The 72,089-nt window shown below is 33.7% G+C and overlaps 3 protein-coding genes across 6 annotated transcripts; 2 read left to right on the plus strand and 1 right to left on the minus strand.

Moving 5' to 3' along the window:
* Nucleotides 1-16,933: 16,933 nt before the first annotated feature.
* On the plus strand, nt 16,934-21,052 carry LOC139861765 (phosphoglycerate kinase, cytosolic-like). Of its 3 annotated transcripts, none has more exons than XM_071850269.1 (14): nt 16,934-17,170; nt 17,283-17,341; nt 17,648-17,906; nt 17,988-18,121; nt 18,161-18,331; nt 18,413-18,698; nt 18,845-18,912; nt 19,203-19,499; nt 19,591-19,666; nt 20,007-20,083; nt 20,204-20,253; nt 20,357-20,441; nt 20,528-20,626; nt 20,730-21,052. In XM_071850269.1, exons 1-14 carry the CDS (start codon nt 17,014-17,016, stop codon nt 20,931-20,933), a joined length of 2,022 nt encoding a protein of 673 aa, XP_071706370.1. In that variant the 5' UTR covers nt 16,934-17,013; the 3' UTR covers nt 20,934-21,052. The 3 variants fall into 3 exon arrangements, with proteins under 3 accessions (XP_071706370.1, XP_071706371.1, XP_071706372.1); XM_071850271.1 differs by having other exon boundaries at nt 17,149-17,170; nt 17,634-17,906; XM_071850270.1 differs by having other exon boundaries at nt 17,988-18,331; nt 19,212-19,463.
* A 597-nt stretch (nt 21,053-21,649) lies between these two features.
* Nucleotides 21,650-25,995, plus strand: LOC139861946 (TSL-kinase interacting protein 1). Its single transcript, XM_071850469.1, has 13 exons — nt 21,650-21,779; nt 22,259-22,421; nt 22,516-22,598; nt 22,689-22,846; nt 22,950-23,034; nt 23,123-23,402; nt 23,507-23,632; nt 23,718-23,869; nt 23,960-24,198; nt 24,286-24,364; nt 24,864-25,220; nt 25,341-25,472; nt 25,570-25,995. The coding sequence occupies exons 2-13, from the start codon at nt 22,316-22,318 to the stop codon at nt 25,771-25,773; spliced, it is 2,001 nt and encodes a 666-aa protein (XP_071706570.1). The 5' UTR covers nt 21,650-21,779; nt 22,259-22,315; the 3' UTR covers nt 25,774-25,995.
* A 338-nt stretch (nt 25,996-26,333) lies between these two features.
* LOC139862722 (protein ARV 2-like) lies at nt 26,334-28,595 on the minus strand. Of its 2 annotated transcripts, none has more exons than XM_071851347.1 (10): nt 28,531-28,595; nt 27,857-27,970; nt 27,724-27,771; nt 27,535-27,624; nt 27,362-27,407; nt 27,174-27,256; nt 26,995-27,089; nt 26,817-26,880; nt 26,658-26,733; nt 26,334-26,586 (listed from the first exon to the last, which is right to left on the minus strand). In XM_071851347.1, the coding sequence occupies exons 2-10, from the start codon at nt 27,950-27,952 to the stop codon at nt 26,459-26,461; spliced, it is 726 nt and encodes a 241-aa protein (XP_071707448.1). In that variant the 5' UTR covers nt 27,953-27,970; nt 28,531-28,595; the 3' UTR covers nt 26,334-26,458. The 2 variants fall into 2 exon arrangements, with proteins under 2 accessions (XP_071707448.1, XP_071707447.1); XM_071851346.1 differs by having other exon boundaries at nt 28,412-28,541.
* Nucleotides 28,596-72,089: the final 43,494 nt, after the last annotated feature.

Raw genomic sequence — 72,089 nt, forward strand, 5'->3', positions numbered from 1 at the left:
TCCATTTTGTGTTTTTATACTGTAAAAATAGACGAGGGTTAGATTCATAAAAGATACTTAACAAATAATACAAGCAATTTTTACATTTATCATAAAAGCACAAGCACACTATATTACATATATTACATCACATGATTACAACTCTTTATTCCGACTCACTTGTTTCTTCTTCTTCGAACTTGGTTTGTTTCGCTAATTTCCTAGGGATATATGGTGCTCCCCTAATATGAGCCATCATTTTTACAAATAGTTTAGAAAAACCTGGTGGCTTAGAGGTTCCCGGGTTATTGTTAAAATTTAAGAAGTACAGGTGTTTACGATATATATAAAGTTCATCGGGGTTGTAATCAAGTTTCTCTATTTTGATACCTTTTCCCTTATTGTTTTCTTTTGCTTTTTCAATTTGGGTCGAGGAAATTTCTATAACATCATCGAAATCCTCGTCGGGATCCGATTCATCAGAAAATTGGTAATTTTCCCAATATTTTATTTCCTCGGTGGAAACACCATTGACCATTATTAACTTTGGTCCGTTGGTTGAGAATTTTCTTTTATTTAATCGTTTAACTGTAGGTATTAATATTTCTTCCTCCGAAACCTCTTCTTCTTCCGGTTCCTCCTCTTCCGGTTCCTCCTCTTCCGGTTCCTCCTCGAAATTTTGTGAATCTTCCCAAAATATATTCGACTCTTCATTATTATTAGGTGAGTCGATGGGATTTGTACTAGAAGTAGACATCTATCACACAATATCAAACACGTTAAGACATTAATATATCACATAATATTTACTGTTAATAATATATAGTTTCCAACAAAAAGTGTTAAGCAATCGTTTTTGAAGAAAACACGGTCGAAGTCCAGACTCACTAATGCATCTTAACAACTCGGTAAGACACACTAATGCAAAATTCTAGTTCTCTAAGACCAATGCTCGGATACCAACTGAAATGTCCCGTTCATATCGATTATAAACGTTCCATATTAATTGATTTCGTTGCGTTTTGACCTCTATATGAGACGTTTTTCAAAGACTGCATTGGATTTTTAAACAAACCATAACCTTTATTTTATCAATAAAGGTTTAAAAATATTACGACGATTATCAATTAATGATAATCTAAAATATAGCGTTTTCACACGATTATTGCATAATGGCTTACAATAATATTGCACATCAATTTAAATCTTCGAATGCAGTTTTTAAACATTATTATACAAGCATGCTGACTCCAACTCTTATCCATAAATTAGCAAGCAACAGCGGAAGCTCCTAATAATCACCTGAGAATAAACATGCTTTAAACGTCAACAAAAATGTTGGTGAGTTATAGGTTTAACCCATATATATCAAATCGTAATAATAGACCACAAGATTTCATCTTTCAATAACATACAATCTGTATAAAAATCATTCATATGTTGAACACCTGGTAACCGACATTAACAAAATGCATATAGAATATCTCCAAAACAAAAATCCATCTGTATTAATAACTCGAAGTACTAAAGCATACCATTTTCCAATATGGGGGGAGTTAGGGTCCGTAGATCTACCTTTAGGATTCGCGTCAATTAGGGTGTCTGTTCCCTAATTATTAAGTTACCAAGCTAAAAGGGTGATATTCGATATTCATAATCCAACATAGAATGTAATTTCAAGTACTTGTGTCTATTTTGTAAAACATTTACAAAACTGCATGTATTCTCATCCCAAAAATATTAGATTTAAAAGTGGGACTATAACTCACTTTCACAGATTTTTACTTCGTCGGGAAGTAAGACTTGACCACTGGTCGATTTACGAACCTATAACAAATATGTACATATGTATCAAAGTATGATCAAAATATAATTACAATATTTTTTATTACGTTTTAATGATTTGAGTTTGTTAAGTCAGCAGTCCTCGTTAGTAACCTACAACTAGTTGTCCACAGTTAGATGTACAGAAATAAAGCAATATATATTATCTCGAATCAATCCACGACCTCGTGTATACAAGTCTCAGGCTAGATCACAACTCAAAGTATATATAATATTTTGGAATCAACCTCAATCCTGTATAGCTAACTCCAACATTACTGCATATAGAGTGTCTATGGTTGTTCCGAAATATATATATAGATGGGTCGATATGATATGTCAAAACATTGTATTCGTGTCTATGATATCCCAAGATTACATAATATATGTTATAATACATGTATAATACAAAATAAGTTAGTTAAGTTATGATTTGTATAAATTTGTTACAAATTTCACGTAGCTACAACAAGCAAAATTATCCAATCTTGTTTTACCCATAACTTCTTCGTTTTAAATCCGTTTCTAGTGATTCAAGTTGCTATGGTTTCATATTGAACTTAAGTTTATGAATCTAAACAGAAAAAGTATAAGTTTATTATCAAAAATACAGGTTACAAGTCATTTTTGTAAAGGTAGTCCTTTCAGTCGAAAGAACGACGTCTAGATGACCATTTTGGAAAACATACTTCCACTTTGAGTTTAACCATGATTTTTGGATATAGTTTCATGTTCATAAGAAAAATTATTTTCCCAGAAGAAAAGATTTTAAATCAAAGTTTATCATAGTTTTTAATTATCCAAACCAAAACAGCCCCCGGTTTTACTACGACGGCGTATATCCGATTTTACGGTGTTCTTCGTGTTTCCAAGTTTTAAATCATTAAGTTAGCATATCATATAGATATAGAACATATGTTTATTTGATTTTAAAAGTCAAGTTAGAAGGATTAACTTTTGTTTGCGAACAAGTTTACAATTAACTAAACTATGTTCTAGTGATTACATGTTCAAATCTTCGAATAAGATAGTTTTATATATATGAATCGAATGATGTTATGAACATCATTATTACCTCAAGTTTAGTAGGTAAACCTACTGGAAGTGAAAAAAATTGATCTAGCTTCAAAGGATTCTTGGATGGCTTGAAAGTTCTTGAAGTAGAATCATGACACGAAAACAAGTTCAAGTAAGATTTTCACTCGAAATAAGATAGTTATAGTTATAGAAATTGAATCAAGGTTTGAATATGAGTATTACCTTGTATTAGAAAGATATATTGCTATAAATAAGAAAGATTTCTTGAGCTTAGATGATTACTTGGATTGGATTAGAAAGCTTGGAAGTAATCTTGCAAACTTGATAGTATTCTTGATTTTATGAAACTAGAACTTATAGAATTTATGAAGAACAATTAGAACTTGAAGATAGAACTTGAGAGAGATCAATTAGATGAAGAAAATTGAAGAATGAAACTGTTTGTAGGTGTTTTTGGTCGTTGGTATATGGATTAGATATAAAGGATGTGTAAGTTTATTTTCATGTAAATAATTCATGAATGATTTATAATATTTTTTGTAATTTTGTGAGATATTTCATGCTAGTTTCCAAATGATGGTTCCTACATGTTTAATGACTCACATGGGCTGCTAAGGAGCTCATGATTGAGTGTATATACCAATAGTATATACAACTTAGAAGCTGTGTATTGTACGAGTACGAATACGGGTGCATACGAGTAGAATTGTTGATGAAAATGAATGAGGATGTAATTGTAAGCATTTTTGTTAAGTAGAAGTACTTTGATATATGTCATGAAGTCTTCCAAAAGTGTATTAATACATCTTAATACACTACATGTATATACATTTAACTGAGTCGTTAAGTCATCGTTAGTCGTTATATGTAAGTGTTGTTTCGAAACCTTTAAGTTAACGATCTTGTTAAAGGTAATTGATCCATTGTTATTACACTTAAATGAGATGTTAAATTGTTATGTTAACATGTTAACATGGTGTATTAATATATCTTAATATCATATAAATGTGTGTAAAATACTATTACAACGATAATCGTTACATATATGTATTGTTTCGAAATCCTTAAGTTAGTAGCCTCATCTTACTCGTGTAGTTCATTGTTAATACGCTTAATGATATATGTAATTATCATTTCATGATGTTAAACACATTGTATTAATATCTTAACATGATACATATGTATTTAGTAAGACGTTGATGTAACGATAGTCGTTATATATATCGTTTCACGTTTCTTAATTCACTACTTTCATTTTATGTATATAACTCATTGTTAATGTACTTGGTGAGTTACTTACTCATCATAATATCATTTTAAATATATATATATATATATATATATATATATATATATATATATATATATATATATATATATATATATATATATATATATATATCATGTTGTTTTTACAAGTTTTAACGTTCGTGAATCGCCGGTCAACTTGGGTGGTCAATTGTCTACATGAAACTCATTTCAATAAATCAAGTTTTAACAAGTTTGATTGCTTAACATGTTGGAAACATTTAATCATAAAAATATAGTTTTCATTTAGTATATAATCATGGAAAAGTTCGGGTCACTACATAAGGTATCGAAGTTGATCCCGTAAAGATCGAAGCTATCAGCAAGTGGAAAACTCCCACTACTCCTACTCATATCCGCCAATTTTTAGGCCTCGCCGGTTATTACCGAAGATTCATTGAAGGTTTTTCTCTGATTGCACGTCCTTTGACTGCATTAATTCATAAGGGGAAGAAGTTCGTTTGGGAAGCTGAGCAAGAGTCGGCATTTCAAACCTTGAAGCAGAAGTTAACCACCGCATCTATCCTATCTCTTCCCTAAGGTAGTGATGATTTTGTTATGTACTGTGATGCCTCAAAAAATGGTTTTGGTTGTGTATTGATGCAAAAAACGAAGGTTATTGCTTACGCCTCTCGACAACTGAAGATTCACGAGCGAAATTACACAACGCACGATCTTGAGGTTGGAGCCGTTGTCTTTGCACTCAAACAGTGGAGACACTATCTTTATGGAACCAAGAGTACTATCTTCACCGATCACAAAAGCCTCCAACACATATTCGACCAGAAGCAGCTGAATATGAGACAGCGTCGATGGATTGAGACGTTGAACGGCTATGATTTTGAACTTCGTTACCACCCTGGCAAGGCAAATGTTGTAGCTGATGCCTTGATCCGAAAGGAGAGAACGATACCACTTCGTGTCCGTGCCTTGAACATCAGCATTCAGACGAATCTCAATAACCAGATCCGCATAGCTCAAGATGAGGTGCTCAAGGAGGAGAATATTTCTCAAGAGAACTATTCTCGTTTCTCGATTTGAGGTCAAGGAGACTGGACTCCGATACTTTTCCAGAAGAATTTGGGTTCCTAGTTATGGGGATTTACGGAGCCTTATTCTAGACGAAGCCCACAAGTCAAGGTATTCAATTCATCCAGGAGCTGGTAAGATGTACCACGACCTCAAGGTTCAATATTGGTGGCCGAACCTCAAAAGGGATGTTGCAGCTTATGTTGGAAAGTGTTTGACTTGTTCCAAGATCAAAGACGAACATCAGAAGCTGTCTAGATTACTCCAACAACCCAAAATCCCACAATGGAAGTGGGAAGGAATAACAATGGATTTCATCATGAAGCTACCGAAGACGATAGGAGGTTATGATACCATCTGGGTTATCGTTGACCGTCTTACCAAATCTGCCCACTTCCTCGCCATGAAGGAAACCGATACGATGGAAATACTGGCGCAGCTATACATAAAGGAAGATGTATCTCGCCACGGTGTACCCTTATCGATTATCTCAGATCGCGATACCCGTTTTGCTTCTAGATTTTGGCGTTCTTTACAAGAAGCCTTGGGAACACATCTTGACATGTGTACCGCATATCACCCGCAAACTGACGGACAAAACGAACGAACGATTCAGACTTTGGAGGACATGTTGCGTGCTTGCGTTATTGATTTCGGAAAAGCTTGGGAAAAGCATTTACCGCTAGTCGAATTTTCTTACAACAACAGTTATCATTCGAGTATTAATGCCGCACCTTTCGAAGCATTGTATGGTCGCAAGTGCCATTCTCCTATTTGTTGGGCCGAAGTAGGTGAGAAGCAAATCACCGGACCCAAGTTAGTCCATGAGACAACGGAGAAGATTGTTCAAATTCAAGCGAGGCTCAAGACGGCCCGTGATTGTCCGAAGAGCTATACCGACCTTAAACGTGGAGATCGCGAATTTCAAATCGGCGACCGCGTTATGTTGAAAGTCGCACATTGGAAAGGTGTAATCTGTTTCAGAAAACGTGGAAAGTTGAACCCGCGATACATTGGTCCTTTTGAAGTCTTGGAGCGTGTTGGCCCCGTTGCTTACCGTTTGGATCTTCTGACTCAATTGAGCTCCGTTCATCCTACCTTCCATGTATCAAATCTGAAGAAGTGTCTTGCGGAACCAAAACTTGTCATACCACTTGAGGAGCTTACGATTGATGACAAACTTCATTTTATGGAAGAACCTATCAAAATTATGGACCGTGAGGTCAAGACCTTGAAACGCAACAAGATTCCGATTGTTCGAGTACGATGGAATGCAAAACGAGGACCATAGTTTACTTGGGAACGAGACGATCAAATGATGCAGAAGTATCCTCACCTCTTCCCGACTCTACCGTCTACCTCAGCCTAAAATTTTGGGATGAAATTTTCATTAACAGGTGGGTAATGTAACGACCCGACTTTTTCGACTTGCTTTTGTGCTTTGTGTTTTCATGAAACTGCGTATTTGTGCGTACCGAGCTATATTATACTCTGAGAACTCCCTACATGTTGATTACTTTCATTTATATGTTAAAACGTATCATTAAGTACGTATGATACTTAACTTAACCCTCAGAAGCCTTTATGACCGTTAGTGTCACTTGACGTTTTTAACGAACTGCGTACTGCGTACACGTTTAACTTTTGTCGTAATCGGAATATTATGACTATGAAATACTAATTGTTATTTTATAATAACAATTACTTGGGTTTTTGGATGCTTAATTATGCTTAGTAATTTACTAGAGCACACTAGTTAGTCTTGTTGGACTTTCTACCTTGTTGGACCTTAGCCCACCCTACACTAGTTAGTGGACTATTTAATTAGCCCAATTATAAGTAACTAGTGACCCATTAATAAGTAAGACAAATGACCATTTATTAGAGGGAACATGCTAACATTTTTGTCAAGTATTATCCTTAATGTTGCATGGGATCCTAACACAAGCACCAACTTTAGACAACCATTAATCAAAAAGTAAAAAGGTGTCTCCCTTATCCCCCTTGGAAACCCATGGCCTAACCACCACCACCCTCACCTCACCTCCTATAAATACTAAGCCATTTCCTCACCATTCACACTTGATTTCCATTCACAATTTACACACACTTGTTCATTTATTTTCTCTCTAGTCTAAAGCTTGTAAGTATTTTGAATTTCTTTTCTTCTTCTCCTTCTCATCATCACGAGTTCATCATCATCATTAGAAGATTAAGCTTTTTAGCTTTTGATCTTGATTACATCTTGTAGATTCAAACATGGATTTGAATCCTTCAAGAACATGGAAGATTCAAGCTTTCTAGCTTTGAATCTTCACCTACTTTGTAGATCTAAATCTTTTAGCTTTAATCTTGTTATTTTGTTATAAAGATTCAAACTTGTGTTTGTAATCTTCATGTATCTTAAAGATCCAAGCTTTATGCTTCAAGATCTTCAAGAACACTAAAGATCCAAGCTTTTTAGCTTAGGGTCTCATTATTATGTTAAAGATCTTAGCTTTTTAGCTTATGGTCTCATTACTTTCATTATTTTATTAAAGATCCTAGCTTTATAGCTTATGGTCTCATTAATCTTGTAAAGATTCAAGCTTTCTAGATTTGTAATCTTATAACTTGTGTGAAAATGATCCAAGCTCTCTAGCTTAGGGTTCCATCACTTTATTTGATTTAGATAATGTTCATATTTGTTTGATTGAAGTAAAGTTTGTAGCTTTAGTTGTAAATAGAACTTGTATTTGTGTTAAGACTAAGGATATGATGTAACCTTGGTTCATCATCCATCTAAGACTCTTAAATGAGTTGTGTTCTTACTTGGTCTTAACATATTGTGTGTTGATGGTTGAATCTTGGTCAAGGTGATGCTAACCCATCAATGAGTTGTACACTTGAAGCTACAAGCATCAAGGATGAGAACGGTAATGAGCATCAAGCACCAAGAACCCCACCGGAGCATTTGTTTACTATTTTTAGGGATCTGATCAGATTCCTGAACTTCTGAAAAATTTATTTCCAGTTAGTTCGTTTCGAGTAGATGACTTTTCGTTTAGGCCTCGACTTAATCCGACATACGGTTTAGGATTTATAGCCCTCCGAAAGTCACTACGCCGTTGTAACGTTGTGCTGAAATTTCTGACCTACTCTCACTTAAACCATCGCCACGGTCAAACGCAGACGTGTTAGGTTCTGAAAATTGGTCAGCGGTTAGAGGACTCATATACGGAGCCATAGCCACTGACTACGTGTCTTTTCGTTTTGTATAGAGGTCGTAGCAGCTGACCGAAACTAGCCTATTGTTTCGATCTCTATTCTTGTCAAACTTACTTAGCTTTTATGACGATGATGATGACATTTAAACTTAATTTATTCATTTTTAAACTTATTGGGACAACATACTGACCTAGTGACCTTTGACTTAGGTTGACGACCTTTCGGACCGACTTACTACCTGCATACGTTTCATATCGACTTTTACTGCTTATTTACTGTGAGTTATAGCTCCCTTTTTACTTATACTATTTTTGGGACTGAGAATACATGCGCTTTTTACGTTTTACTTACTTGACACGAGTACTTAAACTTTACATATGTGTGGGTTATATAACGGCATAAACATTCCTCTTAGCACGGTAACGTTTAATCATTGGTTTTGAACCGGTGAACGCGAATATTAGATATGGATCCATAGGGTTTGACATCCCCACTCGGGCTAGTCGCGCTAGCATTTAACGGGTGTTTGATACTTCGAGGACATACGCACTCGCCAAGTGTACTTTTAGGGGGTATTACTATTACGTTAAGTTAGTTACCGGGTGCCCACGGACAAGCATATACTTTTCATACTGATTTAAACTGCTGGTTGAAGCACTGAAATATCGTGGCCTACATTACTTTACTGATTACAAACTATAGCTCACCAACATTCGTGTTGACTTTTAAGCGTGTATTTCTCAGGTGCTTAGACGATGTTGCTTCCGCTGTTAGACTTGCTATCTTGGTGTTTTAGACTTGCTGTTATGGACCTGCTGTGTTAGATTTCCGCTGCATTACTTAGAGATGTCTCAATCATGGAACTTTTATCTTGTATTCGTAACTTATGTTATTTTCAAATAATGACTTTGTAACAACCTTTGTGTCACATTATCTTTTGTAAATGCTATCTTTTTATGAATGCAAACTAGTTTTCAAACAGCATGTAGTACTTGACCGTGTAAAGATCCCGTTGTTGACGAATCGTACACGATGGTTTTGTACGGGGCGTCACAAATAACAATCATGTCTATATGCCGATTAAATGTTTTAGAATTCCTATGAAACTTCCGGTTTATCCTGAAAAATCGATGAATCGAACAAATTTTCTAGGTAGCGTTATTTGAAAGTTATGTAAGCCACTTAGTTCAGCTTCCTTCGTTTGTATGAAATATATATTTGATAATTATACATTTTTTGATATTATGGATGAACCTGAAAATATTAATGAATTCTTGGAATACGCTATTAGAAATGCCCCAATATAACTTTATCATGTCGATAAAGTTAAGAATAGGAACGTACGGACGGTTATTAACAAGGTTGAGAAATTTTAAAAACTTTATAAGCAACATTCTAAAAGGCAATGGAGCCATTAACGTTTGGTAGCATCTTGCATTCGGTTAAGAATGATGTAACTCACGTCAAATGATGTAATTTTGAATAGCATTTCACTGATGATGTAATTCAAATGATGTAATATTAATGTGGTATTTGTATGCACATTTATTTTAGAGAGACAAATCTAACCATCAATCTAAGTACTTAACCCATTTTATAACACATACATACTTATCACAAGATTTGATTTTGTAAGCTTCTTAATTTTTTTTTCCTCGAAAATATTTTAACTATATAATCATGGAATTTCATTGACCAATTAAAGAATTAATCTGAACATTACAGAACAAATCTCTGACATGCATCGCTTATATAAAGCTAACTTAGTAACAATACAACAAAAAAGAAGCTATCTAACAGTGATCCGTGTCTGACCGAATAAGACGAAACAGGGCAAACTGACAAGGGAACAACCACAGGAACAACACAAAACTGCAACAAAGCAAGCCACAAAAAACCCCTAACTAATCCTGAACCTTACATTAACAAAACGACAACAAACAAGAGAGTGAAACAGAGAAACATAATCTAAAAGATAAATGAAGACCCGCGACAGGAGAGACCTACTTCCCTCTCCCTCTCGAACCATTCTTCGAAGCCTTCCCTTCATCCATATGCCAATTTACCGCCTTGCCTGTCCGAGATTTATAATTAAAATCCTTTATCTCCAAAGGTAGTAGCCGACGAAGAACCGATCAACTTGCCTTCAACCGGAGAAAAGCATAGATCAATTCAAGAAAGCCTTTATAAGCTTCTTAATCGACGGTCTCCTCACATTTTTTACTTATGACATGATGTCATGGTATATATGGCTTTCCTCAAAGTATCTCTTAATCTCTTAATAAGCTAAAAACGCTATCTTGTTATAATTCAGTAGGCTTATAACTACCTTTAGTGGTTTGATTCTTGATGTTATAATTCAGTAGGCTTATAACTACCTTTAGTGATTTGATTCTTGATTTAGAATACTAATAATGAAGTGTAAGAACAAAGATGATAATGGAGAGAAAGAAAGAAACACTTTGTAAGTGTGAGAAATGGTGCAAGTTTAATGCTTGCATTCATGGCTATTTATAGCAAAAATATCACAAGTTTAGGTAATACAATAATATTACTTTTGTGTATCAATAATTGACTATCCATTTATATATATATATTTATATATTATAACACTCCCCCTTGGATAGCAATTTTGTTTGTTGAAGATCAACTGTAAGTTACTGCCTCGTTAAAAACCTTGCTAAAGAAAACCCAGTGGGAAAAACTTTAGCTAAGGGAAAAAGAGTGCAGCATGGAGTTGACTCCCCCTCAAGTAGACATCGCTTCGGTTGTTACATCTTTTGAACATGTCTCATGCCAATGTTATGAACGTGTGTTCTGAAAATAGCAGTTGGAAGTGCTTTCGTGAAAAGATCAGCAGAGTTTTTGCTGGATTGAACATATCTCATTTCAATCTCGTTGTCCTTAATGAGATTTTGAGTGTATGAGAAGAATCTAGGAGGTATGTGTTTGGTTCGGTCACTTTTGATATACCCTTCTTTCATCTGTGCTATGCAAGCTGCATTATCTTCATAGATAATTGTTGGACTTTTATCGCGTTCTAGTCCACAAGAATCAGTAATGATTTGTGTCATTGATCTCAACCAAAAACATTCCCGAGTAGCTTCATGTAATGCAATCACTTCGGCATGATTTGATGATGTAGCAACAAGTGTTTGTTTTTGAGAACGTCATGATATTGCAGTACCTCCATTTAGGAATACATATCCAGTTTGAGATTTAGCTTTATGTGGATCAGATAAATAACCTGCATCAGCATAACCAACCAAATCTTGTTTTGATTCGTTAGAATAAAATAATCCTAAATCAGTAGTTCCTCGAAGGTATCGAAATATGTGTTTGATCCCATTCCAGTGTCTTTTGGTAGGAGCAGAGCTGAACCTTGCCAACAAATTAACTGCAAAAGAAATGTCAGGTCTTGTACAATTTGTAAGATACATAAGAGCTCCAATTGCACTAAGATATGGTACTTCTGGTCCAAGAATATCTTCATGATCTTCACATGGACGAAATGGATCAGTTTCAACATTGAGTGATCTAACAACCATAGGAGTACTTAATGGTTTTGCCTGGTCCATATTGAAACGTTTCAAAATCTTTTCAGTATATGTTGTTTGATGTACAAGTAAACCATTAGGCATATGCTCAATTTGTAAACCAAGGCAATACTTGGTTTTTCCGAGATCTTTCATTTCAAATTCTTTCTTTAGAAGTTGAATGGCTTCATAGATCTCTTTATTTGTACCTATGATGTTAAGATCATCAACATAAACAGCTATGATCACATATCCGGATGTTGTTTTCTTAATGAAAACACAAGGGCAAGTAAGGTTATTTGTATACCCTTTGCTTATCAAGTAATCACTTAATCGGTTATACCACATACGTCCCGATTGTTTAACCCATATAAAGATCTTTGTAATTTAATCGAATACATTTCTTTGGGTTTTGCATTTGATGCTTCTGGTACCTTAAATCCTTCAGGTATCTTCATATATATATCACTATCAAGTGATCCATATAGGTAAGCAGTCACAACATCCATGAGATGCATTTCTAAATTTTTAGAAACTGCCAGACTGATTAAGTACCTAAAAGTAATTGCATCCATAACAGGGGAATAAGTTTCTTCATAATCAATTCCCGGTCTTTGAGAAAAACCTTGAGCTACAAGTCTAGCTTTATACCTTGTAACTTCATTTTTCTCATTTCTTTTTCTGACAAAAATCCATCTGTATCCTACAGGTTTCACATCTTTAGGAGTGAGAATGATGGATCCGAAAACTTTTCTTTTATTGAGTGATTCTAATTCAGCTCGTATTGCTTCTTTCCATTGAGCCCAATCATGTCTATTTTGACATTCAACCATAGATGTTGGTTCTGGATCATCATCATTATTCATGATGTCATATGCAACATTAAATGAAAATTTCTCATCAAGATTTTTCATTTCATTTCGGTTCCATAATATTTTTGAATATGCATAATTGATTGCAATTTCTGTATTGACATCATCAATCTCCTCTGCAGTAGGAGTACTGATTTGTGGTTCTTCTTGAACACTTTCTTTTACTTCATTATCAGCTGATTTTCTTTTTCGAGGATTTTTATCCTTTGAACCAATTGGTCTTCCACGTTTCTGACGTGGCAAAGATTCATGAGTGACGTTATTGCCAGCTTTTGGAATTTCAATTCGAGCTGGAGTATTTACTGCTGGTATATATGATTTTGTCACCGTTTTTGTATCTGTAAATGCATCAGGCAATTGATTTGCAAGTTCTTGTATATGCATTATCTTTTGAACTTCTGTCTCGCATTCTTTTGTGCGAGGATCAAGATACTTTAATTGAGGTTCACACCATGAAACATCATTTTCTTTATTTTTCATTTCTCCCCCTAATCTAGGGAACAATGTTTCATTAAAATGACAATCAGCAAAACGTGCTGTAAAAACGTCACCTATCATAGGTTCAATATACCTTAATATTGAAGATGTTTCATATCCAACATATATTCCCAACCTCCTTTGAGGACCCATTTTTGTACGTTGTGGTGTCGCAATTGGAACATACACTGCACAACCAAATGTTCTAAGATGGGAAATATTTGGCTCTTGACCAAAAGCAAGTTGTAGGGGGGAATATTTATGACTTGCACTTGGTCTGATGCGAATCAATGCAGCAGCATGTAAAATTGCATGACCCCATATAGATACAGGGAGTTTTGTTCTCATTATCAATGGTCTAGCGATTAACTGTAAACGTTTAATCAATGACTCGGCTAAACCATTTTGTGTATGCACATGAGCAACAGAATGTTCAACAACAATTCCTATAGACATGCAATAGTCATTAAATGCTTGAGATGTAAATTCACCAGCATTATCAAGTCTCACCCTTTTAATGGTGTAATCAGGAAAATGAGCTCTCAATTTAATAATTTGGGCAAGAAATTTTGCAAATGCCACATTACGGCTTGATAACAGACAAACATGAGACCATCTGCTAGATGCGTCTATTAGAACCATGAAATATCTAAATGGTCCACATGGTGGATGAATTGGTCCACATATATCACCTTGAATTCTTTCAAGAAACATTGGTGATTCTTTCTCAACCTTAAGTGGTGAGGGTCTAGTTATCAATTTTCCAAGAGAGCAAGATGTACATGGAACCATTGTATCATGATGGATTTTTCTATCCTTTAGTGGATGTCCATGAGTACATTCAATAATCCTTTTCATCATTGTTGATCCTGGATGGCCTAATCTGTTATGCCATAAACTGAATACACCAGGATCAATATATTTTTCGTTAACTACCATATGTATTTCTGGTACATTTATATGTGTATAATGTAATCCAGAACTAAGTCTTGGCAGTTTTTCAACCACATAACTCTTGTCAGTGATACTTAAATATTTCTCATTTTCTGTTGTCACTGACTGATAATCATACCCGTTAAGGTATATGTCGGAGAAACTCAATAAATTTCTGCTTGACTTGGGAGAAAATAAGGCATCATTTATTAAAAATTTTGTACCATTTGGTAGTATGAAATTTGCCTTTCCTATCCCTTTTATCAAGTTAGCAGGTCCTGATATTGTATGTATAGTTCCTTCCGTTGGTTTTAGATCAATAAAATATTTCTCGGATTTAAGTATAGTGTGTGTAGTTCCACTGTCTGCTATACAGAGATCTCCACCACTTGATTGATGTTGTATTCCAGCAAAATTCATATTGAACTTCATATATAAGAAATAAATAGTGAGTACATTAATATTACACAATATTTTAAACGCAAATAGATAGTACTGAAACATTTAGCAAACATAATGACAAAGACAGACGATATTAAATCGTTTATTTTTCGAAAGACACACAACTTAAACATTCAAGAAATCTTCATATAAATCAGATGGTTTCTCAGTGACTGTTGGATCGACGTTATCCACAAAGTTTACTTCCTTTTCTTTATCTTTCAGCGAATCCTGATACATCTTAACAAGATGTTTAGATGTTCGGCAAGTATTAGCCCAGTGGCCCATTCTACCACATCTGTAGCAAGATTCTTCAGAATTTTTAGAAGAATTTTCTTCAACATCTTGTTTAGTGGGCTTGTTTTGTGGTTGATATTTATATTTTCGTGGATTATTATTTCTTTGACCACCACGGCAACGACCACGACCACGTCCTCGCCCATTACCATTACCATAAGGATGGTTTCTACCATAGTTATGGCTTTTGGCATGATGATGGTGATGGTTATTATAACCACGACCTTGCCCGCGTCCTTGTCCCTGTTTATAATTATTTGCAGTATTTGCTTCAGGGATTGCAAGTGTACCAGTAGGACGGGATTGCTGATTTTTCATTAATAGCTCATCATTTTGCTCTGCAACTAAGAGATATGAATTAAGTTCAGGATATGTTTTGAACTTTAGCATTCTCAAATTTCTTTGCACTGTGATGTTTGCAGCATTCATTGTGGAGAAAGTTTTCTCCATCATGTCTGCATCACTTATTTCATGTCCACAGAATTTAAGTTGTGAACATGTATTATACAGAGCTGAGCTATATTCATTTACTTTCTTAAAGTCTTGGAACCTTAATGTTCTCCATTGTTCCATAGCAGCTGGAAGTAAAATTTCTCTTTGATTATTGAATCTGCTTTTGAGACCTTCCCATAAAACATGGGGATCTTCTACAGTCACATAATTATTTTGTAAGCATTCATCAATATGTTGATGAATAAAGCAACATGCCGTTGCTTGTTCTTTTTCAGAACAAGTGTTGTTTTCATTTATGGCTTCAAGAATACCCATTGATTTAAGATGCATTTTTACTTTTATAACCCATGGCATGTAGTTGTTTCCAGTTGATTCTAAAGGAGTAAATTTAAGCTTTTCCAGATTCGACATTTTCTATTAAAACAAACAACATGATAAATTATAGTCACTTTATATTCATAAGTATATAAAAATTAAACATAAATTTAATATAACATAAATGATAAGTAGGTGACAGTGTCGACCATATGTAAGCAATCATTAATAAATGTTATATAACATAAATATAAATATTAGTAAACATAAATGATAATTAGGCGACAGTGTCGGCCATATAAATGTTAGATAATAGAAATATAAATGTTAGTAACATAAATGATAATTAGGCGACAGTGTCGGCCATATAAATGTTAGATAATTGAAATATAAATGTTAGTAACATAAATGATAATTAGGCGACAGTGTCGGCCATATAAATGTTAGATAATTGAAATATAAATGTTAGTAACATAAATGATAATTAGACGACAGTGTCGACCATATATTATTCAGGTGGTATAACCGACCATATATCATTTAGGTGGCAGAGCCAACCATAATTAGTATTAAGATTATCGTGCTGATAACGTGTTATAATTCAGTAGGCTTATAACTACCTTTAGTGGTTTGATTCTTGATGTTATAATTCAGTAGGCTTATAACTACCTTTAGTGATTTGATTCTTGATTTAGAATACTAATAATGAAGTGTAAGAACAAAGATGATAATGGAGAGAAAGAAAGAAACACTTTGTAAGTGTGAGAAATGGTGCAAGTTTAATGCTTGCATTCATGGCTATTTATAGCAAAAATATCACAAGTTTAGGTAATACAATAATATTACTTTTGTGTATCAATAATTGACTATCCATTTATATATATATATTTATATATTATAACATATCTAAAGTTAAAACTACCTGAAAAAGAAAAAAAAAAGGTAATAAAAACTGCCCAAAACTGTTGGATTCCTATTACTACGGCCCAATTTAACCACATCCCCTAACTAGCCCATTTAACAAATTAAATAAAATCTCGAGTTCACAAGCTGCCCAAAACTGTTGGATTCTTATTAGTACGGCCCAATGGATGTTATCGTTTGCCTATTAAAAAATTAATTATTATTATCCTTTTATCTAAAAAAAACAGTTTTTTTTTTTTTTTTTTTTTTTCGTTTTTTCCCTACACTAGCGTATTATCCTTTTCCCTTGCGTCCGGATCCATCTTTTTTCGATTCAAGTGACGAAGCCACAGAAATTCACGTTTATATTCACACAAATATCGATTCAATTGAAGTGATATATGAGCCCAATTCTTGAGTCACACCATTTTCGTCTCACAAATCAATTTACAACCTCCTTCACAAGTAGCAGAAAAACACAAGCTTTTAATTCAAATTATCATTATTATGTTACATTTAACATCAACAAATCATCTCTTCAATCTTCCTTACAACAAGGTTAATACACTTTCATTCATTTAATCCATTAATTTATCTTATGCTATTATCGCTGTTTATAAAACAAAAGTTTCGTATTTTTCATTATCGTATTCTGAAAAATGAGTTTCAGTTAATACTTCAGTTGTGAGGTTGGATCATGTTCCCAAAAGAAGTTCACTTTCACACAAGGTAACTTCAATTTCATGCTCTGTTGGTTTTGATTTTTTTTGTTGACTACTTGTTGACTTTTTGAGTCAAATGTAGTGTTAATCATATCTGAAATTTGTACGTATCTGTTGGTAGATTTATGATTGATTCATTCTGTTCATAGTAGGTACTTAAATGAAAGATTAAAGTAATACTGTAATTTTGTAGATGAACGTGAATCCCTTGACATTGAAAGTCAAAGTTTGACTCTTTTCTTTGTCTGGCTCCTGTATCCTATCCATCCATCATTATAACAAGTTCAAAACATATAAAGTTAATATTTTTCAGATTAAAGAAGACAATGGGAAGCTATTCGACGCACTACCTCATGTGAGACGTCTTAGTGAGTTTCGAAATGATGAACTTAAGGGGAAAGTGGTCTTGGTTAGGTTCGATTCTAACGTTTTACTTAGAGAAAAGCAGGACCGGCATGCTAAAATGTTTATTGCTGCTTGTTCGACCATTAAATACGTGCACGAAGCTGGTGCAAAAGTGATTTTAATGAGTAGTTGGTCTTCAAAAACCTATTCAACAGATACAGTTTCCGGTATGCTACCTATGCCTGTGCCACTACAACTTGGCTTTGTAATAGTTATCATACTAAAAAACAATTATGTTTATGTTTCAGCGTGTTTGTCTTCAATTCTGAAACTAAAAGTTGTACCAATGAAGTCTTTTCGTGGATACGAGCAGCTTAAGATGGAAAGTTCACCAACTGCAAGTATTTTTCTTCTTGAAAATCTTTATATATATAAAGAAGATGTAGCAAATTGTTCAAAGTTTTCCGAACAGTTATGCGCGGGGGTTGATATCTTCATAAACGATGCATTTTTCCAGACACACAAAACTCTTGCATCGACTGTGGGTGTGACGTCTTTCTGCAATGTCTCTATTGCTGGTTTCCTGTTTGAGCAGGGATTAGTACAGCTCAAGAAGGCGTTTGGGACAAAAAAGAGCCCGTTTATTGCCATGGTACGATTTTGTAACATTTAAGACATTAGATTTATTCTAACATTTCAACAGAATATTTAAGAGAGACTTGTATTAGTGTAGGTTGGGGGAGGTAACCTTGTAGATAAAGCAGGTGCTGTGCGTTATTTAGTTTCTGTTGTTGATGGTTTGATATTAGTTGGAAATATGGCGTTTCAAATAATGCAAGCTCTTGGGTTGCCGGTACCTAAAAAGTTAGTTGAGACTGGAGCGTTTAAAGAAGCTGTTAAAATAATACAGTTGGCGAAATCTAGGAATATTTCAATTCTGTTTCCTAAAGATTTTTGGTGCCTAAATAATAATCATCTTAAGGAACCGGAGCTAGTTCCTGCTCATTCCATTCTTGAAGGTAAGACTTTAACGATATATTCAGATAAGTGAATATCAATTTCATTTGTGACTGATTCTTAAAAACCTGATATGAATTAATATTTGAAATCTTTTACTCTGAAGAGTGTTTATCAATACTTATTTGCGCTTGTTCGATTCTCTTAGGTTGGTCACCTGTTGCTCTTGGGCCAAATTCATTGGATGAAATAACCGCCTTTCTTTCAAAGTCCAAGGTGATGAATGCAACTTATGAAATCTATTTTCTTAATAATTTATGATTTTTCTAACGACGGTAGGGCTGTCGTTAAGGTGCAAAAAACACTTGTACTTTTAATAACCGCCGTGTAACAGTCAACGTTAACCTCTCTGTACAACACATGAATGCTTCTTAACGACAGCCCTAAGGGCCGTCGTTAGAAAAATCCAAAAATTTAAGACTTCTCGTCGTTCTGATACATGCATAAGTATCTTACTTACGTCTCATTGTACTATATCAACTCTCTTAAATCCCTACAAATGCAAGTTCTTGCAGAAAATTGTTTGGATTGGTCCAGTTAAGTTTGGCTCATCAACTCACGATAGCAATGGGACGTCAAAGTTGGCAAAATTGGTTGGAAAATTAAGCGAAGGAAATTGCGATGTTACAGTTGTTGGTAATATGGCGTGTGAAGCTTTAATGGGGGAATCATCGAGTTCATCATCTTGCAACATCATTGAAAGTGCTTCAGTTGTATGGGAGTTTCTTAAGGGACGAAATCTACCTGGGCTTATGGCTTTGGATAGAGTACAGTTTGCTAATTTCTCTTTTAGCTGTTTAAATGTAGTTTTAGTTACATGTAATTTAATTTGAACTTAATAACCTCACCGTATGCAAAGGCACAATTTGCAGCTTGATTATGCTTACTGTGCAGGGATACCCGTATAGCATTGATTGGCATGCAATTTATGATGATCCAAGACGACCGTTGCTTGTCGATATAGGAAGCGGTATTGATTTTTTTTTTTTTTTTTTTTTTTTTTTTTTTAAAATTCTACAAGTTGCTCAATGCATTGATATTGTATGTTTTAATGTCCCAACCGAAAAATAATAAAAGTCAGGAAACTTTGTTTCAGGCTGGTTGTTAATGTAATAACGTTAATGTAATAACGTTAATGTAATAACACTTGGCTTTTCGCTGAATATATAAACCTTCTTTCTTGAAAATAGAGAGAGTGGTCAAGTATGATGGTCTTTTTGACATTTACATTTATATAAAATGCAACTTTTGTTGTTTCAAATGTGACGCTTAAAAATATCAACCTCTATTAAAAAAGTTACAGATCACAGGTAATGGATTGTTTCTCTTTGGAATGGCGAGTAAAAGAAAAGATATGAATTTTCTCGGACTGGAGATGAATGGGAAGGTCATTAAGCTTTTCGTTGACATTTTTCTTTTAATCTTTATATTTTAATTTTGCATTTTATTTTATATTTCCATTTGTGCTGAGTTTGGTCTGTTTTCTCTATGTCTTACATCTTTGCAGCTTGTAAAGCGTTGCCTGGAAACCGTTCATCAATCCGGCATTAAAAATGGGTATAACTTAGTTTAAATTGTTGAACTATCTTTTTATAGTAGCTGATTCAATACTATATTAAGTTTGATGCTTGCTGTTTTTTTGGAAATAATGGACTACCAGATACTTCATTGAAACAAATGCAACGTCAACATTTCACTCAATTGTTTCGAGTTATCCTGGTAAACTAGTTCTTGCATCAATACAGGTAACTAATTAATAATACTTTGATATGTAAGTTGTATGTTGAATGTGGCTCTTAAAGAACTAAAAATAAGATGTATTTATATGCAGTGTCCGAATCCAGACTTCAATAGATCTGAACATAGGTGGAAAATGGTACAGCGTTTTCTTATTGAAGCCATAGCTGATCTTCTGTCCTCAAATGGAAAGGTGACGTTAATAACATCATTTAATGTTAATAGTAATAATTAGTGACAGTTAAAGATTTAAATAATCTATATGTAAACTGATTTGTGTTTATGTTGAAAACCAGGTATTTCTTCAATCTGATATAGAAGATGTTGCGTTGCGGATGAAACAACAATTTCTGAAATACGGAAACCAGAAGTTCATTGTCGATCACCAACACGAATGGTTGACCGAAAACCCATTTGGAGTCGAGTCAGATTGGGAACGACATGTTTTGCAGCGCGGACTGCCAATGTATAGATTAATGCTTTCGAAATTAATAAAATGATGATGATGATATTTTTTTTTTTTCATAAACACACATGTAATCACACCTCAATGTATTCAAGGTTCTACTTACTGAAATTTTATAATAATATTTATATGGTTGTAACTTATATGAGTGAAGTAGTGAACACAATACTATAATTAAATTCACATTATGTTGATAATGCACCCTCCAACACAAAACAGATGCATACTTTGATTTCGTGGACCAAACCCTTTCTTTAGGATAAAAAGCCACTTTACTTTTCGTGAGCATGAAATTGTGGAGTACAATACAACAAACAATTAAATTTAAATTGAATTTAATTGTTAATCTAGCGATATCGAGATGTCACTCTAACGAAAACGAATAAATTATAGTGTTAAGTAGAGAAGTTGACGATTTATATATGTTTTTGTGAAAATAAATTCCTGTCGAGTAATTTTTCTAAAAAGTCTTTTATAAAATGAAACACTATAATTTTAGGTATAGAAATACAAGATAAAAAAGTTTACATTTTGATTGATGCCATGTGTATTTAAATCCTATCTTATTTTTACTTAATATTAATATGATTAATTAATTAATAAATAAATATAAATATATACATATAAATATAATATAATATAAATATAAATAAATATTAAATTAAATATAAATATAGATCTTACATAAATCTAGAAAAGGAAAAGAGTAAAGAAAATAGAAAATAAACCAAATTTTGAACTCCTCTCAAAAATACAAAATACAGGAAAGTTAACCGTGGTTTTAACTTTTATTACTATTTTGGGTCCGAATCGTAATCTGAATTTGGGTTTGGGTCGGTTCGAACATCATCGTCATCGTTCCGTTCTCTCTTTTTCTCTCGTAAGCATTTTTCGTTCGTGCATAACTCAATTCAATTGTTTTCTTGACATTTTTGCATGTATTTATTCGTATATAATAATATATATGTTTAGAAGCAGAATTTACATTAAATTAGGTTTGATTTTCAATTCAATTGAATTCCTGAAAGCATTTATGTAGTTACGGTGTTTTATAGGGTTAATACGAGTTCAATTTCAATTCCTGATCGCCTAATTTGGTACAAATATAATGATCTCATTTATTCTTTTTTAGGGATATTTTAATGAAAATTTTGATATTTATGATTATTGTAATTGTGTTTAGTTAAGCAATGCTAACCTAAGTTAAAGCAACTTAAGTTGATTCTACATATATGTGTATTTTTATCATGTTATGATATGAATCTGACTGGAAATTAGGGTTAAAGTACATCTGAATGTGAATTTTAATACTATCCTTGCATCTGGATTTAAACTAACTTGGAGATTGAAACAAATCAGTTTTCAAGGTATAAAGATCATGAAATTGCAACACTGCCTTGACATTTATACATAAATATGGAGTCACAAGTTTCGTGCCATGAAGCGTCCGATATTCCTGAAAACGTGTTTATTAAAGACGTGATCACATCTGAAACACATCATGTTGCATCGGATCAACCAGGTAAACATAAGAAGAGTAAATAATTGATTTCTTAGATATATATAATTAGTACTAAGCTTAACATTGATGTTATATTATTTATAATTTGATTCAGCAAAAAAACAAACACGACAATGGGCTGCTTGGACACGTCAGGAAGAGGAAAGCTTCTTTAACGCTTTACGTCAAGTCGGAAAGGCAAGTTGTTTATGTGATATGTGATTGTTAAATATATGACACTGAAAGGGACGAAAACTAAATATATTATGAACATTGTATGTGTTGCAGAATTTTGAAAAGATAACAGCGCGTGTTCAGAGTAAAAACAAGGATCAGGTTAGACACTATTATTATCGGCTTGTGAGGCGTATGAACAAATTGCTAGGTCCAGAGCTTTATCTTGATGCTAAAAATCATAAGGAGACAAATGCTGCCATGCTTCGGTGGTAAGTAATCATAATTTATACACACAGTAAGGTGTTATTCGTATGATTGTGCTGGACATCTTGTAACAACGGAATCGGAATTTTTTTTTTTTTTTTTTTTTAGGTGGTCGTTACTTGAAAAGCATAGTTGTAAAGCCTCTAAGCTTCACTTGAAGCCTCGAAGATTCAAGATTTTCTTGGAGACATTGGTTAGTATATTCTCATTTCTCAACACTATTTTTTTTTCTTTTGGTTCTGCATTTATTGAACTGACAAATTGGATGCTATTATGTGAAGGAACACCAACTATTGAAAGATCGTAAGAAGAATATAAAGAAACGACCTCTTCAGGCGGAAAACTGTTCTGTAACATCATCAAATCCTGTCTTAAATCAGGGTAAAGCCTGCACCCATGATACTCGGGTCAATCTTGTTCTTGTTGATGGTCAACCCACACAAAATGCGAGTTCTGCGAAAGGAGTTTCACTCAGACGCAATGCAAGCACGTGTTTAGATCGGAACAACTGTAAAGGAGACTTGTCATCTGTTAAACAAGCAAGACAGAGGCGGAGACCAGGTGAGTTTTTTCTAATTATATCTTATTTTTGTCTATATTTGTTTATTTCATTCATTGTTTATTGTTTATTTACATTTAAATTCTTTGTTAATTGTAATAAAAAGGTAGCGCTGCTTATAAAAAGTGGGAAAAGGCTGCAATAGCTGGAGTGTCATTAGTTGCTGATGCTGCTGCACATTTGGAGCAGACCGCATTGGATAAATTAGTTGATAGTGTAGAACATATGCACGGTTAGTTTCTAAATTTTACATCTTTACCAAAACCCGCAAAGTTTATTTCTTTTTTGTTTGATTCAAATATCCCGTTTGCTTTCAGGTGACAATGGTTTAAACTCTGTTGCAAGAGAAATCCCCCCTGTGCCATCCTTTCATCACACCACGTGTACTGCCAACAACGTACAACCTTTGACCAAACTTAAACTTCAGCTTTTCCCAGTCAATGAAAGCATACGCAGAGCATTAGAAATGGTACAAACTCATATTTATCAATTTATGCCAGGTTTATTAGTTCTTTTTAAAGTTTATTACTTTGATACTTAGATATTGATCTTTTTTCAGGACAATCACAACCCACATTTGGAGCTCACGTTAAGTTGTAGGAAGAAAATATCATCGGTTTTGGAACATATGAATCGTAAATGGGGAACGTGTAGCATAGCATCTGGAGAACTAATGCTTTTGCCTTACTATGCTGAGAGTGTAAATCTGATGAATTGTCCAAAATGGACTCAGAATTCCGTTTTAAGTGCAGCAGACGTATACGCCTCAATCGGAAGTCCTTCCGTTTTCCGTTTAAGGTTTTGCTTATTCTATATTCTAAACATATTTTAAGTAAGAACTACTTTATTCTACAAGAAATATTCATATGTTGTATATTCTTTAAGGTACGGTTGGTTTGCAAATACATCCCAAGAACCTCAATCAAGTAGTGCTGCCGAAAGATTAAACATGAATGGTTTACAGGTTTGTGATTGCAACCTAACTAGATTATATTGTTCTAATATGTATGTGAATATTTATATTAGTTAGATATCTAGACTTAGGTTGCGTTTGATAAAATAGAATGATTAAGAACTCGGTTCAATATCTGAATGATTCAAATGTTCTGATTGAACTTGGTTCTGAATGACAATAACTTGTTTGATAATCGTTCTGAATGAACTCTATAAATGATCTCAAATTAATGTATTAACCCTTTAAATGAATAAATTAAATAATATAATTGTTTGATATAATTCATAATTTAAGGAGTATACTAAAGGAAATGGAGGTGCTGAATGGTTGAAAGAGTACTTCAACTCTAAATGGTTGAACATCGATTGTTCAATGGTTCAACATCATTTATCATTCAGTTGTCACAAACAAACGCACTGATTGCTGAATGGTTTAGGGCTGAATCATTCATTTAAGAGACAAAGAAAAAAAGTCTTAGTGTTTGATGTTGGGTTGATACTAATTGCAGGATAAGGGATCTCACAAGAATGCAGCTGCATCAGTATTGGATTGGGCAGACAGCCTTACGAACATAAGTGTCGGTGATCTGCTCGCAGATGTATCTCATGGTGGAAGTGCCAATTGTATCCCGTCGGGGTCACAAATCCCGTTCAGTTGTGATTCGTTTGATGCCGCTATTGCTGCTCATATAAGTAAAAATCTTGGTAATAATACTGCGCAGCCAACTGTTGTTTCTTCTATTTGGGATGCTGAAGATACATGCGATGCATTCACGTTTCGGAAGAATTATTTAACGCAGACTTCTATAGAGAACTGCGAACAGGAGTCTTCCGCGTGTCCCATCCCATCAGGCTCTGCAGTTGAGGTTTGAAGTTTTCTTTTTAGTAATATTTTCATTTTCATTTCCATTCATTTTCTTTTTTACATGTTATGATAATGTATTATTATGATATATGATATGATGTGCTTCTTTTATTGTCTATAGAAAACAGTTGAAACAGATGAGCCTGTAGACGATTATCCTGCAGAATTAGAGTCAATGGACGAGGGTCATTCTGACCCGAATGCCGAAGATGGTTCTGCAAAAGATCAACACGATCTTACTGATATATACTGGGTACGTAATATACTGTTTTCTATATTTCAATTGCTTGAAGTGTTCTTTTATTTTCACGTTATGTTCTGATGTACTTATTGTTTTTCTTTCACTGCAGCCTGACTCGTTAGGACCTCTAGAGGTAGAAATGCCACCCTGTAGATATCAAAGTAACGACCTTATATTGAGCGAGTCTTTTAGCGGATTGAGTCGTATATTAGCTAGCAGCCTTGATGCCTTTCAAAATTGTTCGTTTTTCGGATTGGAGCAGAGAGACCAACCAATAGAAGATCGGGAAGTTGATAAGAAAACCCGTAGTTAAGTTGGAGTTTACCTTTTCATCCGTTATGGATAGTTTAACGGGCATGCGTGATATTACTTGATAACCCTTTCATGTTAATATAATTCCCTAACACCCAACACTGACCTTACCACACCCTTTGTACAACTTTTGGAGCATGCTCCTTTGTACCACTTGTAAACTATCACTTGGTTTGGATATATTTTGTTTCGCTTCAGCTCTCTATATTATGGTTTTGATTTCGTCACAATGAACACCTTAATCATGGTGGAGTTTTTCTTCCAGTTTATACTGTTATTATTCATACATATTTGTAATGCTGTACACGAGCTGAGCTACTTGAATTCGGCTCTTTTAAAACCTAGTTCGAGCCAAGCCTAAACAAGCTCGAACGTAAGGTAGGGCTCGTTTAATAATCGAGCTCAAGCTAAAAATTAATGCTCAAAATAAGCCAAACTCGAACACTACCATGCTTGAGCTCGGCTTGTTTATAGCTTTACATATTTGTGACTTTGTCTTATTTGGGACATAGAATCCACAACCTTTGGATTGTAAGATCAAGTTGATGCTTCATGCTGCTAATACATGGTACAAATTTTCTATAAAAAATGTAGTATTTTACAAACAAATAAATTTAGTCGCCATGTACAACATACTACATTGAACACGTTCATGACAGATGCGCAGTTCGCTTGTATAAGCATATTTAAAGCGTAACCAGTCTTGAAATTAGCTTTGAGAGGTCAATGTTGAGTGCTAAAGTGACGACGAACTTGACAAAATGTGCGCAGAAGCAAACGCAAAAGCATTTAGCCATTACTGATTCGCTCATCACTGAGAATGTAAACCTAATTAGCAGCAGCGTACATCTTAATTTAAAATCTTTTTTTAACTACAATTCTTACCGTTTAAAGCCAAAGTGTTGGATGACAAGACGAATATATCGATTATGAAAATCACCAGAGGAGGAAACTCCCATACCTACAGAAGTCATTTCAAACTTAAACATTAGAATTATTTAGATTATGCTTGAATTTATGCAAATTACAAACATGAAAACATACCATCATTGCTATAAGGAACAACTTTAAGTAGCTTGACGCAAGGATTGCAAGCCATATACTATACCTGAAAACGGTTTTACGAAAACAAAACAATGTAATAAAGATCCGACACTAATATGAAGTGGTGAATGTGCATATTGTGAGATAAATTATACGTTAAAAGAAACTATCCGCTTACCTGGATACTTCAGACGACATATTCAATATAGATCTTGCTCCAACAAGTATTATACTAAGAAACAAAATATTCCCAGCAAAAACGTCCAGCAATATCTACAAATCACAACGGCAACTTTGAGTAAAATATTTGATATTATCGGTATCTAATCTTAAGAGGATAAAGACATACGTATGTACCTTTACATAGGCCCAAATTAATGAAGCCAAGCTCAGATCTGAACCCCAACCCTCTTCATTTGTGATTAGTATGGAAATTTTGTCTTAGAAGTAGCTAAGGGTAACAAAAACGAGTTTGTGATTATTGAAATTACGTGCTAAATGAGATAACAGATCAAACATACAAAAAAGGAGTATAAAATGGATACAAGCATCCAAGAGAAGAAACCCAAAAGTAAACTTCCACATCAGTCCCTGCAATGAATATAAACTTATTCCCTGACTGTGCACTTTCTTCTTTATTTGTTTAATAAAAAAAAAGCCTAATTGCAACTTAGCAGTATGTGTGTGGGTAAAGTGATATATAGCAAAGTGTCTGGACCTGAGATTTCATAGCTTCCGGGTCAAACATGTTATAGAAGAGATGTCTATATGCTTTCGCCTTGTGAAGAATCAAATCAATTAGAAGAATCTAAAACATATGAAAGTGAAAGTTGGTATTAGTTGCAGCTAGACCAATTTATAAAAGTTTCATTCAGATGTAAAACATTAGCGAACGAATTATGTTTACCATGATCTCACATTCAATGTACTCGTCTGCAACTGCTCTGCAGTTTTGCTGTCATCATGATTTGCGTAAATTTGTTTTAAAAAATTTGAATATAAAAATTGATTATGGTTGAATTGTTGAAAATACAGCTTACACATTTCATCAGGCGGATATTTCCTGGTGAATATTGCACGTACAGCGTTTTTATATGATATCCGCACTGGACACATCGGAATTTCATCTCTTTCATCAAGTCGTTTGTTATTTGCTGTACCAAATCAAACGAGCCTTAGAACGCTTAATCAATACTTGATATAAGCAATTTCGAATCGACAAGTTTACCATATGTTTCAAAGTTGTTAAGCTTCTTTTAGGAATTAGTGCATGAGAATGATACTAACTTTAGCCCAAACTCTATAGAGACTAGAAACACAATAAGCTAATAAGCACCTTAACATACAAATCTGAATTGAGATAAATGTCTGATTATGTTAGTTATCCATTTTCTCCTATTAACAACTCCATTACTGTAGCAAAATAACTTGCAAGTTCACAGTAACAGAAGGTGACTAAAGAGTAAAAATGGCATAAATTTATCAAATAGTTACAAATAAATTGATGGGAGTAACGAAATTAAAAAGAATTAGAACGCTTATTAAATTCAGAGGATTTCAAAACCAATTCATCGTGTGATTAACCAGGGGTTTACCTCAAATCACAACAGATTTCAAAAGCTAGTGGTGCATTTGATCGAACACCTCATAGGCACGAATAAACATGGATCAATTATATCACTAAATGGTTAAGAACATCGAATTGCATACGTACCTTTTTGTTTGATACTCAATTGGTTGCTTTCAATTGCGTCACTGAAATTTACAGCGCAGTTGATCTGAGCATGAGCTGCCTTTTTGGGTTGGGCTAGACAGTATACATAGCCCGTTGTATGGTTTATGGGCTTTATATTAGAGATGCCAGTTTACTGGTTACAACCGGTTTAAAAAGGGATTATCACCAAAAAGTTCATTTTTTTATATCTTTTTTGCGTGATAGCACCAAAAAAAAAAAAAATGTCAATTTGCACTCGCAAGGAGCAAGGTTCTTTGCTCCCTTGCGCCTTGCGTCTTTCACCTGGGAGCAAGGAGCAATGTGCAAGGGACAAGGCGCAAGGACGCAAGGGACAAGACACTTTGCTCCTTGCGAGGGCAAATTGGCAATTTTTGTTTTGGCTCTCACGCAAAAAAGGTAAAAAGTGGTGCATTTGGTTTGAACGGTTCAAGCTTTTTAGTTTTTTTTTCAGATTCGACTTCGGCATAAAACATACAAATTATTTAATAACTATTAATTTTACAAATCATTTAAAAATCTAACTTTTATTTAAACAACGTAACTATAAAATTTAAAATACAAATGCTCATTACAACTTAAGACAATTGTAAGTTTTATTTAAACAATACGAGTACAATTATACAAGTAAAAATACACACTTCCAACGATGTTACGTGTATAGTTCATTTGTCATTCGCTACTCGAACTATATATAGTTACTAATACATTCCTAAATTTCATATATTCAATCATTAACTATTTTAATGTTGCTTGCACGGACAAATTTAACATGATCAACACAATGTGAATTAAAAAAGCACCATCTAAAATTGATATTATGTGTGATTTCAATAAATCCATAAATTTAGTATTATTCGAGGCATTGTCTAGTAAATGGTAAAAACTTTACAACTCAACGTTTATTTTGTTTGTTTCGATTTCATTTTGTTCCTTAGTTGGTTTGATTAGTTTGTTTTGTTTTGTTTAGTTTAGCTCGTTTGCATATTTAGTATTGGTTACGCTGATACTTAGTTATAGAGAGTTATATAACTTGTTGCTTTCTAGGTACGAGCCTCATCGAGTTTTATCTTTTGTATCTTTCGGTTGATCAAGTTTTTTATGAGTTTTCGTTAAGTCTGGAAAAAAACCATAAAGAACAAAATAACGTAAACAACGTATATACTTTCGCCTACTTTTTATCCGTTTGTTTTGTTTATGTTTTCTATTTATCGATTATGATTATATTCCGTATATCAGTATATGATTATTGATAATGCACAAGCTGGAAATTTCTTTAACAATGTTTCTAATGTCGTGGCACCTGTTCAAACCCCAATTTGCAATTCCGAAGTTGAATCTGCTTTTGTCTAGTGGACGTCAGCTAATCTTGTTTTCAATAGCTCGCCTGAGGTAGTTGGTTCTATTAAACCTTCTGACTTTGGCCTGATTCAGATGTTAAAATTTGGTTCGGTTGGGCCTGAGTGTTAGGATGCCGGTGGGCTTGGTTATAACCTTGGTGAGTCGTTTAAAATCGGGTCCAATTTAAAACAGCGTGTAGTTTCGAAATCAAACTTAGGGGTGGTTTTTGGGACAGGACACGGCCCAGTAGTTGCGATAATTGTTTCTTTAAAGGAAGTTGGGCCTGACGTTGGGCCCGGGGCAGGGCCCAGACGTTGATGTCACTGCGGTTTCTAATGAGGTTTTGGATTTAAATGAAGATAACATCAGCGAAAAGATTGGCCCGATTGAAGAAGGAGGATAAGAAAAAGAAGGAAGAATTGTTGGCAAAACAATAGGAAGAAACGTATGAATATAGGCCTTTACCGGTGTTGTTGGTCGTAGTAGAAGAAAATATTGTGATTGTGAAGTCCCCTCTTTTGAAGGTTTTGGCAAATCGTGGTATGTCTTAAATATGAATGTTTCAAGAGGTCAATTAGAAGACGCTAATTTGAGGTCGAGAAGGAAGGCAATTGTTGCTTCCACGCCGGGTTCTTACAAGCTTAAAGATCACATTAAAGACTTGGGTTACATTGAAGCTATTCAAAACTTGTTTATGGGAGCTAAAGATATCAAGAAGGGCGGTTAAACACTTCATGTCATACCCCGTCCTAAACCATCTGGACGAAGTCACCAACATCTGGTCCCATTGCGATGATCGACTCCAAATAATGTCTTTAAAATGAGCAAATGCACAGCGGAAGATTTCTTTCATACCTGAGAATAAACATGCTTTCAAGTGTCAACCAAAAGGTTGGTGAGTTCATAAGTTTATCATAAACCATAAAATTCATCATTTTGATAGACCACAAGATTTAAATGCTGCATGGTACAAATGGGCCCGAATCCTATACCCACCTGTAATGTACATGCGATATATTTTAAATACAGTACACCTTTCTCGTGTACGAAATCATCTTTCATAAATCTTAGTAACCGTACACATATCTCGTGCACAAAAATAACATACACATAACCTGTGTATAAAATCATTCTCTCGATACATAACATTCACTTTACTTTCATTGTTTGGATTGGTAACCGACCTTAACATATAATGCGCATAAATAATAACCCCAAAACAGAACATCTCGTCTGTATAATAATCATATAAACTTCGAAGTACTAAACACCACGCCCACTAGCCCTTCTGTCTAGTGAACATTCTGGGTGGGGGTGTTAAACCCGGTAGTTACCTTTAGGATTCGCGTGAATTAGGGCCATACCCGATTCTAATTCTTAGGTTACCAAGAAATAATAATCAGGGGAAAATATTCATCAATTGGTGTGTCACGACCCTACTTTTTCCGTTATCTTTTTCAGTTAATTATTTAACGACCGTTAACTGTTAGTGTGCCACGTCATTTCTATGACCTATATTATTATTTTTATAATGATATATATATATATATATATATATATATTAATTATTATGTGTTATGTGAATATTTGTATTCATATTTTAATTTATACGTTTCTACGTCTCGCGAATTTCCATCCGGCGAATCTTTTTGGTTTTCAAACCAACGGTCGAGTTTTTGGGACATTTAAATCCTAAATATTTTAAATATGATATTTTAAGATCATATTATTATATAGTGTATTTATATTTATTTTTCGTCGCGCGTTTGTTATCTTTCCGTTTGTTATCTTTCCGGATTTTTAATCGCGTAAGTGCGTTTTCGCGTTTCGGGACTCGTTCGGGCTTTCGGGCTATCAGGAAATTATAATTTATCAAAATTGGCCCACCATGGGGCTCACCCCATCCATTTTCGGCCGAACCCCTGGGGGGGGAGCCTTTCCTCCTTTCATATTTTTTTTACATTACACTTTATTTTCCCTAAAACCTAATTTCTAATTTTTGTGTTTTCTCCTCCCTTCTCCTTTTTTGGTCGCCAACCATCACCTACATCATCATCATCATCTCATAAAATTATTAATCTTTTCAAAGGGCTTTCAACACAATCGGATTCTACACAACGATCTCTACGCGTTCATACTTCTCGTTTCTCGATTAGGGTATAAACCCTAACCCTAGAATTTGCAATTTTTCATTTATTTACTGTATTTTGATGATTATTTAGTAGTATGATGTTTGTGGATTATTGTAATGGTGTTTGTATGCATAGATGTACTCATAATCACATGTTTTCGGTTTGTTAAATTCTGGACAGCAGCTATTTCGTGTATTCTGGGTTTGTGACTGAGATAAAAGTTAAAATAAACTATCTAGATGAGTTCCTCTCATCAAGACATTAATTTTAGACTCTGGATTCATGTCGTTTCGATTCCCGGAGCCCTAGTTATGATCAAATTACTATTTTAATAAAATTGAAATGTGGATTGACATGAAACAGGTTTGGTCCGACTTTGTGACCATCTTTGATGTCTTTAGGGTGTGTTAGTGTGTTAGGACTGATGGTGGGACGAACTTTCATGTTCGGGTCACCTAAATCCGAGCCACGGTTCACCCGGTACGACTAAAACACGGTTTTGAGTAAATTGAAAGTCCAAGTGGTGTCATGGCTGATTACCACGACTTGTGGACTGTTCTTGGTGAGTTCTTGAGTGCACCATTGTGTTGGGTGGTTTGAATAGGCGGTGATGCATATAAGGCTCGCCAGAAATCGACACCCGGGGCTCAAGATACGACCCGATGAACTTTTGAATTAAAACTTATGATTAATTCTAAAACTTATGATAAAAATAATGAAACTCATTATTAATTAATTACTTATGATAAAAGAAGTAATTATTATTATTTAAGAATTATGATATAAATATTTATTATATCACTTGATTATTATTTATGATTTAATTAACATTTTAATTTAACTTATGATTAATAATACTTTTATTATTAATGGAAAATACTTATGATAAGTATTAAAATTATTTTATGAGAATATTATTATAAGACTTATAATAAAGATTAAATAATTATTTAATTATTATAAGACTTAATTATTATTTAATTATGATTAAATTATTAAATACTTATGATTTAATAATTATATTTAGAAACTTATGATATGATTAATAATTCATTATTAATTAATAATACTTATGATATGATTTAAAATTTATTATTAATTAATAATATTTATATTATGACTAATTGTCATAACCCGTCCTTAACCATAAGAACGTGTTAGATAACGTATGATTTCATTGCGAGGTATTGACCTCTATATGCGACATTTTTTAAAAAGGAAAACTGCATATATTATACATTACAAACCAAACCATTATTTTTGTTACAAGCTTTAGACAATAAAAAGATGATTATCGTTTAACGATAATCTTCGACTTACAAACTTTACAAATGATAATAACAACACGATTTCTAGCATATTTTACAACACACGTCCTCGGATATGCAGTTTTATTTTTGACACAAATATGAGTACGCATGATCCTGCTTAGATTCAACATAATGCAGCGGAAGCTTTAATTATCACCTGAGAATAAACATGTTTAAAAACGTCAACATAAAGTTGGTGAGATATAGGTTTAGTGCGCAGCAATATATATATATAGACCACAAGATTTCGTATATAAACATTTCAATAAAAAATATTCTAAGTGGTTGAGCACTTGGTAACCATACTTAACATTTTCACGTCGCATATTCCCTTTAATATGAAATCTTACTACACCGTACCAAGTGTAGTCACAAAACGAAGTACTGTGCAACCGTTGAATACTGGTCGTCCAGTCCGGTTGGGGTTGTCAGGCCCGATAGATCTATCAACAGGATTCGCGTTTACAATACCGCTGTAAATATTAGTTACCAAGCTACAGGGAAGTATGCCAGTGGTACAACTCAACGTAGAACATATTTTTCAGTTACTTGTGTCCATATCGTAAAACATAAAATACATGTATTCTCATCCCGAAATATTTAGAGTTTAAAAGTGGGACTATATACTCACTCTTGTCTTGATGATATATATATTTTGACTCGGTCTTCCGGTTGATATCACGAACCTATCCATATATAATATATCAATATGTTTTCATTTTAAAACAAACGTTATATATATATATACTTGTTATACTTTTAATATTTTGAATATTTCCTTAGTCCGTAGTTAGCATTCCGATGTTAGTAATTCAATTTTTAATGGTTCATTTTTAGATGTTTAATATACCCGCAATAAACAAAACCCCCAACGAAATAAATAAAACCCCATCGTATATGTATTGGTCGAGATTAATCTTGACCCATGGTACCGGTGTTGTCAAATGACGTGTTGCGTACATAAAGTACCGGTGTTGTCAAATGACGTGTTGCGTACAATCATGGGATCTTATGATTAATCTTCTCGTGTTGTTTACGGGTGATCCTGAACCATATAAAATTGAATTATAAGTACATATATATAAAATATCATGTTATCTTAGAAATATGTGATTTATATCATTTTTTTCCAATTGATCCCGTAGTTGAAATGATCTAGGATAACCAATTTTGTTTCGGTCATAGTTTCTTCGTTACAAATCCGTTTTCGTTGATTCAAATTGCCATCTTCTTGGATCGAGTTCTTCTTTAAGACTATGAACTGTAAATACCTTGGTTTGTATTCAAAATCATACGGCATAAGTGAAACATTAGTGAAACATATGAAGTTAAACATTTTTGTTACAACAAAATCATTTAATGACCATTTTTCTAAAAATACTTATACTTTGAAAAACCAAGTTTTACCTTGTTAAATTAGTATATACATAAGTTATATTACAGGTCTTGAAGTATTTTAAAAGTTAAGTTAGAAGGATCTATTTAGTTTGCAAACAAGTTTGAAAACATTCAAACTATGTTCTTGTTGTTAAACTTTTGTACCACAAAATAAGATAGCTATATATATATGAATCGAATAAGGTTATGAACATAGATTCTACCTCAAGTTCCTTGGATGAAGTTGCTGTAAGAGAGAAGTAAGAAGCTAGAATCAAAAGGGTGATGGAAGTGGATGAAAGATTGGAAGTAAGTTGGTGTTCTTGGAGGGTTTTCTTGAAGTGTTTTTGTATGGTTTTCTTATGGTGTTTTAGTATGGTTTTTGAAGCTAGATCTTTATGGAACTTTGCTGGATTGTTATGGAGTTTAGAGAGTAAGAAAGAGTGTGTGTTTTTAGTTAAGAGATTGAAGTAAAAATGAATCAAAAATGATGATACATATATACTCCTAAAAATGTGATCTTTAAGGATAACATGACAAAATTCTAGTTTGTATTTTTGTAATTAGTCTTGCAATGATTCAAAAGTAATTACCTAGCTCTAAGGGCATGAATAATGGCTGGTTAGGTGGTGATTTTGATGTGTATTTACTATTAGTAAATACGTATAGGAGCTAGGTATGATACGAGTACAAATACTCTAAATATACGTATAGAAATTTTGTGAAAAATGGAATGAGGATTCAAATATAGCTATCTTTTGTGAATACACTTATATGATTTTATGTATTTAAGTTCTTAAAAGTGATTAAATACATTACTTATACAATATATGTATAAACATTATAGTCTTAAGTATTTAAGTCAAATAACGTTACGTATTGTTATCGTTTTGAAAACTTAAGTTAGTAGTTTCAAAATACACATATAACTTGTTGTTATTAATACAAAATGAGATATTAAAACATTCATTAATCATGTTAAATATGTATATATACATATATATACACAAACGTATAATTATCATATATTGTATAGTTCGTGATATCATCGGTCAAACTAGACGGTCAAACGTTGTGTAAAACTCTTTTCGGAAATATCAGTCTCGACAATTTGGATTGCTTATCATGTTGGCAAGGTTTAATTTATGTAAATATTAATCTTATAAGTATAGAATGATCGAAAAAGTGCGGGTCGTTACATTACCTCCCCGTTAAATAAATTTCGTCCCGAAATTTTAAAATTGTACCTATTTTGCGTCATCGAGAAACAAATGCGGATACTTTCGTTTCATCTGATCCTCTCGTTCCCAAGTAAACTCGGGACCTCTTCTAGCATTCCAACGAACCTTAACAATCGGTATATTACTCTGTTTGAGCTGTTTAACTTCACGGTCCATGATTTCGATTGGTTCTTCGACGAATTGTAGTTTCTCGTCGACATGAATTTCTTCAAGAGGAATGGTGAGGTCTTCCTTTGCAAGACACTTCTTAAGGTTTGAGACGTGAAAGGTATTATGTACTCCGGCGAGTTGTTGCGGTAACTCGAGTCGATAAGCTACCGGTCCAATGCGTTCGATGATCTTGAACGGGCCTACGTACCTTGGGTTTAGTTTACCCCTTTTGCCGAAACGTATTACACCTTTCCAAGGTGACACCTTTAGCATAACCATGTCCCCGACCTGAAACTCTAATGGTTTCCTTCGAACATCGGCGTAGCTCTTTTGGCGACTACGGGCTGTTTTCAATCTCTCCTTGATTTGCACTATCTTCTCAGTCGTTTCATGTATGATCTCGGGACCAGTTAAATGTCGATCTCCTACTTCATTCCAACAGATAGGAGATCTACACTTCCTTCCGTACAATGCTTCGAATGGCGCAGCTCCAATGCTCGCATGATAACTATTATTATACGAGAATTCTGCTAACGGTAGATATTTATCCCATCCGTTTCCAAAATCAATCACACATGCCCTGAGCATGTCCTCGAGAGTCTGAATCGTTCTTTCACTCTGTCCATCGGTTTGTGGATGATATGCGGTACTCATATCCAACCGAGTTCCTAGTGCCTCCTGTAGTGATTGCCAAAACTTTGAAGTAAATCTACTATCACGATCGGATATAATGGAAATAGGTATCCCATGCCTTGAAACAACTTCCTTTATATACAATCGTAATAGTTTCTCCATTCTATCTGTTTCCTTTATAGGCAAGAAATGTGCAGACTTGGTGAGACGATCAACAATCACCCAAATGGTGTCGTATCCCCAGGCAGTCTTTGGTAACTTCGTGATGAAATCCATGGTAATACCATCCCATTTCCATTCTGGGATTTCTGGTTGTTGAAGTAACCCTGACGGCTTTTGATGTTCTGCTTTGACTTTGGAACAAGTTAAACATTCCCCAACATATGTTGCAACGTCTGTCTTCAAATTAGGCCACCAATAATGCGTCTTAAGATCTTGGTACATCTTTCCAACTCCAGGATGTATCGAATATCTTGTCTTATGTGCCTCGTTCAATATCAATTTCCTTAATCCACCCAACTTCGGTACCCAAATACGATTTGCAAAATATCGAATTCCATCTTCCCGCATAACGAGTTGCTTCTCATACTTCTTCATTATTTCATTTCCTATATTTTCTTTAGTAAGTGCTTCTCGTTGAACTTCTTTGATTTGTGAGTTGAGATTCATGCGAATTTTTATGTTCATCGCTCGTACTCGAATTGGTTCTCGTTCCTTTCTGCTTAAAGCATCGGCCACCACGTTCGCCTTTCCGGGATGATAACGAATTTCACAATCATAGTCGTTTATTAACTCGACCCACCTACGTTGCCTCATGTTCAGCTGTTTTTGATCGAAAATATGTTGAAGGCTTTTATGATCAGTAAACACAGTGAATTTAACCCCATACAAGTAGTGTCTCCACATCTTCAATGCAAACACGACTGCTCCCAGTTCTAGATCATGCGTCGTATAATTCCGCTCGTGAATCTTCAATTGTCGGGATGCAAATGCAATTACTTTCTTTCGTTGCATAAGAACACAACCAAAACCTTGTCGCGAAGCGTCACAATATATTTCAAAATCATCGTTCCCTTCAGGTAACGATAAAATAGGCGCCGTAGTTAACTTCTTCTTCAATAATTGAAATGCGTTCTCCTGCTCCGAGTTCCATTCGTATTTCTTCCCTTTTTGCGTTAATGCTGTCAACGGCTTAGCTATTCGAGAAAAATCTTGAATAAACCTTCTATAATAACCGGCTAAACCCAAAAATTGGCGTATCTGCATTGGTGTCTTAGGAGTCTCCCATTTTTCAATAGCTTCAGTTTTTGCTGGATCAACCTGAATTCCTTCGCTATTAACAACGTGACCAAGAAATTGCACTTCTTTCAACCAGAAAGCACACTTAGAAAATTTAGCATAAAGTTGTTCTTTTCTCAACAACTCCAGTATCAACCTTAAATGCTCTTCATGCTCTTGCTCACTCTTGGAATAGATAAGAATATCATCAATGAAAACGATAACAAACTTATCTAAATACGGACTACAAACTCGATTCATGAGGTCCATGAATACAGCTGGCGCATTCGTCAATCCAAACGGCATAACCAAAAATTCGTAATGACCATAACGTGTCCGAAAAGCAGTTTTCGGAATGTCCTCTTCTTTGACGCGTAGTTGATGATAGCCCGATCTTAAGTCGATTTTTGAATAAACACATGATCCTTGCAATTGATCAAATAAGTCATCAATTCTCGGTAGTGGATACCGATTCTTGATAGTTAACTTATTTAATTCACGATAGTCTATACACATCCTAAAAGATCCATCTTTCTTCTTAACAAACAAAATTGGAGCTCCCCACGGTGAAGTACTCGGTCGTATGAATCCACGGTCCAGTAATTCTTTTAACTGACTTTGAAGTTCTTTTAACTCGGACGGTGCAAGTCTATATGGAGCACGAGCCACTGGTGCAGCTCCTGGTACTAAATCTATTTGAAATTCTACCGATCTAAATGGAGGTAATCCCGGCAATTCTTCCGGAAAAACTTCAGGAAAATCTCTTACCACAGGCACGTCGTTGATGCACTTTTCTTTCTTTTCGACTTTATTAACATGTGCTAAAATAGCGTAACATCCCTTTTCTAAACACTTCTTGGCTTTCAAACAGCTAATGAGTTTTAGCTTTGAATTACCCTTCTCTCCATAAATCATCACCGGTATTTTATCCTTACCAGGAATACGAATTGCCTTCTTAGCACAAACAACTTCCGCTCCTATTTTGGACATCCAGTCCATGCCGACTATTACATCAAAACCTCCCAATTCTACGGGTATTAAGTCGATTTTAAACGTTTCTCCGGCTAAATTTATTTCACAATCACGACAAATTTTATCGGCTTCAATTAGTTTACCATTAGCTAACTCAATCAAGTACTTAGCATCTAAAGGTAATGATGAACAATTCAATTTAGTGTAAAAATTTATACACACGTAGCTTCTATCGGCGCCAGTATCAAATAAAATAGATGCTGATAAGTTATTAATGGTAAACGTACCCGTAACAAGCTCCGGGTCTTCTCGTGCCTCTCTAGCATTAATAACAAACGCTCTTCCACGTGCAGGTCCGCCATTCTGATTCGGGCACTGGCTCTTATAATGACCTTGTTTTCCACACCCAAAACAAGTAATGTTAGCCAAAGCAGTTCTATTTGCGTTGGTGGCAGGAGTCTTGTTGCCATTTGTAACGAGAGCCTTACAATCTTCCGCAAGATGACCTTGTCGATTACACTTGGTGCATAACACACTACAGTAACCAAAGTGATGTTTGTGGCAACGATTGCATAAAGGATTTTGTCCTTTATAACCAAAGCTTAAACCACTACCCGCACCTTGCGTGTTTTCTTGTTTCTTAAAAGATTGTTGTTGGTTACCTCGATCATAATTTCCATTCCACTTTCTTTTGTTACCTGATACCTTCACATCAGTATTGGATACTTTCTTATCCATGATGACCTGATCCATTAGCTCGTTTGCCATGGTTATAGCTTCATGAATTGTCTTAGGTTTCGATGCTGTAACATTTGCCTTGACCTTTTTGGGCAAACCAGCTTTGTACATTTCAATCTTCCGTTCTTCGGTTGGAACCAATTCAGGACATAGCAAAACTAATTCCATGAATCGCTGGTTGTAGTTGGTGATTTCAGTACCAACCACCTTCAAACTTCGTAACTCATCTTCTAACTTAATAACCTCATTCCTTGGACAATACTCGGTGATTATCATTGCTTTGAATTCTTCCCATGGAGTATCATAAGCTACATCTCCTCCTACCGCCTTCACATAATTCTTCCACCATGTGAGTGCACTATCTTGTAAAGTGCACGATGCAAACTTGGTCATGTCTTTTTCATCACAACCGCTGATTTTGAACACCGTCTCCATCTTTTCTATCCATCGGGTTAAACCGATAGGTCCTTCCGTTCCACTGAATGATGATGGCTTGCAAGCTTGGAACGTCTTGTAGGAGCATCCTACACGAGGATTTGGATTAACTGCAGCAGCTCTTGCAGCCTCAACCCATAACATTCTGTCGTTCACTCGCTGGTTGATGAGTTCCTCGAGTTCTTGTTCCGTCATTCGATTCAATCGCGCCATTTCCTAATGAAAGAAAATAATTATTCACATGGATTATTATAGATGTAGTGTGTATTTATAGTACATTATAGCTTATTAATAATATGAACTAGGTATTATTATAAAAGCCTTTTCTTCTTATTAGCGTTTTATAATTATATCTTGGGTAGTACCTACCCGTTAATGTTCATACTTAATAGCTTAGTACAGAATCAATTACTACAATCTAAATAATACTTAACCATGGAAAATTATTGCATTTCATACTTCAATATTTTACATATGCTTATCTTACATCGAACATTAAGCAAACCACACTATTAATATTATACAAAACATTATTCGGTTCCATGGTTTGACACAGCAGCGCATCGTTTGATCTATTTTCTAGGACGTTTAGACACAAAGATTTGCTTAACGCTTATCCTAACTGTCTGCCTATATTTTGGCTGTGGGACTGAAGAACTGGATGCCGGGACAGAACGAATAGGAATAGCGGGGATAGGGGTGGTAGTGTTGAGTGGAATTGGTGCCACATCATCCTTACTAAACTCGGGATTTGAATTTTCTAATTCATTAGCCTTTCGTTTCTTTCCTAGTTCGAACTCGTCTTTTGTAATTTCCTGTATTTCTTCCTCGGGTTCACTTTCCTCCTCGGGTTCACTTTCCTCCTCGGGTTCACTTTCCTCCTCGGGTTCACTTTCCGATATTTCTATAGTTGGTTCATCCGGAAATTGTGAGTCTTCCCCAAGGATATCATTTTCGTCATCGGACAGGTTAATGACTGGAACGCCATCTGAAGATTCTGATTCGGAATCGTTGATTGTGATAACAATTTTTGAGCTCGACATCTATCACACAACAACTAACCCATTAGTACTTATATAATATTTACATATAAATTTTAACCAACAGTGATAAGCAATGATTTTTTTTTTTAAATCAGACCCGGTCAAAGTCCAGACTTACTAATGTATCCTAACGGCTTCTCGGTTAGACACACTAATGCAGACCTGGTTCGCTAAGACCAACGCTCTGATACCACATGTCATAACCCGTCCTTAACCATAAGAACGTGTTAGATAACGTATGATTTCATTGCGAGGTATTGACCTCTATATGCGACATTTTTTAAAAAGGAAAACTGCATATATTATACATTACAAACCAAACCATTATTTTTGTTACAAGCTTTAGACAATAAAAAGATGATTATCGTTTAACGATAATCTTCGACTTACAAACTTTACAAATGATAATAACAACACGATTTCTAGCATATTTTACAACACACGTCCTCGGATATGCAGTTTTATTTTTGACACAAATATGAGTACGCATGATCCTGCTTAGATTCAACATAATGCAGCGGAAGCTTTAATTATCACCTGAGAATAAACATGTTTAAAAACGTCAACATAAAGTTGGTGAGATATAGGTTTAGTGCGCAGCAATATATATATATAGACCACAAGATTTCGTATATAAACATTTCAATAAAAAATATTCTAAGTGGTTGAGCACTTGGTAACCATACTTAACATTTTCACGTCGCATATTCCCTTTAATATGAAATCTTACTACACCGTACCAAGTGTAGTCACAAAACGAAGTACTGTGCAACCGTTGAATACTGGTCGTCCAGTCCGGTTGGGGTTGTCAGGCCCTATAGATCTATCAACAGGATTCGCGTTTACAATACCGCTGTAAATATTAGTTACCAAGCTACAGGGAAGTATGCCAGTGGTACAACTCAACGTAGAACATATTTTTCAGTTACTTGTGTCCATATCGTAAAACATAAAATACATGTATTCTCATCCCGAAATATTTAGAGTTTAAAAGTGGGACTATATACTCACTCTTGTCTTGATGATATATATATTTTGACTCGGTCTTCCGGTTGATATCACGAACCTATCCATATATAATATATCAATATGTTTTCATTTTAAAACAAACGTTATATATATATATACTTGTTATACTTTTAATATTTTGAATATTTCCTTAGTCCGTAGTTAGCATTCCGATGTTAGTAATTCAATTTTTAATGGTTCATTTTTAGATGTTTAATATACCCGCAATAAACAAAACCCCCAACGAAATAAATAAAACCCCATCGTATATGTATTGGTCGAGATTAATCTTGACCCATGGTACCGGTGTTGTCAAATGACGTGTTGCGTACATAAAGTACCGGTGTTGTCAAATGACGTGTTGCGTACAATCATGGGATCTTATGATTAATCTTCTCGTGTTGTTTACGGGTGATCCTGAACCATATAAAATTGAATTATAAGTACATATATATAAAATATCATGTTATCTTAGAAATATGTGATTTATATCATTTTTTTCCAATTGATCCCGTAGTTGAAATGATCTAGGATAACCAATTTTGTTTCGGTCATAGTTTCTTCGTTACAAATCCGTTTTCGTTGATTCAAATTGCCATCTTCTTGGATCGAGTTCTTCTTTAAGACTATGAACTGTAAATACCTTGGTTTGTATTCAAAATCATACGGCATAAGTGAAACATTAGTGAAACATATGAAGTTAAACATTTTTGTTACAACAAAATCATTTAATGACCATTTTTCTAAAAATACTTATACTTTGAAAAACCAAGTTTTACCTTGTTAAATTAGTATATACATAAGTTATATTACAGGTCTTGAAGTATTTTAAAAGTTAAGTTAGAAGGATCTATTTAGTTTGCAAACAAGTTTGAAAACATTCAAACTATGTTCTTGTTGTTAAACTTTTGTACCACAAAATAAGATAGCTATATATATATGAATCGAATAAGGTTATGAACATAGATTCTACCTCAAGTTCCTTGGATGAAGTTGCTGTAAGAGAGAAGTAAGAAGCTAGAATCAAAAGGGTGATGGAAGTGGATGAAAGATTGGAAGTAAGTTGGTGTTCTTGGAGGGTTTTCTTGAAGTGTTTTTGTATGGTTTTCTTATGGTGTTTTAGTATGGTTTTTGAAGCTAGATCTTTATGGAACTTTGCTGGATTGTTATGGAGTTTAGAGAGTAAGAAAGAGTGTGTGTTTTTAGTTAAGAGATTGAAGTAAAAATGAATCAAAAATGATGATACATATATACTCCTAAAAATGTGATCTTTAAGGATAACATGACAAAATTCTAGTTTGTATTTTTGTAATTAGTCTTGCAATGATTCAAAAGTAATTACCTAGCTCTAAGGGCATGAATAATGGCTGGTTAGGTGGTGATTTTGATGTGTATTTACTATTAGTAAATACGTATAGGAGCTAGGTATGATACGAGTACAAATACTCTAAATATACGTATAGAAATTTTGTGAAAAATGGAATGAGGATTCAAATATAGCTATCTTTTGTGAATACACTTATATGATTTTATGTATTTAAGTTCTTAAAAGTGATTAAATACATTACTTATACAATATATGTATAAACATTATAGTCTTAAGTATTTAAGTCAAATAACGTTACGTATTGTTATCGTTTTGAAAACTTAAGTTAGTAGTTTCAAAATACACATATAACTTGTTGTTATTAATACAAAATGAGATATTAAAACATTCATTAATCATGTTAAATATGTATATATACATATATATACACAAACGTATAATTATCATATATTGTATAGTTCGTGATATCATCGGTCAAACTAGACGGTCAAACGTTGTGTAAAACTCTTTTCGGAAATATCAGTCTCGACAATTTGGATTGCTTATCATGTTGGCAAGGTTTAATTTATGTAAATATTAATCTTATAAGTATAGAATGATCGAAAAAGTGCGGGTCGTTACACTAATATTTAATTAATTAATTAAATACTTATGTTATATTAATTATATCATTTCAACTTATATTAACTTTAATAATTCATTTTATTTAATTAAACTTATGTTATGACATAATTATACACTTTTAACTTTAATAAACATTATAACTTATGTTATTATTATAACTTACACTTTTCAAATTAACGTTGACTATGTTTGACCAAGGTTGACTTTTGAGTTGGCTTTCGGTTGACTTTGACTTTCAGTTGACTTTTGTTGACTTTCTAAATAAGGAAACTTTCCTAACTTAAAAACTTTCCAAAAATAGAAACTTTCCAAAAATAGAAACTTTCCAAAAATGGAAACCTGCTAAAAATAGAAACTTTCTAAAAATAGAAAGTATGTGTCCGTACGCTGTTCCAGTCAAACCGATGCTTGCCGAGTATTGTTCTATGTCTACTTGCAACATGTACAATAGTTATCATACTAAGACTTGACCTAAGTTAGTTATTTATATCGACCTGCTTTATTTATAGGTCGGCGTTGTGATCGTTCCTGATCACTTTATTCTATTTGCTGTTCGCTTGTTTGTGTGGTTTCTTCAGTTGCTTTTAAGGTGAGTTATAGTCCCGTTTTTACATACTTTTCAAAGTATATTTTTGGGATGTGATTACATGCATTTTCATTTACGTTTAGACACAAGTAACAGTTAAATTTAATTATTCATTGTGAGTTGGACAAAAATATTCCCTAGTCTGGTAACTGTAATCATTGGTTTCTACCGGTGAACGCGAATCCTACGGATAGATCTATCGGGTTTGACAACCCCATTTCGAGCTAGTCACGCTAGCAAATTTATAATCGGAATGTTTAGTACTTCGTAATTTGTTGTAGATACAATGTCCAAGTGTATATTTTTATTGTGTTTGGCAAGGGTAAATAAAGGGTTAAGTGGTTACCAGGTGGCTCATTGATAATGGAATAATGTTTAATGTTTTCTAACATTTTTAAATCTTGTGGTCTAAAGTTTACTTATTTATTTAAACCTATAATTCACTCAACCTTTGTGTTGACAGTTTACTTGCATGTTTTCACATGTACTTGAGTTATATGATGCTTCCGGTGTCTTTAGAAGAGTCTGCATGCATTTGGGCAGATTTTATTGAAACAATTTATGAAACTTAAGTTGGCATTCTATTTTTGGATAATTTAAACTTGTGGGTTGTTGGCAAGGCTTTGTGTCAACTTTTGGTTTATTACTATGGTTGGTTGTTTTAAAACTACTTATTTTGGTTTGTTTCCTTTTTGGGAAACATTTGTAATAAAAGAATGCAACTTTATTTATTTAATTCATTTAATTCCGATCAAGCTGTGGGACCAACTGACGGATCCATTAAGTGTTTTGACGGGGTCGTCACGTGTGGTATCAGAGCCAGGTTGGTTGTAGGGAACTAGGCGGTCTTAATGTGGTCAACCCGTGGTTTTTAGGGTGCATTAGAGTCTAGTCTACAGCCCGACCTTTTTACTATAGCATTAATATGCATTTCATTTCGTATAAGTTATATTATTAGCTTTTATATCTTTTTGGTATGTGGTTTGCGGTTTTGCTGTTTGCAGATGTCGACTTCGAGCGATAACTCCGTTGCTGCTCCTGCTCCACCGTCTCCTGCTAGACGTCGTGCTAATCAACCAGAGATCGATGATCCTGTTCATTACTATTTTTCTACCCTACTCATATGAACCGGGCTTATAATGAGGTGACATGTATTAACGCCCTTAGTGATTGTTTGCGCACTTTGCCACATAATGAAGTTATGGACGAGATCCGTGCCGACATGGGTAACTTTATCACTTTCAAGCATAGGGTTGAGGATGAGAACCGTAAGCGTGATCGAGAAGTTAAGGCTAAGTTCAAGGCTCTCGAGAGCACTGTTCGTGTGTTGAAGGAAGAGTTGGATGTTGTGAAAGGGAAGTTGCGTAAGTATGAGGATCCTGCCGAGACTCATGCTGGACCAGCTTATCACACCCGCTCTAAGCGAATGTGATATGATTATTCATATTGATTATCTATTTCATCAGACTTAATGTCCTTTTTATACATACATTTTGGGTTATGTACGGCGTTTTGCCGAGGATTTTATTAAGATTTTGTTATGGGATATTTTTCATTATGTATGGATGGTTATTTTTATGACGTCTATTATCATTATCATGTTTTATTTCTGATGTTGTGGCTCTTGGCATGTTATATTATGCGTAATATATGTTCATGTATGTTAGGTGCTATGTATGTTGTATGATGTTATCATAAAATATGTATGCATGTGATGGTTATTTCTATAACAATCATAACTGTCATGTTATTACTCATAGTGTTAGTTGACTAATATCTTAATGGTTAGTCTTTTCGTGTTTTGATCAATTCCTTTATGACACTAGTATTATTCTTGGCACTAACGATGTGTTATTCTATTTTGAAGATCATGCCTCCAAGAGAGTCCACTGAAGCGCGTATGCAACGCCTGATCAATGAAGGAATTGCTGCTGCTATGGCAGCAAATGCTAATGTTAACGCCAATGCGAACAAAAACGTGGGATGCTCCCACAAAACTTTTATGGCTGGTCGACCCCAAGAATTCAGTGGTACGGAAGGACCAATAGGGATTACTCGTTGGTTCGAGAAAATCGAATCTATTTTCAGGGTCAGTCGGGTCCGTGAAGAGGACAAAGTTAGTTTTGCTAGTTACACTCTCAAGGATAGTGCCTTGACATGGTGGAACAATCTGGTTAGTAGTTTGGGAAGCGATGTAGCTTATGGCTTGGCCTGGAATGATTTTAAGGAAAGATTGATCACCCGCTATAGACCTCGGGGTGAGCTTAAGAAGCTAGAGGTTGAGCTCAATAATTTGAAAATGCATGGCACCGAGTTAGATGCCTATGAACGAAGATTTTTCGAGTTAACTTTGCTGTGTCCTAGGGTTTATGCGGATGAGGACCGCAAAATTGAGGCTTACATTGATGGTTTGTCCGAGAAGATTGAACACGGGGTTGAGTCTAGTGAACCCCAGACTATTGAGGCGGCTATGTCTATGGCCCACAAACTTAATGACAAGGTGTTGAGAAGAAGCAAGACTACAGTTGTTGAAACTAGTGAGGAGGTTGTCAAGAAGGCTGATAATGGGAAACGAAAGTGGGATAACAACCGCAATCAAAACCAAAATCAGCAGAAGAAACAGGATACCTCAGATGCTAACAACAGAAATCAGCGTGTGTGTCCTCGTTGCTATAAAGCTCATGATGGTTACTGCACAGTTACTTATAAGAGGTGCTCTAAGCAAGGGCACATTGCTAAAGATTGTACAGTGCTTTTGCCGGGTTCTGCTACTCCCGCGGCTGGTGGTAATAATAATGTTGGTAATAGAGGTGGTAACGGTAACGGTAATGGGAAATCGAATAATGGAGGTAATCCAAGGGTTTGTTATGAGTGTGGGAAGCCGGGGCATTTTCGAGATGCTTGTCCCAATAAGAAGACTGCTGAAACTGCACGCGGCCGAGCGTTCAACATTAATGCTAAGGATGCGAAGGAAGATCCTAAGCTTGTTACTGGTACGTTCTCAGTCAACGATTTATCAGTTTATGTACTATTTGATTCAGGGGCTGATTTAAGTTTTGTGTCGAGTAAATTAAGTCCGAGAATCAAAATGCCGTTAACTCCCTTAGACAATACTTATGTTGTTGAAGTAGCTAATGGTAAAAAACTTACTGCTAAGACTGTACATCGTAAGTGTAACATTAATCTGGGTGGTAGGGATTTTGAGATAGATTTGATACCGATTGAACTTGGTAGTTTTGATATTGTTATTGGTATGGATTGGTTGTCTGCGAACCGTGCTGAGATCGTGTGTTATGATAAGGCTATTCGTATTACTGATGTGATTGGAGAGCCACTGATGGTCTTTGGAGATAAGAAATGCACACAGTTAAACCTTATTAGCTGTATGAAAGTTCGTAAACATCTCCTCAAAGGCTGTCATGCTATTCTTGCTCATGTTGTTGATCCTAGTAAGGAAGTAAAGAATGTTGATGACGTTCACATTGTTAGGGATTTTCTCGAGGTGTTTCCCAATGACTTACCTGGCCTTCCGCCGCAACGCGCAGTAGAATTTAAATTGATCTTGTTCCCGGCGCTGCTCCTGTAGCACGTGCTCCTTATCGTCTTGCGCCTTCCGAACTTCAAGAATTGTCGAGTCAACTCCGTGAGTTGTTAGACAAAGGTTTTATTCGTCCTAGTTCGTCCCCTTGGGGAGCTCCCGTTCTGTTTGTTAAGAAGAAAGATGGTTCTTTTCGTTTATGCATTGATTACCGTGAATTGAATAAGCTCACTGTTAAAAATCGTTATCCTCTTCCGAGAATTGATGATCTGTTCGATCAGCTGCAGGGTTCTTCTGTTTATTCAAAAATTGATCTTCGTTCTGGCTATCGTCAGTTGCGTGTTAAAGAATCTGATGTTTCAAAAACTGCTTTTCGCACCCGTTACGGTCACTTTGAATTTATTGTTATGACGTTCGGATTGACAAATGCACCTGCTGCGTTCATGGACCTCATGAACCGTGTGTGTAGACCCTATCTGGACAAGTTCGTTATTGTTTTCATCGACGACATCCTTATCTATTCTAAGAGTGATGAAGAGCACGAAGAACACTTGAGGTTAGTGCTTGATTTGTTAAAGAAAGAAGAATTGTACACTAAGTTCTCTAAGTGTGCTTTTTGGTTAAGAGAAGTTCAGTTCCTTAGTCATATTGTTAATAAACAGGGAATACAAGTTGATCCTGCTAAAATTGAGGCGATTGAAAAGTGGGAAACCCCAAAAACTCCTACTCAGATTCGTCAGTTCTTAGGGTTGGTAGGTTACTATCGAAGGTTCATTCAGGATTTCTCTCATATTGCGAAACCTCTGACTGCTTTAACGCATAAGGGGAAGAAGTATGAGTGGAAGGATGAACAGGAGGATGCTTTTCAGATTTTGAAGAAGAAGTTGACTACCGCTCCGATTTTGTCACTACCAGAGGGAAATGACGATTTTGTTGTTTATTGTGATGCATCGTGACAAGGCTATGGTTGCGTTTTGATGCAACAAAAGAAGGTTATTGCGTATGCGTCACGACAGTTGAAGATTCACCAACAGAACTATACAACTCATGATTTAGAGTTGGGGGCTGTTGTTTTTGCGCTTAAAATTTAGAGACACTATCTTTATGGTGTTAAGAGTACTGTGTACACCGATCACAAGAGTCTTCAACATATCCTCGATCAGAAACAGTTGAACATGAGACAACGAAGATGGATTGAGACGTTGAATGATTATAATTGTGACCTTTTGTATCACCCGGGTAAGTCCAATGTTGTGGCTGATGCATTGAGTCGTAAAGAAAGGACTGAACCTCGCAGGGTTAGGGCCTTGAATATGACAGTTAGATCAAACCTCGCAAGGCAGATTCTTGAGGCACAACAAGAAGCCTTAAAGGAGGAGAATTTCGTGAAGGAGAATGTAGAAAAGGTAGCTAAGAAGTTTGAAGTACGAGCTGATGGTACTAGGTATTTTGCGGGACGTCTTTGGGTTCCGAAATTTGGAGGTCTTCGACAACTTGTTTTGGATGAGGCTCATAAGTCAAGATACTCTATTCATCCTAGTTCAGGAAAGATGTATCAGGATCTTAAGGAGCTGTATTGGTGGCATAATTTGAAAGGTGATGTGGCTACGTATGTGGCTAAGTGTTTGACCTGTGTTAAGGTCAAAGCTGAACATCAAAAACCGTCTGGACTTTTGGTGCAACCAGAAATTCCCGAGTGGAAGTGGGAAGGTATTACTATTGATTTTATTACTAAGTTACCAAGAGTTTCGGGTGGCTATGATGCGATTTGGGTGATTGTAGATCGACTCACTAAGTCGGCTCACTTTTTGCCGATTAGGGAAACAGATTCAATGGAGAAACTCACCCGTTTGTATTTGAAAGAGATTGTTTCTAGGCATGGTGTTCCCGTGTCCATTATTTTCGACCGAGACAGTCGATTTGTGTCGAGGTTTTGGCGATCTTTACAGGAAGCCTTGGGTACTAGGTTGGATATGAGCACCGCTTATCATCCTCAAACGGATGGTCAAAGTGAAAGGACCATTCAGACATTAGAAGATATGTTGCGAGCGTGCGTCATTGATTTTGGAAATGGGTGGGATAAATATTTGCCGCTAGCTGAGTTTTCTTATAACAACAGTTACCACGCAAGTATTAAAGCCGCACCGTTTGAAGCTTTGTACGGTAGGAAATGTAGGTCTCCTATTTGTTGGAATGAGGTTGGGGATGCTCAACTTACAGGTCCAGAGATTATTCACGAGACTACTGAGAAGATTGTACAAATTAAAGAAAGGTTGAGAACTGCTAGAAGTCGGCAAAAGAGTTATGCCGATAAGGGAAGGAAAGATGTTGAATTTCAAGTTGGTGATCGTGTTATGTTAAAGGTTTCGCCTTGGAAGGGCGTAATCCGTTTTGGTAAAAGAGGGAATTTAAATCCTCGTTTCGTGGGACCTTTTGAGATCATTGAAAGAGTTGGATCGGTGGCTTATCGTTTAAAATTGCCACAAGAACTCAGTGCTGTTCACGATGTTTTCCATATTTCGAATTTAAAGAAGTGCTTGGCTGAATTTGATCAGACTATTCCTTTGGAGGAACTTCAAGTTGATAAGAAATTGCATTTTATTGAGGAGCCTGTTGAAATCATGGACCGAGAGGTTAAGACTCTTAAACAGAGCAGAATTCCTATTGTTCGGGTCAGATGGAACGCTAGACGCGGTCCCGAGTTCACTTGGGAGCGTGAAGACCAGATGAAGCGGAAATACCCGCATTTGTTCTCAGATGCCGAGTCAACCCCTGCGCCTGCTTAAATTTCGGGACGAAATTTCCGTAACGGGAAGGTACTGTCACGACCCTACTTTTTCCGTTATCTTTTTCAGTTAATTATTTAACGACCGTTAACTGTTAGTGTGCCACGTCATTTCTATGACCTATATTATTATTTTTATAATGATATATATATATATATATATATATATATATATATATATATATATATATATATATATATATATATATATATATTAATTATTATGTGTTATGTGAATATTTGTATTCATATTTTAATTTATACGTTTCTACATCTCGCGGATTTCCATCCGGCGAATCATTTTGGTTTTCAAACCAACGGTCGAGTTTTTGGGACATTTAAATCCTAAATATTTTAAATATGATATTTTAAGATCATATTATTATATAGTGTATTTATATTTATTTTTCGTCGCGCGTTTGTTATCTTTCCGGATTTTTAATCGCGTAAGTGCGTTTTCGCGTTTCGGGACTCGTTCGGGCTTTCGGGCTATCAGGAAATTATAATTTATCAAAATTGGCCCACCATGGGGCCCACCTCATCCATTTTCGGCCGAACCCCTAAGGGGGGGGGGGAGCCTTTCCTCCTTTCATATTTTTTTTACATTACACTTTATTTTCCCTAAAACCTAATTTCTAATTTTTGTGTTTTCTCCTCCCTTCTCCTTTTTTGGTCGCCAACCATCACCTACATCATCATCATCATCATCTCATAAAATTATTAATCTTTTCAAAGGGCTTTCAACACAATCGGATTCTACACAACGATCTCTACGCGTTCATACTTCTCGTTTCTCGATTAGGGTATAAACCCTAACCCTAGAATTTGCAATTTTTCATTTATTTACTGTATTTTGATGATTATTTAGTAGTATGATATTTGTGGATTATTGTAATGGTGTTTGTATGCATAGATGTACTCATAATCACATGTTTTCGGTTTGTTAAATTCTGGACAGCAGCTATTTCGTGTATTCTGGGTTTGTGGTTGAGATAAAAGTTAAAATAAACTATCTATATGAGTTCCTCTCATCAAGACATTAATTTTAGACTCCGGATTCATGTCGTTTCGATTCCCGGAGCCCTAGTTATGATCAAATTACTATTTTATTAAAATTGAAATGTGGATTGACATGAAACAGGTTTGGTCCGACTTTGTGACCATCCATGATGTGTTTAGGGTGTGTTAGTGTGTTAGTACTGATGGTGGGACGAACTTTCATGTTCGGGTCACCTAAATCCGAGCCACGGTTCACCCGGTACGACTAAAACACGGTTTTGAGTAAATTGAAAGTCCAAGTGGTGTCATGGCTGATTACCATGAATTGTGGACTGTTCTTGGTGAGTTCTTGAGTGCACCATTGTGTCAGGTGGTTTGAATAGGCGGAGATGCATATAAGGCTCGCCAGAAATCGACACCCGGGGCTCAAGATACGACCCGATGAACTTTTGAATTAAAACTTATGATTAATTCTAAAACTTATGATAAAAATAATGAAACTCATTATTAATTAATTACTTATGATAAAAGAAGTAATTATTATTATTTATGAATTATGATATAAATATTTATTATATCACTTGATTATTATTTATGATTTAATTAACATTTTAATTTAACTTATGATTAATAATACTTTTATTATTAATGGAAAATACTTATGATAAGTATTAAAATTATTTTATGAGAATATTATTATAAGACTTATAATGAAGATTAAATAATTATTTAATTATTATAAGACTTAATTATTATTTAATTATGATTTAATTATTAAATACTTATGATTTAATAATTATATTTAGAAACTTATGATATGATTAATAATTCATTATTAATTAATAATACTTATGATATGATTTAAAATTTATTATTAATTAATAATATTTATATTATGACTAATATTTAATTAATTAATTAAATACTTATTTTATATTAATTATATCATTTCAACTTATATTAACTTTAATAATTCATTTTATTTAATTAAACTTATGTTATGACATAATTATACACTTTTAACTTTAATAAACATTATAACTTATGTTATTATTATAACTTACACTTTTCAAATTAACGTTGACTATGTTTGACCAAGGTTGACTTTTGAGTTGACTTTCGGTTGACTTTGACTTTCAGTTGATTTTTGTTGACTTTCTAAATAAGGAAACTTTCCTAACTTAAAAACTTTCCAAAAATAGAAACTTTCCAAAAATAGAAACTTTCCAAAAATGGAAACCTGCTAAAAATAGAAACTTTCTAAAAATAGAAAGTATGTGTCCGTACGCTGTTCCAGTCAAACCGATGCTTGCCGAGTATTGTTCTATGTCTACTTGCAACATGTACAATAGCTATCATACTAAGACTTGACCTAAGTTAGTTATTTATATCGACCTGCTTTATTTATAGGTCGGCGTTGTGATCGTTCCTGATCACTTTATTCTATTTGCTGTTCGCTTGTTTGTGTGGTTTCTTCAGTTGCTTTTAAGGTGAGTTATAGTCCCGTTTTTACATACTTTTCAAAGTATATTTTTGGGATGTGATTACATGCATTTTCATTTACGTTTAGACACAAGTAACAATTAAATTTAATTATTCATTGTGAGTTGGACAAAAATATTTCCTAGTCTGGTAACTGTAATCAATGGTTTCTACCGGTGAACGCGAATCCTACGGATAGATCTATCGGGTTTGACAACCCCATTTCGAGCTAGTCGCGCTAGCAAATTTATAATCGGAATGTTTAGTACTTCGTAATTTGTTGTAGATACACTATCCAAATGTATATTTTTATTGTATTTGGCAAGGGTAAATAAAGGGTTAAGTGGTTACCAGGTGGCTCATTGATAATGGAATAATGTTTAATGTTTTCTAACATTTTTAAATCTTGTGGTCTAAAGTTTACTTATTTATTTAAACCTATAATTTACTCAACCTTTGTGTTGACAGTTTACTTGCATGTTTTCACAGGTACTTGAGTTATATGATGCTTCCGCTGTCTTTAGAAGAGTCTGCATGCATTTGGGCAGATTTTATTGAAACAATTTATGAAACTTAAGTCGGCATTCTATTTTTGGATAATTTAAACTTGTGGGTTGTTGGCAAGGTTTTGTGTCAACTTTTGGTTTATTACTATGGTTGGTTGTTTTAAAACTACTTATTTTGGTTTGTTTCCTTTTTGGGAAACATTTGTAATAAAAGAATGCAACTTTGTTTATTTAATTCATTTAAGTCCGATCAAGCTGTGGGACCAACTGACGGATCCGTTAAGTGTTTTGACGGGGTCATCACATGGTGGCAATTATCACGTCCACATAATTCAATGGTGACAATTATCATGTCCACATAATTCATTCGAGGAATATTTTGCTTGTGTCTATCTCGTCAAACATTTATAAAAGCAATTCATGTATTCGCAGTTCAAAATATATTTCTAAAGCATTTAATAATGCAATTGTAAAAACAGTTATAAAGCAGCGCATGTATTCTCTGTCCCAAAAATGTAAAGAATAAAAGGGAATCAAATGAACTCACAATACTGTATTTTGTAGTAAAAATACATATGACGACATTGAACAACTGAACAATGCAGGGTTGGCCTCGGATTCACGAACCTATATTCAATTATGTATATTAACACTTGTAATTGTAATCGAACAAGTTTATATATTATTTTGTTATGTATTAAGATCAATATTTATATGTAATTTATTAATACTTATAATATATTATCATACTTATTTGATATATATTCTAATTAACTTTATATCAATATAAATAATTCTATATTAGTTAAAACATAATAGTATGTAATATTAGTATACTTATGTACTAAATATATTTTTATATAAATTTATTTTGTTTGTAAAATTAATGATTATAATAATACTAAAATAATGATAATAATACTAATAATTAGTGTTGATAATAATATTGATAATAATAGTTTTGATAATAACTTTAGTCATTTTATTTGTAGTAATAATAATAATAATAAAAATAAGTATACTAAGAACAGAGTTACATATTTTTATATTTAATATTTTACTGATCAAGACTGTAATTATACTTATCTTACCATCTTAATAATATTATTATATCATCATTTTTATTATAACAGTTATAAGCATACTATATCATTCTAAATTCATGTCCTTAATCCATATTGTATTATATTCTTAAAATGTATTACTAAACATATTAAATCATAATGTTTAATACTTATAAAAATATTTTATCATAATAATAATAATAATAATAATAATAATAATAATAATAATAATAATAATAATAATAATAATAATAATAATAATAATAATAATAATAATAAGGTTAATAGATATAATAAAAATATATGTACATCAGGTTAATGATAATAATAATAATAATGTTAAAAATTTTAATAATAATGATAGTTTTAATAAAAATGTCGATTTTAATAAAAAGCTATTTTTTTTTCTAATAATGATAATAATAATACTAATGATAATAATAAAAAAATAATAATACTACCTCAATGAAATAGCCTTTAAAAAGAATGCCCATGTCCGGGTTTGAACCCGTGACCTTCCGCTTACCCACAAACACTCTAAACCATCTGAGCTAATCTGTTTTTCTGATTTAATCCGAATTGAAAATTATATAACCCTTCTATTGGTCTGTCCTCCTTCTTTACAGTTTAAAAAAAAATAAAACAGTAGTCTGCAGCAGCGTCAGTTCGAACTCAGGACCTCTTGTCTACCCAACACACTCAATAACCATCGATCCATTTCCATTTTTCTGCTTATTTTATCATTCTAACTCCAATTATATTAAAACCGTATTCATCATCAAACAAATTTGGTTTCGGCCCAAGAAGCCCAAACGACTAAAAGGTGTTGGGGTGCAAACCTATCCCACATAGGAGGGAGACAAAAACAAATGTATGTATATAAGTCTAAGGGGAAGTCCCTCTAATACTAATTGGTTTTAGAAAAGGATGGACTCTTGGGCTTATATTGCAGGACATTGTGTTTAGGCTATACGATCCTTACAAATGGCATCAGAGCTAGGCTATAGCCCGATGTGGTGAACAACGCAGTGGTGGCGCACCCCTAAGTGCACGGTGCGACATGGCACACCCCTCAGTTTGCCAACGATAATTGAGTCATGGTGTCTTATATCGAAAGTCTTCCTTCCCAAGGCGTGGAAGTGTGGCGTGTCCCGATGGTGAAAGAAAAGTGAAAGAAAGAGATCGGAGGTATAAGAGGTGTGTCCCGGTAGTGAAAGAAAAGTGAAAGAAAAGAGACCGGTGATATAAGATGGCGGGAGTATCGTTGAAGGGGCGGCTCGGTGATGTGGTCTTCGGTTTGAGGGGAGGATTGTTGGGGTGCAAACCTATCCCACATAGGAGGGAGACAAAAACAAATGTATGTATATAAGTCTAAGGGGAAGTCCCTCTAATACCAATTGTTTTTAGAAAAGGATGGATTCTTGGGCTTATATTGCAGGACATTGTGTTTGGGCTATACGATCCTTACAAAAGGCCCTACTTATTAAATCGCCTTAGCCCAAGTATTAATTAAATGTCCAAATTGAATACCGATACCAAAGAGTCCAGTAATTAAATTGCCTAATTGTTTTTGATTTGGTACTTCAACTTGAAGGAACACCTTGGTCCACCCTCTTTAGCTAGTGGGGAGCACACACAAAACAAAACAAAAAAATAAACGTGATGATTACTTTTAATCGAACAAAAGCTGCATCCTTTTATCTTCAACTATTTCGTAACATGGAAAGGTGAAGCAGAATAATTCGTAGCATAAAACAATCACGAACAGAAAGGAATATCAAGTGGTGTTGGGTTTAGCCGATTAAGAAGATGGTTTTTTGTTTTTTGTTTTTGTGATATATAGTTAATGGGTTGTGATTGAATGGTGATTCTTGATTTAGATTGGCAAACGAAATAGGAAGCAACAAAAAATCGGTTCGATGGTGGTTCTTAAATGTGGTACGGTGGTGATGATTTGCAGTTTGAAACGAACTCCATGGCAGTCGTAGTTGAGAGTTTGTAGCAGAGAGGGAGAAGATAGATATAGAGAGAGTAAGTGAGAAGGTGATGGTTTTGAGGGTGGTAACGATGGTTGTTATGGTTGTTCACGGTTGAGGGTAATCGTGTATGGGTGTTATATAAATCAAGTGTGTATGTATATATATAAATATAGAGGAAATAGGTGGTGTTTGTAGGTTGTTCCGGCGGTTGATGCTTGTAGCCGTAAGGAAGAAGCAAGAAAATAAGGTGGTGATTGTTTCAATTTCTAATAAAGTGGTGGTTGTAGTGTTGGATCGTAGGTTGTGGTGGTTCACCATGGTGTTTAGGGTGGTGATTGTGTATAATGGTGGAATGGCGGATGAGGGTGACGGATGGCTAGTGTGATGACCTGGAAATTTCTGACCAAATTTAAACTTAATCTTTGTATGATTAACATTTCCGACACGATAAGCAAAGTCTGTAAAACTGAATCTCAAAATTTTTGAACTATTCAAATACCTTTCGGTTGTTCTCGACGATTTGCGAACAATTATATGTATATAGATACATATATATATACTATAACTTGAAAACATAATAATGTATTAATTGTTTAATACCGTACATTAAACTTATTAGTTTAAATATTTATTTGAATATATATGATAAGCTGGAATATTAATTGTATGAATAACTTGCGACGTATATTTAAAACGTGTTTATGAATGTTGAAAATATATATTAACTTGGTCATAAAACAATTTGTTATTATATCAACAAATAGCGAGACAATGATTTATAGAAGTAAATGACCAAAACACTCGAAAGTTTAAGATACACTTTGAATGATATAGTTTATTGATAATTTAAGACTATATTTTGACAAAGGTACGAGTCACAAAACGTAAATTGCGAGTTTTCTAAGCGTACAAAAATGCGTTCGAGAAACCGGAACCGGGACATAAGTCGAGTGACAACGTACGAGTCATCGGAACGAAAATTACAAGTCAACTATGCACATGAATTTAATATAATATATAATTAATTATTTAAATTATATATATTATATATACTATATTTAATTATGTCGACAAACAAGAAAACAAAAACATTTTGAGCTGGATCAGGCGGCCATGCGATCGCATGGAAAATACACTAAAAACCCATGCGATCGCATGGGCATCAGATTCCAAAAAGTTGCCTATAAAAGTCCAGTTTCTGCTCGAGTTCTTTTACACATATATTACTCTGTAAGTATTTATTTATTTATTTATTTATTTATTTATTTATTATTATTATTATTATTATTATTATTATTATTATTATTATTATTATTATTATATTATTATTATTATTATTAAGATTATTATTATTATTAATCTTAATATTTTTAGTAATATTATACATAAAATATTACGACGAGGTCATGAGCGTGTCACTTTCAAAACAAGCTTCAAACAGGATAGAACTAAGGAAATTATGGGTTATAGCTATGGAGGTTATGGGTAATGTTCATGGGTATTGTTCGCAAGTCAAACCTAGTATTTATCATCTCTGTTGAGTCTACGTACTTTCCTGCAATATTGAATCTCAATATTGATACGTGAGCATTCATATCTTATCTTTTATATATTAATAGTGTATACATGTCTAGTGCTCGAGTATATATTTATACATGCTTGTATGCTAAATTTCATCGTTAAATAGTTTATAATGAATCACGAATTAAATACATATATTACTGGTAAAAGGTATATGATATACATGTTTTCGAAAAGCTGGCGAAAAATCAATAACTTTTCATTTAGAAATCGCGTAATTTCGATGAACGAATCAAAAGATATGGTCAACTGAATTATAATTGACGTTAACTGGAATTGCTTTTGAATCTGCAATTAATATTTAAACAACCTGTTTATGAGATTGATAAAATACTACTAGCCAAGTAAATGAATCCTTATATAAGGCACGTCTCGTTTGTTGAACAATTGTCAAAATTGACTTTTTGAAATGACTTTTGATAAGTTTTGTATGTCAATCTCGAGCATTAGGATTGTGATACACTATAACCCAACCTAGTTTATTAGACATGTATTGACCAACATATGTTCTCTAGGTTGAGATCTACGGTTAATCTTGCATTCCGAGTTACGGTCACTTTTTGATGAATGACCTTATGTGCTGCTAAGGTGAGTTTCATTTGCTCCCTTTTTAATTGCTTTTGCAATCTATATTTTTGGGCTGAGAATACATGCACTTTATTTTAAACAATGGACACAAGTACATACTAAATTCTATACTGAGTTTGAACCGAAAATCCCTTAGCTTTGGTAACTAGTAACTGCCGGTTATAAGAACTGGTGGGCGCGAGTAGTAGTATATGGATCCATAGGGCTTGATATCCCCGTCCGAGCTAGAGCGCTAGCCTTTTAACGGACGTATGCTATTTGAGAAGCGTACACGTTGGTTTGCATGTATTATTAAGATGATTATACAAAGGGTATAAAATATATATACGTTAAGTTTAGTTACCAGGGTGCTCAATTTCGTAGAATATTTTGATAAACGTTTCTGGATGAAACAACTGAAAACTTGTGATTCACCTTTATATACAGATTATGCGCAACATTAAAACTATGAACTTACCAATCTTTGTGTTGACACTTTTAAGCATGTTTATTCTCAGGTTTCTAGAAGTTTTCCGCTGTTTGCTTATATGTGATACAAGCTATGTGCATGGAGTCATACATGCTTTATTCAAGAAAACTTTGCATTCACAAAATCATCACCGTGTATCTTATTTTAACTTCATTGTCAAAGGATGTATTATGGTAAACTATTATTTATGGTGATTGTCTATATGTAAAAATCATCAAACGTTGAAAACCTTAGAAATTGATATTCATTTATTGTGTACCTTTTGAAAAGAATGCAATGTTTACAAAATGTATCATATAGAGGTCAAATACCTCGCAATGAAATCAATGAATGACGTGTTCGTCCATATGGATTTGGAGCGATCATCACAGTTGGTATCAGAGCGTTGGTCCTAGTGAACCAGGTCTTGCATGAGTGTGTCTAACTGATAGTTGTTAAGATGCATTAGTAAGTCTGGACTTCGACTGTGTCTGCATGTCAAAAGTTTTGCTTATCATTTCTTGTCAGAAATTACCTGCTTATCATTCCTAGTATAGACACGTCTTATTGCATTGATTGCATGAATAGTGTATATACAAAATTTGAATCATAGCGTATCTGCTAATTCATATCTTAGCGTATATGTTACTGTAAACTTTACCTGACAGCTTTCGAAAGTTCCTCCGTAATTTACGGATCCCTTGTATTATATATAGATATTCTATGTAATTAGAATATCATTCGATATCCAAAAATCATTTCATATCAAAAATCCTTTATCTAACCGTGTAATATGAATCCCGTATCTAGTTCAAATTCCTTAAACTCCCATAGCTATTCTGATATGGATATTCACCTGAATTCCGAAGACAGTGTAACCAGAATGGATCAACCAATTAGCCATCACCTATTCTGGATGAATTGGGGATGGGTTCGTAGCCTGCTTAATTATTGGAGACAAGAAGAAGGCGATCCCTTCCATCCACCACATTTCCCTCTTGGCGAAGAACCCGAAGCACTTACCGACGAACCTGTTCGTAATACCATTTTCTCTCTCATCTCCAGAATATCTCGTCATGATCATATACTCTCTCAAATTCTGGATCTTATTCATCCGCTCGTCCGAACCGCCAATCATCCCGGTGTAGTAGAAGAAGTCAACGAGCTTCGCGCTCGGGTAGTGGCTTTGGAGAATACGGTGCAAAGGTTACAATCACCAGCAGCATCACCGGCATCAACAATACCACCGACAACAACACCAATAGTACCATTACCACCACCAACAACATCCGCATCGCAAACCTCAACTTCGCAATCTGTCCCACGAGCATCAACGTCATACGCACCGTAGTTACCAAGAAAATACCAGCAACAATAACCGATGAAGTATTAACTCATTTCCCCTGAAGAAATTTTATGTATATTTAATATATATGAATTTTGAAATCAAAATAAATCTTTTCGTACTAAGCTATTACGTATGAATCTTAACTGGTAGGTACTACTCGGTTAGTTCATATTACTAATATGCAATGATGTACATCCTTTCTTAACAACTTAACCATTGTTAACTACAATCTCTGTTTCAACTTAATGAATTCTATTTCATAATAAACCAAGTGTATTATTCAATTACATAATTGATTTTACATTTTCATTTTCGATGTACTCGAAACTTTTCAGAAAACATCATCTGTGCCTTGTAAGGTTTACAAGAATTTCACGAGCATCAACATCCTTCACCAAGGAATAAGAATGAATAATGAAGTATTGATTACATTAGTGAAATACTCTGCGAAGATTGTGAAATCTTTAATATTTTAGAGACTAATCATTTCTAATCTAGCCAAAAATTAAATGAGCTTAATATGATATTAATTCATTAAATCTGTATTACATCTGAAGAAAATATACATACATATATTTTCATAAAGACTGTAATAAAATTCTCTGGTACAAAATATTACTTGTGAAACTCTTAACGGGTAGGTAATACCCGAAAGATATATAAATTCACAAGTAATATGTTACATTATTCGATTCCGATTCAACAAATCATCAACTATACTCACTACTTTCACAACGATATACATTCTTTCCGAGAAATCAAAACAACCATTCACATCCAAATTTGATTACATATTCTGATTTTGAAAAATCAGAATCCAAGCCAAGATTTAACAGAAAACATCACTCTTAGATTCTTACATCTTTCAAAGCTATACTTTGACTTCAAAACTGTGCTAGAACATCACTTCTATTCATAAACCCTGGAAAAAAAATTGTATCGTTCAAAATTCTAGAACATCATATGTATCTTGACAATTAAAATCTTCATACAAACCCTTCAAACTTTTAAAAACACCTCGGATTGATAACCAACAATTTGGTTATGATAACTTTGAATGCTGATGAAGCAGCAAAAACTGTAAACGACCTTAACAGCCAAAAGTTTGATGATAAAGAATAGTGTGTTGGCAAAGCTCAGAAAAAGAGAAGGTTTGGAACTAGAAAACGGATTAAGCAAAGTATGAAGGAGGCTGTGGATAAATCACAAAGACTAAACCTGCCTTCAAAGAATCTAAATTATTCAGTATCTGCTGAAGCCATTAACGAATACCTTGCTTCCGAATCTAAACCCTTGTGGATAATATTTTTCATCATCCTCTGATATTAGAAATTCTAAGATATCATCGTATCTTTCATTATAAATATCCTCCATATTTCTGGAGATAATTCCATAATCATTCTTAACGGAAATCATTTTTCTCCTTGCGATATCTGTGTAACATCATAAAAGAAACTATTTTAGTTTCTAAATTCTAAAACCTTCGAGTTTAAAATATGAATATTTTTGAAGTGGTGTTGGGAACTGAAGCATGAGATAGTATAATATAATGATACTTGATCAACGTGATTATATTACAGTAAGTCATGCTGAGTTTCTAATGGAACGTGATAAAGGTTCACAGATCATACCCTCATTATAAACCATGTTACATAACTCTTTCATTCTATTTAACCTCTAAACTATCAAGAAAATATTTTCTTAATGATTCGGTCTTTTTCGAGGTATTCTGGTAATTTGACAAGTCAGATTGTGCTATTACCCTTTTTTTTAAACATTAATTATGTTCATTCTGAAATTCATACCTATGAATTCTGGACCATTATTCGCTTGATTTAAAGTCGGGAAGATAAAACAAAAGCATGAAGCTTCAAAATATCAATGGGAGTATATATAAATCACAGTAAATTGGAGAGAGTATTAACTGTGGTTGTCAATGATTATGGAAAGACAGAAGCAGAGACATCGAAATATAAGGGAAGATATAAAACCCAAAAACCACCCAGAAATTGCAAACCGTGTATATCAATGCGTATAGCAATATAAAGACACAGGAGAATGAAAAACACTATAACCCCAAGGTAATGGTAGAAGAAAATAACTTCCTCCGATGGTAGATGAAAAAGAAGAATGACAGATATGAAAGTTAAGAGTATATCAAGAATCAGAACTGGATGAAGCATTTTTTTACAATCTTTTAAAAATAGGAAATGAGGAAGAAGATGTAAGAGTGATGAAAATAATGAAACGGAAGAGGTCAATTTATAGCGAAATATCAAACATAGCAATCGAGGCAAATTACGCATTTAATCAAAAGAAATCTTAATTTTCGTAAATTCTGAAGAATCAAATCTTATTTAGATTATGAAGATTTTCTATTCCTTAAATTATGGAAATCAATCGTTAATACGTCAAGAGTTAAGACGAATCTCTATTCTTCATTTCACTCTTTTACGATAACTTCTCTCATACGCTTTGAATAATCAGATTGTTTTATCCATATTATTTAACGGTGATAAAACTCCATTTATCAACACATATACGGCATGAAAACATTTTTATTGTTAGTCATGACGACCTCACTCAAATTTCGGGACGAAATTTCTTTAACGGGTAGGTACTGTGATGACCCGGAAATTTTTGACCAAATTTAAACTTAATCTTTGTATGATTAACATTTCTGACACGATAAGCAAAGTCTGTAAAACTGAATCTCAAAATTTTTGAACTATTCAAATACCTTTCGGTTGTTCTCGACGATTCGCGAACAATTATATGTATATAGATACATATATATATATACTATAACTTGAAAACATAACAATGTATTAATTGTTTAATACCGTACATTAAACTTATTAGTTTAAATATTTATTTGAATATATATGATAAGCTGGAATATTAATTGTATGAATAACTTGCGACGTATATTTAAAATGTGTTTATGAATGTTGAAAATATATATTAACTTGGTCATAAAACAATTTGTTATTATATCAACAAATAGTGAGACAATGATTTATAGAAGTAAATGACCAAAACACTCGAAAGTTTAAGATACACTTTGAATGATATAGTTTATTGATAATTTAAGACTATATTTTGACAAAGGTACGAGTCACAAAACGTAAATTGCGAGTTTTCTAAGCGTACGAAAATGCGTTCGAGAAACCGGAACCGGGACATAAGTCGAGTGACAACGTACGAGTCATCGAAACGAAAATTACAAGTCAACTATGCACATGAATTTAATATAATATATAATTAATTATTTAAATTATATATTATATTTAATTATGTCGACAAACAAGAAAACAAAAATATTTTGAGCTGGATCAGGCGGCCATGCGATCGCATGGAAAATACACTAAAAACCCATGCGATCGCATGGACATCAGATTCCAAAAAGTTGCCTATAAAAGTCCAGTTTCTGCTCGAGTTCTTTTACACATATATTACTCTGTAAGTATTTATTTATTTATTTATTATTATTATTATTATTATTATTATTATTATTATTATTATTATTATATTATTATTATTATTATTATTAAGATTATTATTATTATTAATCTTAATATTTTTAGTAATATTATACATAAAATATTACGACGAGGTCATGAGCGTGTCACTTTCAAAACAAGCTTCAAACAGGATAGAACTAAGGAAATTATGGGTTATAGCTATGGAGGTTATGGGTAATGTTCATGGGTATTGTTCGCAAGTCAAACCTAGTATTTATCATCTCTGTTGCGTCTACGTACTTTCCTGCAATATTGAATCTCAATATTGATACGTGAGCATTCATATTTTATCTTTTATATATTAATAGTGTATACATGTCTAGTGCTCGAGTATATATTTATACATGCTTGTATGCTAAATTTCATCGTTAAACAGTTTATAATGAATCACGAATTAAATACATATATTACTGGTAAAAGGTATATGATATACATGTTTTCGAAAAGCTGGCGAAAAATCAATAACTTTTCATTTAGAAATCGCGTAATTTCGATGAACGAATCAAAAGATATGGTCAACTGAATTATAATTGACGTTAACTGGAATTGCTTTTGAATCTGCAATTAATATTTAAACAACCTGTTTATGAGATTGATAAAATACTACTAGGCAAGTAAATGAATCCTTATATAAGGCACGTCTCGTTTGTTGAACAATTGTCAAAATTGACTTTTTGAAATGACTTTTGATAACTTTTGTATGTCAATCTCGAGCATTAGGATTGTGATACACTATAACCCAACCTAGTTTATTAGACATGTATTGACCAACATATGTTCTCTAGGTTGAGATCTACGGTTAATCTTGCATTCCGAGTTACGGTCACTTTTTGATGAATGACCTTATGTGCTGCTAAGGTGAGTTTCATTTGCTCCCTTTTTAATTGCTTTTGCAATCTATATTTTTGGGCTGAGAATACATGCACTTTATTTTAAACAATGGACACAAGTACATACTAAATTCTATACTGAGTTTGAACCGAAAATCCCTTAGCTTTGGTAACTAGTAACTGCCGGTTATAAGAACTGGTGGGCGCGAGTAGTAGTATATGGATCCATAGGGTTTGATATCCCCGTCCGAGCTAGAGCGCTAGCCTTTTAACGGACGTATGCTATTTGAGAAGCGTACACGTTGGTTTGCATGTATTATTAAGATGATTATACAAAGGGTATAAAATATATATACGTTAAGTTTAGTTACCAGGGTGCTCAATTTTGTAGAATATTTTGATAAACGTTTCTGGATGAAACAACTGAAAACTTGTGATTCACCTTTATATACAGATTATGCGCAACATTAAAACTATGAACTTACCAACCTTTGTGTTGACACTTTTAAGCATGTTTATTCTCAGGTTTCTAGAAGTTTTCCTATGTTTGCTTATATGTGATACAAGCTATGTGCATGAAGTCATACATGCTTTATTCAAGAAAACTTTGCATTCACAAAATCATCACCGTGTATCTTATTTTGACTTCATTGTCAAAGGATGTATTATGGTAAACTATTATTTATGGTGATTGTCTATATGTAAAAATCATCAAACGTTGAAAACCTTAGAAATTGATATTCATTTATTGTGTACCTTTTGAAAAGAATGCAATGTTTACAAAACGTATCATATAGAGGTCAAATACCTCGCAATGAAATCAATGAATGACGTGTTCGTCCATATGAATTTGGAGCGATCATCACAGCTAGGGAGGTCAAGGTTGATGGTGGGTTTCCTAGTTTATGTATATGTATATTTTATATATATGGAGAGTAAGAGGGTGAGAACCAAGTAGGTGATGATGTGGTTTGCTTCTCGGCTAAACACAAGGAAAATCGAAGGTGATGGTGGCTGCGATGGTTTGGTTTAATGGTGGGTTTGGTTGATGTGAGAGAGAGCCAAAGAAGAAGATGGATTGTTTTCTCTATCTGTCTCATAACTATATCTATATAAATCGATCTATTAAATTAATAACAATATAATATTATAATACTAATTAAGAATCAAAAGGCAATGATTTAAAGGAGAAACAGTATGGTTAATTGATACACTCAAATTCACGGGTTAATTTAACAAAAGCAAACTGATTGTGATATGAAACATATTCGCATAATTTTATGTCTTTATGTTAATATTATTAATAATTAATAATATTAATAAATAATATAATAATCAAAGAAATATAAACGTGTAAATTGTTAGCCGTCGTCTATTATTGGTTTAATATTGTACTCCGTTGTTACCCAGTGGCGAATAAAAAGTCTTCGGAAAAATCTCATATTTTTAAATTAATTATATTTATTTATTTTGGTCATTATGATATAAAATTCGATCCTTCATTTGTTAAGTGAAAATTATATCAACTGTCCCTCTCATTTTGGGTAAAATATAAAAAGTGTTAAAATTAAATAATTAGATCCTAAATATACTTTTAATAAGCCTATAACTTATATAACTCTTTTTCGGATCACCTTTTATTTTAAAATTACATAAGTTCGAATTTAACTTGGTTAATATCAATCGGAACATCAAACGAGTATTACAAGCATTTAATATTTATTTTTAATATACTTTATTTATATATAGAGATATATTTTAAATAATAATTATTATAATATTCTATTTTTATTTTATTAATTTTAAATAACAACAACATATAATATTTCAAATTATATTTCGAATTATTATTTATATATACATACACACATATCTATTTACAATTATTTGTTCGTGATTCGTCGAGAGCAGTCGAAGGTCAATTGAATATATGAACATCGTTTCAAAATTTTCTATACTCAACATTACATACTTTTCTTATCGTGTCGGAATTATAATAAGATTAAGTTTAAATTTGGTCGGAAATTTCCGGGTCGTCACAGTACCTACCCGTTAAAGAAATTTCATCCTGAAATTTGATTAGGATGGTCATGGCTAACAATAAGTAGGTTTTCATGACGAATATGTGCTGGTAAAATAGAGTTTTATCATTATTGAGTAATATAGATAAAACAAGTCGATTATTCGAAGAGTACGAATGAAGCTATCACAAAAGAGTGAAATGAATAAATGTAGATTTGTTTTGTCTGGTGATGTAGTCACGGTTGATTTCCGAAAATCAAGGAATTTAAAGAAAATCTTCGTAATAAGATTTGGTTCTTCGATAATTAAGGAAATTTGGATCATCTTTGGTTATATGCGATGATCTGTCTCAATTGCTTTGTCGGATATTTTACTATAAATCAACCCTATTCATTTCCTTTATATTTTGGAGTTCCATCCCTTTTGTTTTCTCTTCCCGACTTAAGTCAAGCGAATAATGGTCCAGAATTCGTAGGTATAAAGTTTAGAATGAACATGGTTAATGTTCTAAGAAAGTAACGGTAATAGCACAATCTGACTTGTCAAATTATCAGAATTCAAGAGATAGATAGGACTATCAAGAAAATACGTTCTTGATATGTTTGGAGATGAAGTAGAATGTAAGAGTCGTGTAACATGGTACATAATGACGGTATGTTCTGTGAATCATCACGTTCCATTAGAAATTCAGCATAACTTACTGTAATATAATCACGTTGATCAAGTGTCATTATATTATACTAACTCATGCTTCAGTTCCCAACACTACTTCAAAATCATTCATAATTTAGATTCGAATTTTTTAGAATTTTAGAAACTAAAACAGTTTCTTTTATGATATAACTCAGATAGAACGGAGAGATAATTAATATCGGACAAGAATATTTATGAAGATATCTTCAGAAATATTGGGGATATTTACAATGAAAGATACGATGATATCTTAGAATTTCTGATGAAGAATATTTGTTCGTAAAGGTTTAGAGACAGGAGCAAGGTATTATTTAATGACTTTAGCAGACACTGAATCATTTGGATTCATTGAAGGCAGGTTTAGTCTTTGTGATTTGTCCACAGCCTCCTTCATGGTTTGCTCAATCTGTTTTTCAGTATCAAATTTTCTTTTGAGCTTTCCCAATGTATCTTTCTTTATCATCAAACTTTTGATTGTTAATGTCATTTACAGTTTTTGCTGCTTCATCAGCAATTTTTTTATTTTATTTCGAGAACTGTTATTTCGAGAACTGATTCGTAGGCTGGGCGCTTTTTAGAATTTTATAATGGAAGATCATAATTCTAAGAGATAATTGTTATATGTATACATATAACTGTTGATGTAGAAACGCTGCGAGATTCGAAATACTGATTGCTGTTTCTCGGTAATTGGTATGTCCATTCTCGTCATAAGATGCGGATGAGTATATGATAGGGTTTCGATAAATATAATGATTTTTCGGAAAGTCAAAGATCAATGAAGTTGTTGGTAAGTTTACTGCTAATGTAGTAAAATATAAACGGTTCTCCGATAACGATGATGAAAGGCATCATGATTATAATAAGGCTAATCCGAATGAAAGGTCGAAATTGATTTGCTGAAGCTGTGACAAAATTGGCTAATTTGGAGAGGGATTGCAAAGTTATTTTCGGTAATAACAACGCCTGTCACGACCCGAGAAATTCCGTCCAAATTTAAACTCAATCTTTATATAATTTCGACACAATAAGTAAAGTCTGTAATATTGTAATCCCAAAAACTTTGAACTATATTTATATATACATTTGACCTTGAACTATTCCCGATGACTCACGATACGATTGTTTATAAATGGATATGCATATATTTAAATATATATATTTGTATATAATAATAAGAATTAGTATATGTCGTAGTTGTTATTATTAATTTTGTAAAAATAATAATAATATATATAAAAAAAAGTATCTATATATGAATAAAATATATATGTTATATATATTTTGTAATTTCGAAGTTATTTAGTAAGCAAGAGTAACGCTCAATCTAGATTCGATTGATAGTAAGCGAGTTAAAAAGGAACTTATGTGAATTTAAAATAAACGGTGATCCGAAAATGATATCTATAAATTATAGGCTTATTAAAAGTATATTTAGGACCTAACTATTTAATTTTAACATTTTTTTTACCCATAAATGAGAGGGACAGTTGATGTATTTTTTATTTATTAAATTAATGATCAAATTTTATACCATAATGATCAAGATAAATAAAAGTAATTATTGTAAAAACTTGAGATTTTTCTGAGTACTTTTTATCCGCCACTGATTAACAACGGAGCACGAAACCATATCCGGATAATTTAAGTGTCGACATAAAGATTCAATTATATGGCTGCGTTCCTATTTCCTATTATATTACAATTTGAACACTGTTGGTGATTGAATTATGCCCCTCTCAATAATTTAAGCACTGTTTTAGAAGATATATATTCTATACATACGTACGCAAAAATTAAAAAAAAATGTTTCCATCTCCTTCTTCTTTGTCAACCAAGGCCACAACCCAAAAACCAACATCCACCATCATCGACCACTGCAGCCACCATGAACCGCAGCACCATCATCATTTTCTCCACCATCACCCTAAAACCCTCATCACCTACGAAAACCATCGTCCAAACACCACCTCACCGCCACCCCCACTTCAAACTCGTGTATCCATCATCGTGAAAACCACCACCTTCATCTCACCATCACCACCACAAACCCATATAGACCACCAACCCAACAACATCGCCACCACACACCGTACACCACCCTCACTTTCGGGCTTGTGTGGTTCGTTTAAACATCGCTATCTACACATCACCTTGACCAACCGCCACCCTAGTACATGTTTCTGTTTACTATTTCGTAAACATCACCACCACCAAGAACCCTCACCATTTCTATTTAATCCACCTTGCATACTAAAAAAAAAAAAATACGTGACTTTCATGAAAGATGGTCACCAACTTCCTTTATGGACCCGGATGATATTTGAAATTTTTATAACCAGATATTTCATAGCTTTTCAGACACTTGGTCACAGACAGGGCCGGTTTTAGAATAGGGCGAGCTGGAAGACAGCCCAAGACAGCAGCTAGCGAGGGGCATCATATAAGAATCGGTGTACGTGGTTACTGATAAATTTCCTTAAAAAAAATAAATAAATAAATAAATAAATAAATCAATAAATAATAATAATAATAATCTTTTCATGAAAATTTTTGAACGCCGCTGTAAGATGATGGACAGTAAGATAAAAGATGTTGAAGAGGTAATATTGTTCTTGTTTATGTAAAAATTTAAGATAAGGATGAATATTGTTCTGGGTCTTGTTTTGAAGAAGATGGAAACAGTTGATGGTTAAATAAAAATTAGGTACAGTATATTAGGTACAGTTAATGGTTGGTTATTAAGGGTGTTGTCGGGTTAGCGAGAGTTCATGGGTTCGAACCCGGTCTGGGGCGATTCTTTTTAGAGAAGAGCTTTTAAAGGGTATACTCTTTTATTTTTATTTCTATTATTATTACTATTATTATTATTATTATTATTATTATTATTATTATTATTATTATTATTATTATTATTATTATATTATTAAAATTTTTATTATTATTATTATTATTATTATTATTATTATTATTATTATTATTATTATTATTATTATTATTATTATTACTATCATTATTACTAAAAGTATCATTATTTTTAAATTTATCATTTTATTATTAGTATATCAAATAAATACTTTCTATATTAAAATATATTTAGGACATAACACATAACTATACTAATATTTTTATAATAAATATTAATTAGTAAGTTAAAGTATATAAAAATATAAATATATGTAATGAGGTTATTAATGAAACATTAAAATAACAATTATATCACTAATAATATGTAACTTGTACGATTACCATTATATGTGTTGATAAATATATATATAAATGATATAGGTTCGTGAATCTGAGATCAACCCTACACTTGTTAAATGTCATCATATGTATTTTTACTACAAAATACAGTATGGTGAGTTTCATTTGCTCCCTTTTTAATTGCTTTTGCAATATATGTTTTTGGGCTGAGAATACATGCGCTGCTTTTATAAATGTTTATGAAATAGACACAAGTACTAAAAATATATTCTACGTTGAGTTGTACCATCCTGCATATCTTCCCTAATAGCTTGGTAACTACTATTTACATGTGGTATTGTAAACGCGAATCCTGTTGATAGATCTATCGGGCCTGACAACCCCGACCGGACTGGACGACCAGTATTCAACGGTTGTACAGTACTTCGTTTCGTGACTACACTTGGTACAGTGTAGTGAGATTTCATAATAAAGGGAATATGCGACGTTGATTAAATGTTAAGTATGGTTATCAAGTGCTCAACCACTCAGAATATTTTTATTAAAACGTTTGTGTATAGGAAATCTTGTGGTCTATTAATATATTGAAATGATTGTTATGATAAACCTATGAAGTCACCAACCTTTTGGTTGACACTTTTAAGCATGTTTATTCTCAGGTATGAAAGAAACCTTTCGTTGTGCATTTGCTCATTTTAAAGATATTACATGGTGTCGTTCATGGCATATAGAGTTCAGTACCTCGCAATGGG

Source organism: Rutidosis leptorrhynchoides, chromosome 8, assembly GCF_046630445.1.
Source record: "Rutidosis leptorrhynchoides isolate AG116_Rl617_1_P2 chromosome 8, CSIRO_AGI_Rlap_v1, whole genome shotgun sequence".
Classification (NCBI taxonomy): domain Eukaryota; kingdom Viridiplantae; phylum Streptophyta; class Magnoliopsida; order Asterales; family Asteraceae; genus Rutidosis; species Rutidosis leptorrhynchoides.

Excerpts from the sequence above, each read along its gene's own strand:
- LOC139861765 (XM_071850269.1), top strand. The coding sequence starts at position 17,014 with ATGAGCCCAATTCTTGAGTCACACCATTTTCGTCTCACAAATCAATTT. Across the intron at positions 18,122-18,160 it reads TTTATATATATAAAGAAGAT|GGGGTTGATATCTTCATAAA; the intron begins GTAGCAAATTGT and ends CAGTTATGCGCG. Across the intron at positions 18,913-19,202 it reads CCTTTCTTTCAAAGTCCAAG|TTCTTGCAGAAAATTGTTTG; the intron begins GTGATGAATGCA and ends TACAAATGCAAG.
- LOC139861946 (XM_071850469.1), top strand. The coding sequence starts at position 22,316 with ATGGAGTCACAAGTTTCGTGCCATGAAGCGTCCGATATTCCTGAAAAC. Across the intron at positions 22,599-22,688 it reads CTTTACGTCAAGTCGGAAAG|AATTTTGAAAAGATAACAGC; the intron begins GCAAGTTGTTTA and ends TATGTGTTGCAG. Across the intron at positions 25,473-25,569 it reads ATCTTACTGATATATACTGG|CCTGACTCGTTAGGACCTCT; the intron begins GTACGTAATATA and ends CTTTCACTGCAG.
- LOC139862722 (XM_071851347.1), bottom strand. The coding sequence starts at position 27,952 with ATGAAAGAGATGAAATTCCGATGTGTCCAGTGCGGATATCATATAAAA. Across the intron at positions 27,257-27,361 it reads GTTTCTTCTCTTGGATGCTT|ACAAAATTTCCATACTAATC; the intron begins GTATCCATTTTA and ends GCTACTTCTAAG. Across the intron at positions 26,587-26,657 it reads CAACACTTTGGCTTTAAACG|TGATGAGCGAATCAGTAATG; the intron begins GTAAGAATTGTA and ends TTACATTCTCAG.